The 71,739-nt window shown below is 41.9% G+C and overlaps 2 protein-coding genes and 2 long non-coding RNA genes across 4 annotated transcripts in view; 2 read left to right on the top strand and 2 right to left on the bottom strand.

Moving 5' to 3' along the window:
• Positions 1-16,363: 16,363 nt before the first annotated feature.
• On the bottom strand, positions 16,364-20,909 carry MED10 (mediator complex subunit 10). The gene is made up of 4 exons (XM_027451758.3): positions 20,713-20,909; positions 20,043-20,126; positions 18,809-18,911; positions 16,364-17,165 (listed from the first exon to the last, which is right to left on the bottom strand). Exons 1-4 carry the CDS (start codon positions 20,838-20,840, stop codon positions 17,070-17,072), a joined length of 411 nt encoding a protein of 136 aa, XP_027307559.1. The 5' UTR covers positions 20,841-20,909; the 3' UTR covers positions 16,364-17,069.
• An 8,287-nt stretch (positions 20,910-29,196) lies between these two features.
• On the top strand, positions 29,197-35,874 carry LOC119716008 (uncharacterized). The gene is made up of 3 exons (XR_005263621.2): positions 29,197-29,451; positions 31,660-31,840; positions 32,265-35,874. It is a non-coding gene; the product is annotated as an uncharacterized lncRNA (long non-coding RNA).
• Positions 35,875-36,767: 893 nt separating this feature from the next.
• Positions 36,768-53,240, top strand: UBE2QL1 (ubiquitin conjugating enzyme E2 QL1). Its single transcript, XM_038175044.2, has 2 exons — positions 36,768-38,123; positions 51,914-53,240. Exons 1-2 carry the CDS (start codon positions 37,269-37,271, stop codon positions 52,043-52,045), a joined length of 987 nt encoding a protein of 328 aa, XP_038030972.2. The 5' UTR covers positions 36,768-37,268; the 3' UTR covers positions 52,046-53,240.
• A 10,914-nt stretch (positions 53,241-64,154) lies between these two features.
• LOC101791071 (uncharacterized) overlaps positions 64,155-71,739 on the bottom strand; it is a 9,216-nt gene continuing 1,631 nt past the window's right edge. Inside the window, exons 2-5 of the long non-coding RNA XR_011807701.1 lie at positions 68,727-68,793; positions 67,926-68,048; positions 67,650-67,841; positions 64,155-64,764 (exon numbers count right to left, since the gene is read on the bottom strand). This is a non-coding gene — a long non-coding RNA (uncharacterized lncRNA). The remainder of the gene's footprint in view (positions 64,765-67,649; positions 67,842-67,925; positions 68,049-68,726; positions 68,794-71,739) is intronic.

Below are 71,739 nucleotides of genomic sequence, written 5' to 3' on the forward strand. Positions count from 1 at the left end.
ATAGATAGGGGAAGGAGGAGAAGGAGGAGAAATCATTACAATATCATCATGCAATCTTCTTCAAATTGTTAAACAAGACTTACTCTTATTTTACAGGCTAGAGAGTGATTCCCTGATTTTCTGGTATGCTATTCCTGTAATATATGAGTTCCTCACAGCCTTGAATATTTTCATCCATACCATCTTCCCAAGCAGTGTACAAGTAATCTCAGTCCTCTTTCAGACAGCAAAGGCACAGGTAAATTCTCCAAGGTAGTTGTGCAAGTCTAACACAACTACATGTATTTTGCCTCCAGTTTGGAGCCCAGGAGCATGCTCTGGGCTGTCTGGGCTTCTTACAGAAAACATTTGAAAAGTTAAGATACCTCTAAATGGGATTCCAGACAGCCAGACCAGATAAACGAGCTGTTGTGGACATTCGCTGCAAACTAATGTGAATTAATTTCTCGGCTGGTTAGGAATGGAGCCTGAAGTGGTTAGCTCAGATGTAAAAATATAAACTATCAACATCTTCATTTGGTCAAACAGACACAATTTTGGAAGCATGTCGCTGGTTTGAGTGGGGTTGTGGCCTACTTGGAAGACAGCTGGAACAGGGCACGCTGACACACACGTTCACTTGCTTGGATTGCATCATGGATGTGCAGGCCCCTATGACCAACCAAGTCATACTGCCCGTGATGTGTGCAGACCCCGTACGGACACGTGCAAACAACAGGTATCCCCTCACCCAGGAAAAGAGATATGTATGGAGTTTAATGAGAAACCAGGACAGACTGCAGTGGACACAGGGCAAGGCCAGGCATGTATACTGACCGGTGGCCTATTTACACACACACAGCCCCATTGATCCTCCACAAATCATTCTGAGGCTTCTCTTTCCTCAAAACCCTTGGTTTCTCCTCTACGCATCCCATAACAAGTCATATGCAATTTCCAAATGCTCATCTCCTGCATGCTGTGGCATGTCCCATGTCTCTATAGGCAGTGACCCCTCTCAGCCCATAAGGCGATGGTGACAGCCCCTCTTGTTCACTTGTGTGTGGAAGAAAGAAATAGAAAGAAAGAAAGAATCATTACGGAATTAGATATAATAGACTCACCTAACCTGACTTCTGGAACAATAAGGACAGCTCCTTCACCTGCAGGTCTAGAGTTGCAAAATAGGTTCAGTGCCCTGCTACCAGGCCATAGGCAGAATGCCATATCTGGGAAAGCATCAGAGTTGGCCAAGCATGAACCACATATTAGCAAGAGGAAGAAGTGGTATGGGCTAGTAGTGGTACATTTCCATTTGTAGAGGACAGAAGTTCCCATCTGCCCATTTGGCTTGCTATCTCAAAAGATCTATTGCTCATCAGAGGCTTAGATCCAAGATGTTGCAGAGAAACAGCCAAGGCTCTCAGGCTATTACCCCCTGATGCTTATCCACATGGACACCAATGATACTGCCAGGGGAGACCTTAAGTGTATCAAAAGTGACTATAAGGATCTGAGAGAGAGAATCAGGAAGTACAGACTAGTCAGACTGACTTTGACCTCTCCAAAAGTCAAAAATCAAAGCCCCCTGGAGCAGATTCTTGACTACATGCAGGAGAAGGATGTGATCAGGAAGAGTCTGCTTGGGTTTACTGAGGGTAAATCTGATTGCCTTCTGTGATAAAATGACTGAATTTGTGGACACGTGGAGAGCAATGGATGACTTTGACTTTGACTTTATCAATTGCCAGTCCCTTTCAAAACATAGGGAGCCCTCACTGCAGCCTTCGAGTACCTAAAGGGGGCTTATAAAAAAGATGGGGAGCAACTTTTCACACAGTCAGATAATGACGGGGGGGAATTGTTTCAAACTAAGAGAAGGGAAATTTACATTAGAAGTTAGGAGGAAATCCTTCACTCAGAAGGTGGTGAGGCACGGGCACAGGTTGCCAGAGAAGCTGTGGATGCCCCATCCCTGGAGGTGCTCAAGGCCAGGCTGGATGGGGCTTTGGGCAACCTGGTCTGGTGGGAGGTGTCCCTGCCCATGGCAGGGGGATGGAACTGGGTGATCTTTAAGGTCCCTTCCAACCCAAACCATTCTGTGATTCTATGTTTTGTCACTGATTTCTCTTCTTGTGGACATAACTAACAAAACAATAGAAAACTCTAAGCTGCTCAGATGTGTTCCAATGTGGAGAAGTACCGATTTCATATTCACACACAGAAGCCAGTATTTTTTTATTTCATTAGAAAGAGGAAATTAAAAGTAATTTCCTTCTGTATTCTGAATTACAGGGTTAGTAGTACTATATTTGTGTTAAATATTAGTATATCACCTTTGTCTCTCTTCTTGTTGTATTTTATAAGTGGAATAGGGTCTTTGAATAGCTAGATAACCATCTGAGAAAGTCAAAGTGCAGGGAGAAGTGGCATTGATAATTTATTAATGGGGCAAGATTTACAAGAGTTGTACTTTTAAATGTCTAATTATCCCTCCTGGTGCCTAGACTGAAATTTTAGATTCTCAGAAATCCTGTTGGCTTGATGCCTAAGCCCCCCCAAAAAAATGTGGCTAAAAGTGCTAAAATGTATATGTCAATACATTACAATCTGTAAACACCTATAAAAAATGGTCTCACCTAATATGTAGACAGGGGCTGAAGGAGGAGAACACAGTGAGTAGAGAAGGCACTGCCATAATTTCTCTTATATAAGAACCCATAGGATGACATTAGGGATGCTGCTGCAGTGATGATGGTTCTCTATCTGTATCTAAAGCTCTTTTTGAACATTACCAGCATAAAATCACATGGCAGCTTCTCAAGTGGCAGTTAATCTGGACTGCAAGCAACCCGCAAGTATCCTGCTGGTGGCAGCAGACAACTTTCTCTGCACCAAACACTTCAAAGGACATAAGATGGTTTTAGACTTTTTGCAGCATGTTTAGGAGAAATAGAACTGGAGTATCACCCCTCTCTTCCTACTTCATCAGTCCAACACTTTCCACATGCATATTTCCCCTCCTTTAGTTTGCCAGATCGTACCCTATAAGTTGGTGGAAGTCTTGATACTTCATTCATTCAGGGTTGGAAACACTCAGCATCACAACCTGCTATATTTTGAGTGGAATAATGATTGGTTATTAAGTGAGAGAATTAAAGGAATTATAGCTTAATTTTTAGAGCACTTGCCTAGAAGCTGTTGAATACTTAATATGACTGTGATACATTCACAAAATTGGAACCATATCAAATTAAGGCAATGAAAATCAACACAGGCACTATATAGGTAGGGAAGGTGATACTTATTTTAAACAAAACTGGTTCTCCACTCTTACAGTCCTTCTTTCCTAGGTTTCACTCATGTAAATTGTGTGTATTAATGTTTGGAGATTGATCACTTGTGTGTAACAGAGAAGATGGAAGATGCCAGTTACTGAGTGCTCCTTACATCTTCTGTATTTCTTTGCTGGTGACAATCAACTGCTTTGGAGCAGTTACATCATTCCCTTCAGGAGCCTGGGATGAAGACAGGTGCAACCAATGTCCGGTAACCATGCTGCCACCCGCCTGCTGTCAGAATGCAAGTCTTCTGCTGAAGAGTCAATTGTGTTGTTGCTTTGGTGCAAATACAACCTTCCTTATTTACTACCAGTTTTATTCCTGTCACATATGTCATTGTCTATCGATGTAAGTCATCCTTCCAGCCTGGTCTTTCTGCAGGAACACAGGGCATGGAGGAAACAAGGGCTCTATGGTTTTGTGAAGTCATTCTAGCTTGCTATACTTCTGCATGCTATACTTCTCCAAAAGAAGTATATTCTCATTAACCTTTCCAGAGGGGCTAATACAACCAAGAACAGCAGCCTGCACATCCACATATACTCCTCCCAGCTGTGAAACCGGACCAGAGATGCCAGGTGTAAATATGCTCCTTCTGGAAGAGTTCCCTATGGAAAGAAGAAGAAACCAATACCAAATAAAGTGTTATTACTTTTTACACTACCTCCCCCTTTTGCTTCCCTGCTTAAGCACTACTGCAGAGGAACAAAATAAAACACAGGAAAAAAAAAAAAAAGCATAAAGTAAATAAATTATGATAGCAGCACAAAGGCAAGATTCCTGTTTTCCAAGCTTCATTTCAAAAGCTCAGATATGGAGACACAGCCCCTGGTCTTTTGCTTTTTAAGTTTTGTTTTTTCATTTTTCTTTCTTTTTTTTTTTTTTCTCTCTTGAAAGGCAATACTGTTCACTGATCTGAGGTTCAGAATTCCAAAATTCAATCACTAAGATATTTTATTTTTAAAGCTTTATAATCGTACACAGTGCTGTCGAATAACATGTGCGGGAATAACATTAGTTCCTCTTGGTATCTGTGCTATGCTTATCTCCATGGTAGCTAAGCAATTTAGAAAAGAATAAGCAAACAACTTATTGCTTCATACTTCTCTCCCCCAGCCCTCTTTCTACTTTTCTGTTGCTTGTTGTTAGTGTAGACTGATGTCAGGATCAGAAAATGCCAAGGTTAAGAGTCATGTAATCTAACAGTGCAGAACACTTTGTCTCCAGCCCTTGGAAGTCCTGATCCTGCTAAAGCTAGTTATTCAGTCTGATCCTGTCAAACCTGGAATGAAGATGGACTGAGGAGTGAGTACTGTAACTACCAGGTATCACTAACCCAGCTCCTCCCAGCAGCAGGTTGTCAAGCCTTCCACTTCACACTTGCAGACCATAGCCCCAAGCCCTCATCCTGTTTCCCCCACCATGGAGCTAGTAATTCATATTTCTCCTGCAGGACTGGGCTTCCCTCCAAAACCTGGGCCTTCCGTATGTGGGATGCAGCCAACCAACACACTGAAGAGCTATACCGGGGAGATGGGCTCCATCAGAGATGGAAGGTGTGTGTCTCACTTGAACAACTGCCCTGAACACCAGGCTCACTTTCACCTTCACTTGCAGGTATGATACTATTACATGACCCAGAATAGATAGAACCATAGAATGGCTTGGGTTGGAAGGACCTTAAAGATCACCCGGTTCCAACCCCCTGCCATGGGCAGGGACACCTCCCACTAGACCAAGTTGCCCAGAGCCCCATCCAGCCTGGCCTTGAGCACCTCCAGGGAAGGGGCATCCACAGCTTCTTTGAGTGACCTGTGCCTGTGCCTCACCACCCTCTGAGTGAAGGATTTCCTTCTAACATCTAATGTAAATTTCCCCTCTTTTAGTTTAAAGCCATGCCTTCTTGTCCTGTCATTGTCTGCTCAAGCAAAAAGTTGCTCTCTCTTTTTCATAAGCCCCCTTTAGGTACTGAAAGGCTGCAATGAGGGCTCCCTGGAGCCTTCTCTTCTCCAGGCTGAACATCCCCAGCTCTCTCAGCCTGTCTTCACAGAAGAGGTGCTCCAGAGCCCTCTGATAAACTTCGTGGCCCTCCTGTGAACCCGCTCTAACAGCTCCACATCTTTTTGGTGCTGGACCCCAGACCTAGACACAGTACTCCAGGAGGGGCCTCACAAGGGCAGAGGACAAGGGGACAATCACCTCACTTGTCCTGCTGGCCACTCCTCTGTTGATTCAGCCCAGGATGCTGTGGCCTTCTGGGCTGCAAGCACACATTTCTGGTTCATGTCGAGCTTTTTGTCCACCAGAATCCCCGAGCTCTTCTCTGCAGGGCTGCTCTCAATGAGCTCTTCTCCCTGTCTGTGCTCATGTCAGGGATTGCCCCAACCCAGGTGCAGCACCTTGCACTTGGACTTGTTGAAACTCATTCAGTTCTCATGTGCCCAGTTTTCAAGGGGGACTGCTGGGGGAGGGCCTTCTCAGATAGGGACTGCTGAAGGAGCTGTGCAATCCCCCCTGCGACCCAGGAGATTCCTCTCCCCAGCCTGCCAAAGTCCGCCAGGTTTCTCCCATCCCCATCTAATGGATGTGGCAGCTGTTTTTCTCTTTGCAGGTGTGACCAGTAGTGAGACTGACCATGTACTTCAGAGACACAGATACACTACTATGTGCATGGTACTAACATGGCCAGACACATGGACCGACACACGGACCAAACACTGCCTTAGCTGGCACCTACATTAATGCAAGAGCACTCACATAAATGTAAATACAAGTAGCTAGGTCATGTTCCTTCTCTCAGTTTATCAGGTTTAGAGTTCACTAATGCAAACACACACACACCTTCACTCTGCAGACTCACAAGCACAGCACATTCACAAATCCTTTTGATATTACCAGAGGCTCTAAGCCATGCTTATACCCACACTTGCCCATGGGCCTTTACCCACGCATTGGCTCAAACCTTCAGTCTGTCCAGACACAGGTCTTCTACTTGCCAGGTGGTCCATCTTGAAGTGAATTACACACACACGGAAGACTGAAATTAGCTTGGGAAATGTCGGCATACCAGACTCTAGTAGACACTATGGGCCCTCATGAGCTGGGGCCCCTACTGCAGTTACTGACACTTAGGCTTAGGCCACTCCACAATCACACAGGATATAGAGTGAGATTACAAGAAAAAAATAGTTAAGAGTAGGGTTTTATAAGACAAGACAGACCGTAGTGGGTGCAGGGCTCAGTCAGACTTGTATCAACTAGTAGATTTCTTTTTCATAATTGTGCTCTTTTATCCCCATATCCCTCCACTTTCTCATGCTTGCAATTCTCTCCACCCATCTTGATCCCAATCTTTTTCCACCTTTGTCTTTTCCCAAATAAACAACCCACTCCAATTACTTTTTCCCTACTGGTCCCAGTTTTAGTAAACAGCATTTGGTACTTCTGATACTGTTACCTATGTCATCTAGGCCTTATATTGTATTATCAACAATGGTAACTTGGGTACTGTTTTCCATTTAGGATTACACTCTCAGAGAAGTCCCTGATATTCCCCTCCAAGTACCTGTAGAGCTTGGCCTTCTTTCATGTAGCTCCCCATAAGAATTTGTGAAATCCAGCCATTTCTCATGATGTTACTTTGCAAAGTTTGTCAGCAGCTCACTCTGCTATTTGCTATGTTCAGCATTTTCTCCTGTCATGTCTGGTATTTTCTCATGGTCTGTACTGTTGCCAAAGCCCACACACAGGGCCTAGTCATGTCCCTGCATACCTTAGTAGGGAATGTAATCCATAATGTGCCCCAGTGCAGGAATGTTTCCCTTGCGTGGCATCAGAAAAAACCTGGTTGGAAAGGATTTCTGGAGGTCATCCAGGTGAGTCTTGAGAATTGCCAAGGAGATAAATTCGTCATCTCTTTGAGCAATCTGTTTCAGTGCTTAGCTATGTCAGGGAGGAGAACTGCTTCCTTACGTGTAAGTGGAATTTCTCTTGTTGCAACTTCTTGCTGGAAAAGTTTACCATTCATATCAACAATATGTCTGACACAGGACAAAGACCAGGTAAATCTTCAATCAAAATTAACCAAATTAATTCATGAAAACAGAATTCAACTGCATTTCCCCCCAAACTGTTGCAAGAGACTATAGGGACATGGAGATATGTCAAATACATTACAGCTTTCAGTTCTATGGAATCACTTTCCTGGCAGCAAGGCTGTCTCTTGTGCAGAGAAATGGAAGGGGACAGACTTGAGTTTAAAGCATAAAAGGCAGAGAAACTGTTACAGAGATTTAAGCAAATGAAAAGATACTGCCAGAAATTCAGAAAAGGAATGATACAACCTGGCCAAGGATGTTGGCATTGTCTGAGTTGCTAAGCAACTACATGATAGTTATTCATTTCAAGATTAAGTAAATTTTGCAATTTAAGGAATGAATTACAGTCTACTCTGTATTATTTAGAGGAAACCAAAATATACTTTGTAGTGATATAGTACTTCTCCTTCCTTTTTGCTGTACAGCAGTCTGCCACTAACATTTTAACACAATACTTAAGCAATATGAATCCCTTAAATCAAATTTGGATACCCAGACAGAAGCAGCCTTCTTTACTCAGTTTTTTTCCCTTTTCTTGAGATGTCTTAATGTCACCAGTACTGAAACTATGTCTATGACTCCAGTCCTCCTTTCTTTTTTGTTTCTGTATCTCTGTATTTGTCGGTGTATGACAGGAAGATGTATTATAGTAATCAGTGTTCTACTGAAGGCACAGTATCATGTTTGATGCTTATGAGATTTATGAGCTAAAATAAGCCGTGGGTCAGCACAGATGTTAACTAGCTCCAAAAATGCTGTTGGAACCATCCCAGAATACTATTTTTTTTTTTAGAAAAATTGTTTACAATTCCCAGTTTGCAGCACATGACAAAGTGTGTTCAGACATTCTGAAGATTTATCTACAACCTCAAGATAAATTAAAGAATTTAGTGACATTAAGAAAGATGCCATGGAGAAAGACATGCAGGATAAGAAAGGAAGGTATTTAAGAGTAGATCAACAGCTGATTACACTTTTAGGTATAAGTATCTATGCCCTTTTGTGATTTTTGTCACAAAATAAAACTGAACCATATACTTTGTAGTAATCAATAGATCATTATATAGAGCTAGATAGTTGATACAATTCTGCTTTTGATTGTACTATCCATACAATGGGCCTAATGATAATTGTCAACCAGTGAAAGCTGGAGGGGTCATACAGATCTCAATAGGTAGACATACACTGGCCAAGCACCTGATTCATTTCTCTTTGTACGTCAGTCTCCTCATGTGGCACTTCCCAACTGCTCTTTGGGGAAGGAAGATGATTTAACATTTGCTGTCTACCTGGGGATTTGTTTATTTATTAATAAGGGGAAGTTTATTCTGGGTGTTATTTGAGGGTGAACAATAGCAACAGAACTTACTCAAAGAGCAGTTCTTCAGCACCCAGTTGCAACATGAATATTTATCCAGCTTCACGCACAAGCTCTGAGCATCTTGGCTATGCTTTTCTCCTTCTGCAATATAACCTCCATTGTTGGGAGACTGCTGCCATAGCAACAAAGGGCAGCAGAAGGCGAGAGGGCTGACAGTCATGTATATAAAGCAGGTTGGATTTTCAGGCTAATTAAAAGGTTTTGTGTTCGGGGTCACCTTGTAAATGAGATATGATGCTCAGAAAGCTGCGGCCAACGCTGCTCAGCAGAAAGTGGAACGAATGCACAAAGGCTCTTTTGGTGTTTACCCTTTCTTGAACACAACCTGTAATTTTCATGGTAAGCAATTGCTGTGGCTCTACAAAATTGGTTGCTGGGTCATCTTGCTAAATAGACAGAAGTTGTTTTTTGTGAGCCAGACTGTAAAAACATTCATTCCCGCTCTGGTGAGTGATTTTTATCAGTGGACTTCTACCCTCAGAATCTTTTCAACACACTTGGTAAAGGGCTTTACAATTAATTTTGACAAAGTCAGAATGAAATGGATATGAGCAGCTCCTCAAGCTAATGCTGCTCCCAGATATTTCATCATCTCGATCAGTTCAGAGCTCTTTCAGTTTAAGGCTGGCATATTTGTCAAATATTCATGTGTATAGGTATCCATGTGTGTATGTAGAGCATCTCTAGCCTACCTGAGGAACAGGTATGGAGGCACATGGAGCCTTGTTCTTATTTTTGTTCCACATCTGGCCTATGTTGATGTTCTAATTCACTTGATAAATCTGCAACTATAACCACACTTGCCACAGGGATATTGTGAAAAATAGTGTTTGTCTAAGCACTGGATTTTTTTTTTTCATTTTTGTTTTGTTTTGTTTTGTTTTTGTACGTCGAAGGTGGAGAGAAGAAAATGTAGGAGTTATTTTCTTTGTTACATGTCACAGTGTGAAATAGATGACTAAATCAAACAGAGCTCTAATGGCATTTGATATGTAAGAATTCTGTAATTTGAACATGTAAGTAGGAAACATTTATTTTAGGGGCAAAACTAAATGCCAGCAAGCTACAAGGGCCAACTGCTCCCTAAGGGGCAGGGAGCTCATAGATGGTGAGACCTCCCAGCAGGGCAGGGGGACCCATCCCACAAGGTGAGCAAGGCAGGCCCAGCGATCACGGCCAGCTTCAAACTGGTGTCCAAATCCTCAGGAAAGGTCATGGAGATGAGGCAGGTCCAGCACTATTTGTGTTCCATAGGTAATAATAAAGGTAACAGTAACAGCAAGATTTATATGGTTAGCTTTGTAACTCATCAGTTTGTAAAATTTGGAGTCCAAATATATGGGAGAGAAAAAAAAAGCATTTTTATTAATTGCTCTCTTTCTTTTGCTTTCACCATAATTTCAGTGAGATGAAGCATGTTAAAATAATAGTTTGTTCCTCCTCACTTGATCAAAAAAGAGTGGAAAATTAGATTTTTCTTGTAATCTTGATCTGCAACCATGACTATCAACCTCTAGATGTGACAGAGCTTACAAGTATGCTGAGCAGACTCAGGAAGTTCATTTATATAAGAGCTGAATTTCTGTCCAAGGAAAATGTACATCTATGAAGTTATGCATCTTCTGCAATATGCTGTGTGAGAGAAGAAATTCCCAGGATGAGTAAAAAACTGCCACATAATTGATGTCTACTGTACTCTGAAAAAAATTTCACAATTTTAGATATTTTTTTCACATTTCTTGAGAGAAGAGCTCTGAAAGAAGAAATTTGGTTGATTTTTTAACATGCATCTCTTAAATTAGATTTGTTGTATCACTGAATTTTTATTTTTATTTTTTTACAACCAGGTATATAATCAAAGATTCCTTTAAATGTTGTAACTTCATATGTGATGACCAGAAATGATATGAAATAGTCTTCAATCAAGACTTACTTAGTCTTAAGTGATATTAAATAGTCTTAGACCAAGTAACATCTCATATTTGATAAGAGATCTATTCAAAGCCATTTATGTCTGCTGAAACTTCTTGCCTGTTAGGCTTTAACCATATCAGAGAAACTCTTGAGAATGTATTGGTCAAATGTAATAAAATAATAGAGAATAGTCTAACATTTAAAAGGTAATAGTACTTTGAAAGTAATAATAATCCTGAAGAAGGAAATTCTTTTATATTTAAATGGTAATGTCTTACTTTAGCAGTGTGTTTCTAAGGTGCCTATGGGTAAAAACATTTATATCGTTTCCCCTATAAAAATGGCACCTACCAGTGATTTCAGTGACAGACTGTTACGAGCTTCTCTTTTTGTTTACTGATGAGGACTGGTAATTCCCATGATGGTGCAGAAGTGGCTTGGTATGTGTCATTACAGCTATAACATCACAGGAATTTTTAATCATTAGCATCATACGAAGTAAACATTTATGAATCTCAACAATTACCATTAAGAGTAAATGCTATTTTTGCAGCAGAAGTGATAATAAATATGGCCCAGATTCCCACAAAGTAACTTGTTAAATAATGATGTATGACAATAATTTTAAATTGCCTTTTCCCAGATTGTATATAAAGGTAGCTGCTTCTTCCTTTGAGGAATACTTGGAGAAGTTTGATTATAATGACCAAAGGACAAATACCAAGTAAATTAGAATCAAGTTATATCTATAGGAGTGGGAATATAACATTCTTTTTCTTAGCACATAACGGGACTTTTCTTTTAGGAGAGAAGAAGGAATTGTTTTGAAAATTTTTATACTCTACGGAAAGGTATTTCTTTTTTATTGTCTGCATTACATCATGTTGAGGCTAAATACATCTAGTTCTGAGCATGAAATATGCCACAATGCAGAAAACAAAGATTCCTGATTTGAATCAACAGAATTGTTACAGAAGTAGCTTGCAATGTGTGCCCTTCAATTATTTTAATTAAGAAAATGAAGAGTTTTAAGCATAAAGAAGTAGTCAAAGTACATGCAGAAAGCACAGTGTTCCCAGAGCAGGGCAGACACTTGTGTCACCTTGACTCTGTGTTATGCAGAGCTGGAAGGACACGTTTACCAGTTGCATCACGTAGCTCCTGTGACAGGTGTATTATTTATTACCTGCTAGAATTCACAGTTTTAGGTTAGGCATCCTATACATGAAGAACTAAACAAAGCAGGGTTTCAAAGATGGGAGAAGGTTGGGGTCCCAAATGCACCTGCAGACAGATGAGGGGGCTGCTAGAAGACACAGGACCTGATGACCAGGTGTAGTGGGTTTATGTGGCAAGGTTTTGGTAGCAGGGGGCCATAGGGGTGGTTTCTGTGAGAAGGATCTAGAAGCTGCCCCATGTTTGGTAAGCACCCCACTGCTGACCAGAGCCGAGCCAATAAGCGATGTTGTTTTGTGCCTCTGTGAGAGCATATTTAAGACAGGGAAAAAAAACGCTGCGCCACTCAGAGCTGGGAGTGTGAGAGGAGTGAGGAACAGCCTTGCAGGTGCCAAGGTCAGTGAAGAAGGAGGGGGAGAGGTGCTCCAGGCGACGGAGCAGAAGTCCCCTGCGACCTGTGGTGAGGACCATGGTGAAGCAGGATGTCCCCCTGTAGCCCATGGAGTACCACGGTGGAGCAGGTGGCCCTGCACCGACGGAGGCTGCCGCCTGTGGAAGACCCCTGCCCGAGCAGATCCCGGGCTGGACCTGTAGCCCGTGGAGAGGAGACCACGCAGGAGCAGGTGACCTGGCAGGAGCTGCTGCCTGTGGGGGAGCCAGGTTGGAGGAGTTTGCTCCTGAGGGATGGACCCCGTGGTATGGACCCGTATCTGGAGCAGTTCTGGAAGAGCTGCTGCCTGTGGGAAGCCCACGCCGGATCAGTTCATCAAGGACTGCATCCCGTGGGTGGGACCCCACAGCACAGGGGACGAGAGTGACCGAGAAGGAGCGGCAGAGAAGAAGCGCTGTAGACTGACCATAACCCCCATTCCCCCGTTCCCCTGCGCCGCTCGGGGGGAGGAAGTGGAAGAGGGTGGATGGGGGGGAGGTGCTTTTGGTTTCTTTCCTTTGCTTCTCACTTCTCTAGCTTGTTAGTAATAAGCAATAAATCTTACTATCTCCCTATGCCGAGTCTGGTTTGCCCGTTACAATAATTACTGCGTGATGTTCTTGTCTTTATCTCAGCCCTTGAGCCCTTTTCATCATATTTTCTCCCTGTTCCTCTTTGAGGAGGGGGAGTGAGAGAGCGGCTGTGGTGGAGCTCGGCTGCCCACTGGAGCGGAACCACCACACCAGGACCTGCTGATGGCCACAGTGCAGGCAGGTGTGGCTGACTGCATCTAGGCCTGCAGCTCCAGTGCTGGCAACTGAAGGTCTCTGCAAGGAGCACAGGGTCTCCTGAAGACTCACCCCACTCCAGACCAGCCCTGGCAATTTGTGGAAATGAATTTCAAAGCAAACCTGCTCCCCTCGCATGGGAACACATCTGTCCATGTAATCATGACCTGCCCAGGGTGTTGCCCTCATCCCCACAGGCCACCCAGCTCTTCCTAAGACATTTCCCAGTGCCCTGCAAATGCTTTCAGACAGCATCATCAATTACTAGGGACTCACTTCAATGCCAAACTTCAGAACAAGCTTGTGGGCTGTTCATTTCCCTGAGAGGTTTCTCCTTTTCACTGTGAACATCACTTCTAGTCTCTGAGTCGGGCACGGTGAGAGGAGGACACCTTGACCAATGCTGTCACCAATGGGGAATATCAGCTTAAAGAATGAATCCCAAGAAAGGTGTCACTCTCCAGCTTTCACACTTCCATGTCCCAGCCACACCATCATCCCACTAATAATTCTGGCCTTGAGTATTTCTGCTCTGCTGGAGAAAGAAACATATTTTGGACTATGCTCTTAGTCATATGGTCTGAATTTTTGGGTAGACCTGCTTGGTGCCAGGAGTTGGACTCGATGATCCTTGTGGGTCCCTTCCAACTCAGGATGTTCTGTGATTCTCTGATTCTATATCAAAAAGCAGCTGAGATGAAAAATCTCATAAGCCATGGAGAAGCAGGAAGGCTAAAAGCTGTCAAGATGCACCAGTCAAAAGGGACAAAAATTGCCAAAGAAGTCCAACCATTCATGATATAATGTGGAAAGAAAGTAATCTTTATATTATTTTGGCAAAATATTCTCCATTAATGTCCACTAAATAAGGTAATAATTAATTACAGGATGGAGTATAAAGGCAAGACAAGAGGGAAATGTACAACCTGAGGAAATTATTACCCTTTATACCATAACATTATTGTTAAAAACTGTAAATATTTAACAGCATAGAATAATCTTTGTTAATTGGGATAACAATAGGATGAAATTTAAAATAAAAATTCCTATTGCATTTTTGTAAAATGGTTGAGGACTCTAGATGCTGTGATTCAATTCTTGTTTTGGAAGTGTTGTTATTTGTTAGAAGCCTGTGCCACTTCTCTTCATGCTGCAGAAATCAACTTATTCAACTACTTTGATAGTGTTGCAGTAACAGCATTAACAGCGTGTACTGGGTCTGGTAAAACCACCACACAGTGAGAAGAGAGAACGCACAAGGCCTTCCTGTATTATGCAGCTGGCACAATCAAATCTGTAAATTGGTGTCAGTGTCAGGAGAAAATGTCTGAAATTGAATGCTGTTCACAAACAAATCAAATGAACAGATTTAGTCCAAGTCAGTACAGCTTTTCAGTCTATGATTTAATGATTCTGTGATTCTATGATTTTATAGAAGGACAGTGAGGTTGTAATGGAAGCACAGTGAATAGCTTTTTCCACAGGGTAGAGGAGACCGCCTAATCCCAAAACACACTGACATTCCTGTAGAGTGACATGCAGGCGGTAGTTGAGGATGAGGAAAGGATGCTTACTGGACAATTAACCAATTTCAAGAGCTCCCAACTTCAAGAGCTTGCCACACTGAGCCCACCAAAGCACAGAAAATTCACAGATCCTATGAGCAGCATTTCTCTTTCACCATCCCCTGCCAGAAAAAAAAAAAAAATCTCATCTTCCCCTGCCCTGCTGGTGTTCTTAGAAGTGGAAAGTAGCAGAGACATGAAGAAATGGTTCAGCTCCACAGCTGGAGAAGGCAGCTGTGACACATTGAAATAACACACACACAACTCGTTTCTTTGTGTTAAGAACAGGAAATTTTCAGGACACATTTAATATTCAGAATGCTAACTTCTGAATACTCTTTAGTGTGTTGATTGTCAAGTAAAAAATCCTGTTTCCTGTGAATCTATAACCCCTTTCCTCCTCAACTCTTCTTTTCCCATCAGCAGTATGTTTAAATCTATACTGTATAAAACTCTAGTATTCCATTAGTAGTTTCTATAGAATAAATAGCATAGATAGAATATAGGAATATAGATATGGAAAGAGCATGTTACAAAAAATACCTACACCATATTAACCTCATTAGCTCTGAGATGATCAACAGAGTGCCAGTCAGCATATAAACTGATAGAGACACGTCTAATTTTTCAAGCTTCACACATATAGAATGTAAATTTGTGATAGGACTCTCACATTAATAGATGAACACCGTGTGATACTATTACAAATCAATACAGTAGGCCTAAAATTCAAAGTAATCATGTGTGTAGAAACTAATTTTAAAATGAAGACTACATTTTAAAATATATTTTGTCCACTTGCTTTAGAGCTGGCAATCCACACCTCGAGAATTCCTCAGGCCCTTGCAATCCAGGCAAAGCAGGGGTGAGGGAGGGAAGTTGATGTGCTTTTTCTTTATTGCTGTTTTCTGCCAAGTTCACGCAGTAACATTGTGGAGTGAAAAGTGTGACTAGTGGTTGGAGGGAGTATAAGGAAAAGGATATCTGCAAGGCAGAGTAGTATCAGGGACTATTTAGATCTCTTTGGACTATCAATAACTAATTCCGAGGAACAGCCAGTTTTCTCAATTTTTTTCCTTTTGTTGTGCCAGTCTGGTCAGGAATAAGTATGCTTGACATTACAGATACTCCAAAGGCTTTACTTCATCAAAGTAGCTAATAATCGTAATAGACATTATGCTACTTCTTTTGTGATAACAAGTTTCTTGAATTACTTGATCTGTGAAACTATGTGAAATTGAATGTTAAGTATCTATGAAACATGAAACACATTTCAGTAGTAAAGGGGAAGAAAATGAAAACTGTCTTCCCCTTCAGCAAGGTCAAGTTTTTATATGCAAATTTGGTTTCTTTCACTGTAAAAGCAGTCTTCCGCACTATTCCCCTGGGTAGCAATCCCATCAAGCTGTTTTCTTTCAGGACTGTCTTGCATATAAACAGTAAGAGATCTCACAAATGAGTTTGAATCTAACCAGAAACACTTCGTGTGAAAATCACTGATCTCCAAAATCTCCTGCTTCAATTAAAGCTTTCCCCACAAAAAGCAAAATGCCAAGATGTAAAAATACCTGTAAATATAACTTGCAACGCCCAAGTTTTGATACCTACTTCATTTCCTTCACTGACACTGATAAATATGTTAATTTACACAGCTTTCCGTTCATTCTCTAAAGAGTAACACACAAGAGAAAGTTTAATTTTTTTCAAATTTTTATTCTCAACTTGCCTAAAGAAAATGAACAAAGGCCTACATTAAATACTACACAAAATATTAACATTGTTGAGGAGCTTATCCCTGAATATGCTCCATTTCTACATCAGTCATCTGCAGTGCAGCTTACAGAACAAAACACGTATCTGAAGGTTTTCTTGGCTGTGATTCACTATGACACATGCAAACTGCAGCCCGACAGGCTCCTGTTCAGCAGAATTTTCCAAGGTGAACACAGTCAACTGTTTGTACAGTGATAAAAAAAAGATTACAAATAAAAAAAAAATCAGTATAATAAATATATTTCTCAAAAACAAATGAACCCACAACCCTGGAGCATATTTTTCAGAAGACAAAAAAAACATGACTTTCTGTTCCGGAAATGCACTTTGTAGTAAATGCTATATAATCACCTGCAGGTTATCCAAACATTTCCAAAACCTTTCAGGAAAGAACCAAGTACCACAAGAAGTTTCAACAGCAATCTTTAAGTGAAAGTCTTCATAAAAATGCAGTAGCTTCAGACCAGAACCATGAGCGATCATCAAGCTGCTTTGTGCCCTTATCAAAGCCATCTGTAGTATAGTTTTTAATGAAGTCTCGGATACCCCACCTCTTCAGTCAATGTTTTTATAGAGTGGTAAGCGTCAATGTATAGAATTGACAATTTTAGAGTTAAAGGCCAACTTAAGGAGGAGGATCTTCTCCTCGAATAGCTTTGTACTTTGCCATGTCTTCTGGGAACACCTTTGTAAGTTCTTGAATTAACAAACTTTTAAATTTCTGGAAAGAAAAAGAACATTATGTAGAGAGAGACAGAGATAATAAATACACTCCCACCTGCACCATTTAGATTTCATCTAGCAGTGTTATCCAATAAATAGAAATGTTTGTACAATGTTTCAGTGACCTAAAACACGAGTATCAAAAAAGATACCACCTATCCAAAGTAATGTTTACAAGAGTCAAAGAAAACAGCATGAAATCTGCTAGAGAAGGATCAAACGAAAATGCTTTTAATTAGCCATAAATCAACTAGCAACTTCACTTAAGAATCATAAAGCCGTAGTATCTCTCCAGTATACTCTGGTGCATCAATAGCTGTCTAGAGTCTGGTCTCCCTGTCTCTAAGCAGTTTCTTCCATGCATTATAACTTAAGGAATAAAAAATTGCATAAAAATATGCTGGACTCAGAACCTTAACCTTCAAATATTTTTTTTCTCCTTACTTTTACCACCACATTTCTTTCAGATGCTTTCCATGAATTTCTTAGGACAATTTTGAAGCAAGAATCCCTCCCTGCTGCAACTACCTTCTCATCTCCTGGGATGGAAAAGAAAGTACTGGAGTAATCCTATGCATTTTATTTCCCTTTCTAGAAGAAGATGATGATGGAAGGATATGGTGAGTGAGTGGCATTACTGAAATTCAAGGAAAGCATGTAGTCTTTTTCCCCCCGTTACCCATCCAAGATCACCCAAAACTAACAGGAAGTCAGATCAGAATGAAGGCCATTCAACTTGTTTTAAATACAGTCTCCAGAAAGTAACCATGAACACTTCCAAGTTTAAGACATTCTGTTCCAGTCATACACTCTTCACTGTGAAGGTGACTTGTTTAGATGATGTTATTGATGCAAAGCTGATAAAGGACATGCCCACTTGATTTGCTATGTAATCCCCTCCACCTCTAAGATGGAACTCACACCTGCTTCAGAAATGCGCAACTGTTCCTACAACTTTTACAAGCAAGGTCCATTCTATCAAAAGGAAAAAATGCTGAAAATATACAGATATGTCTGCATTCTGCAGCATCCTCCACACTAATTTTAAAATCAAGCCTAAGAACATTATGAAACACAAACACCCATTTAAGTCTCACTGAACCTCCTTTTCTAATTTTGCCATTCAGCAGTAGTTAAAACCGTATACCAGAATGCTTAAGTTCTTTCTGGATAAAAGTGCAAGTTCAAAAAACCCTAAACACTGGCATACATTTAAAGTCATTCAATAAAGACTAACTTGTGCTCATATAGACTATTAAAAATGGCAAACATGCTAAGACCCATTCAAGACTGTAAAAATACCCCTTCTGTTTTGCTTATTTCTAAATTTACACACGTCACGCTGTTACAGATATATAACAGTGTGAGGTACCCATTAGTATTCAGAACACAAATAACAAAAGATCTGCAACACTATATACTTTTAGTCAAAATGAATTCATAGCAACATCTGCATCTCCAGCTGTGAACTGCAAGCTTCCTGTACTGGCCTCCCTGTTAAGACAGAAGGATTCAGAGCAGTCCCTAATGCAAATCACATTAGGGGATTTAATAACTGCACAAGTGAAATCCCTCCCCCCATGTATATCTGGGGAAAGGACTAAACCAAACCCATTAGAAAATTCATTATTTCTGGCTTACCTTCATTGTGTCGATTTTTCCTTTTACTTGCTCATTTTTAGCCAAAGCTCGCTCCAGACACTCTTTGGTGTAAAGCTGAGGGTTGCGACCTTGATCTATGTATCTGAAAATAGAACAGATACTGCCTAAGGGACTGCATTGGTACTAGAAAGTTCTCCAAGGAACAGAAGTATTCGCTCTGATTTTTTTTATTACTGTTTTCTGACATGTGAATTTTGAAGAACACAGTTTAGATTAGTCACTTTCAAAATATAACTTATAAAAAAAACTTATAGAAATAACTTATAAAAAAATAAAATATAAGGAAGAGAGCAAGTAGCTCTCCTGACATGCTGTTTTAAATCTTTGTTTCCAAAGAGCCTGGATCTTCAAACATCTGGAAAATTTGTTTCCAGAGAATCTGGATCTTCAAAATATCAAAAATATAATACCCAGCTCCTCGCATACAATAGCCACATATGAAAGTAGAAAGGTGAACCCTTCCATGGTAACTGCAAGGGTAATAACTATAAAATAGTTTAGTCAGCACATGGTAAGCAATTAACGCATAAGACACCAAGCAACTCGAGGAACAAGTATATGTACAATATTAAAAATTGTATCAGCACCTGAACAAGCAAACATAATATAGCAAAATAAAAATATGATTAAGTATTAGACAAAGGGAAACTCCATCCCTGAATGAAGAAAAAGGAATATTTAGGAGTACTATCATAGATAAATAATGAATGAAAGGCCTATGAGAAAGCCCCATACAGATAACAACACACCAGAACATAGCAAACCAATGATATTTTTGTTTTTACAAGATGCTGACAATTTACTAGTCTTCTGCATAAAAGCTGCTTTGTAAAGCTCTTGTTCTACAATCAGAATTTTACTTTTAACAGTTAAATCTCCGACAGGAGGAGGATTGCCACTAGTGAAATTAAAATACCTATGTACTGGCCTAATTTATTTTTGTTTGCAACTCTACTACCTCGATTCTAACCTAGTGTAGAAGTGCATTTCCAAAAGGAAGGATTACTTACTGTATTGCTAGATGGAACAGAAGCTATATTACTGCCTACAACTATAGTGTCATACAACATAAATTAAAAAATATATATGAAAGAGGTGAAATCGGGTGCATAGTTCATCATTTTCTGGTACTCCCTGGGATGTGGTTTTGTGGTTTTGAAGGAGGCAGCCCCCAGAGTCCCCCAGCACCCGCCCCAGGAAGGAGGACACTCACTCGAACACCTCTAAGGGCACACTGATGTCATGAAGCTGCTGCCGGCACTTATCGATATCCTGCAGGCCTGTCACCATGAAATTCCTATGAGGAGAAAATAGGGTGGGTCGTAAAGAAAAACAGGCACCAGGATGGGATGTGGGTCATGTTTGGGGTGGGTTTGGGGTCGCTCTGGGGCTGTTCTGGGTTGGCACTGGGGTGTTTTGGGTGAGCTTAGGGGTGTTTTGGGGTGTGTTTAAGGTGTTTTGGGTTGGCTTTGAGGTGTTTTGGTGTGTTTCAGGTGGGTTTGGGTTTTTTTGGGGGGGGCTGGGGTGTTTTGGAGATGTTTTGGGCGGGTTTGGGGTGTTTTGGGTCGGGTTTGGGCTGTTTGGGTCGGTTTCAGGTGTTTTTAGGGTGTTTGGGGTGGGCTTGGGCTGTTTTTGGGGTGTTTTGGGTGGGCTTGGGCTGTTTTGGGGGTGTTCTGGGGGTGTTTGGGGTGGGTTTGGGCTGTTTTGGGTGGGTTTGGGGTGTTCTGGGGCTATTTTGGGTCAGGTTTGGGCTATTTGGGTCGGCTTGGAAATGTTTTGGGGGTGTTTTAGGTCGGGTTTGGGCTGTTTTGGGTGGGCTTTGGGTCGGGTTTGGGCTGCTTTGGGGCCCGTTCAGGGGAATGGCGCCGCGGGGGAGGCCTCACAGCTTCTGGTTGAGGCCGGCCTGGCTGCTGGGCTGGAAGTCGCTGACGATGATGCCGAGCTGCCGGATGTTCTCCACGAACTTCTCCAGGTGCTCCTCCAGCGAGTCGAACTTCTCCGACATCGCCATGGCCGCCCCGGCCGCCGCCGCCGCCGCCCCGCCGCCGCTTCCGGCGCACCGCGCATGCGCGGGAGCAGGGCGGGAAGGAGGGAGGGGGGGCAGGGGGAGGGGAGGAGGCGGCGCCCAAGATGGCGGGGGCCTGTCAGGCTCCGCCGGGCTCCCACTCCGTTTAATTAAACACCTAATTAAGCAAAGCGCCGGCTGCCTGTACCGTACAGTCGGGCGGTGTTTCGCATCGTGTCCTGGGAGTCAGCATTGCGCTGGCTCCCTGCGGAACCCCCCGGCACAATGGCCATTTGTCATTTACTGTGGCGTTTTCATTGCGCTTCCCACTCACCGCTTCCACAGCTGGCGGAAAATGAGCGCTAGGCAAAAAAAAGATCCACAAAACCTAATTTATGCGAGTCGGTGTTTGCTTTGGGCACTCCCGATTTATCAAATACACGACTGCTAATAATGAGAAACACTTTTTTTTACCCCGAAGGCAAATCGATACTAAATTATATTTAGCATCTCTTATAAATGTCAGATAATTGGAGTTTGACAGCGTGGATCATTCAGTAGCCCTCGGCACTGCTTTCCTTGTTTTTTGATACCACGTAGCACCTCTAGGAATTTTTCAGTAGCCCCCAGTGGAGTGGGATGCACGCGGTGTGATTAATCGCATCTGTGACAAAATTGCCAGCACCTCTAAAAATGGCAAAAGTTACAAACTCACTTCTAACTCACCAGTTTCTGTAGCCTTCCTGCCACATCTAGATCTCAAAATGTCTTTCTGCCTGGCTTCTCTAAGACAGTCTTTCCTTCCTGTCCACTTCTATAAAACTGTTGTAATCCCCTCTCCTCATGGTTTTTCAATTATCTTTTTCTCAGTCCTCAACATATACCAGCATACGGCCAGTAGTTTTAGATCAACATTTAGCGCTAGAACCTCTCTGCTTCTGAGTGGTTTCCTGTTGTGTGTTGCCTTGACATAAAACCAAAGCTCCTGTGTCCAGCTCCCGCTTGTCCCCACCCTATACAAGAGGCTGAACTCCAGTCCTGACCCCCTCACCGTGCAGAGCCCACTCCTTTCTTGAAAGATTTACAGAAAGGCAGCTTCATGCTTTGTCCATTACTGCCCTTTACCGTATCCTAGAACTTGACTGCATCCTGTCAAATTCCTCCTTATATTGCTGTGGTACCCACACTGCGCGCTGCTGCCTGCTGGTGCAGGGGTCACCTCTGTGAAGTCCTTGCACAAAGGGACCTGACTTGCAGGTGAAGGTCACAGCTGCAGCTGGGATACGGGTAACTGCATAGATCTAAAACACAGATATTTTCCTGCCAGCCTTGCTGGCGGTATCTGATCAGCAGATATGCTCAGACAGTGACCGACCACACACAAAAGGAGCCCTCAGACTTCCCTTGTATCTGGTAATGAAAATGCACACCCGGAGTGCAGGATACCTAGATTTAAATCTCTCTCATATCCACAAGAGTCAGAACCTACAGAAAGCTGTGGCCTCAGAGGGTAGTATGCATTTGGCATTGGGGTCCTGTAGCTATTCTGTGCATGGAAATTAAGTATTCCATGAGCAGCAGAGAGAAAAGGTTTGGTGTAAGACACAAAAAGAAATGAAGGAACCATTGACTGATTATCTGATAAGGGCTTGTTGTCTTCCCCATCTGTCTTAGATCTCCTAATTATGTGTGCTTCTCTGTGTAAGAAATAGAAGAAACAACAGCCAGACAATTTTGCTTGATAATAAAAAACACAATGGGATTAACTGTAGAATGACAAAATCTCAGTCTATATTAAATAATCTAGTTAACATTTTCCTTGTGGGAAGATTATCTGACATATTTCAATTCCCCTGGCACATCACAATAACTGTATGTTTTATAAATAGCTTATTTCCAGTATGCCTGTTTTCATCTGAATCTGAGAAATAATGTCAATTGGAATTTAAAAGTCAGCCCTTCAGGTCTGCCAAACTACCTCTGATGTAAATGGAGTTTGCTATCAGCTTACAGCAGATAAGAATCTAATGCTTTGATTCACAGTGAGATATTTGAATGAATATCTGAAATAAGAACTAAACTAATATAGATATGATGTTCAATCAACAAATTCAATGTATGTTATAAATTCATAGGTAAAACTTGCAACCTTTTCTGTTCAAGAGTGAGAACCATCACAATCAGCAATATTTAATTTAAAAAAAAATAAGCAAGTGACTGTAAACAGTACTAAGTATTAAGGAATACATAGTACTCTGCAAATGTAAAATTGTAAGAACAAACCAAGGCTGCAAAAAGCAATTAGTCATTTCCAGGCCTTGTCAATTATTGTCACCATATGATAAAATAAATCAATTGCCTATTGATCAGCAATTGCTGACTGTTCTGTTTTAATAGAATGTTCTCTGGAGAGCAGAAGTCCCAGAATTATGACATGTAAAAATGAATACTTTTCACTGATTACATGAGAGATCTTTATTTTAGGAACTGAATATTTTTTTCTAATATTTGGAAGGGAAGATTAAAGAATATGTTGGCTTTACAAGATTAAATCTGAATATGAGGAAAAAGGAGGGAGGATTTTGAAGGAACAATCTAAATACATTCAGTTGTGTCAGATGTCACTCTGCAGACACAAGAACCTGGACTGAAACAGAAGAATTGCTTTATATCCATTTTTGCTTATGGGAAAAGATCTGTTAAGCACACTCAGTGGAAGCATGGAACAGACTACCCTGCTTTAAATCCAGGAACAAAAATGGGCTTTGAGATACTGTTAAAGCCTCCTCTCTTTCCTCTTTGTGGAAAAGACCTTGGCTGTTGGAACTGAGCAAACATGACTTCTTGCTTTCTTGGGATGAGTGAAATCTGATACACGTCCATTACCCAACATAACTTGGGTAAAGTATCTGACAGAAAAAAAAATAATGGAAGTCAAAAAACGAATGTAGGGATATCCAGTTCATATTAAGTCTATACTAAGTCAGTTATGTTAGATTACTGAATTTTGTTAGATAACGGTGTGTATAGTGCTTATAAGATTAAATATGGCTGTAAATACTATATATATATATAAATATATATATATAAAAATATATACTACTAGCTGTTAAGTTGTTCTCATTATCACCAAACTGGGGAGTGTTTTCCTATTTGCGGGGAAAAAGGCAATACAGAGAAGCTAGTGGTGTTCCAATGAAAGATACAGATAGATAGAAGATACGTAGAAGACAGATGGAAAGAGAGAGAGAGAGAGAGAGAGAGAGAGAGTCTGACAGATAACTTAATCAGTCAGTATAGACAGGACGATTTAGAAATAAATTTTCGTGGTCCACAATTTAAGTAACCATACTGAAAACCTACTTTTATTTCCACGGAGACAGCAGGAGACAGCATTACTGGCTTGTAGGCCAGACATTTGTACTGGGCAGTTAATTAAAGTTTGTAATAAAGGATATAATGAAAGGCCTTGTGGATCAACATGACCCATTTGGGAAGAGCAGCCCAGGTTATGTAAAAGAAAATTCTGCTTTGTAAACTTCTAATGATTTTTTCAAGGGGTCAGCATGCATGTGGATAAGAGTAGTCTATTTGATAAAATCTACTTGAATTTCCCATTGGCTTTTGGGAAATTCCTTAACAAAAATCTTTTAAGGAGCTACAGCAACCGCATTAGAGCAGAAATCCTTGAGTAAATGAAGAACTGATTGCCAAATAGGAAACACAAAGTAGGAGGAAATATTAAATTCTTACAGGGGAGAGTGGTTCCCAGATGAATTCTACAGGGAACGGTGCTGACATTTCTGCCATTCTCTGTGTTCATAGATGACCCAGAAAAAGAGATCAGTGTGATGAGAAAACAGCTTTATGAGAATGTCAGTGGGGACAGGAAAGATGAGTACAGGTTGTAGGAAACCATAGGACCTGAAAAGTCTTGGTGACTTGGCAATGAAATATCAGAAGAAATGCAGATAAATAACATAAAATGACATACATAGCAAACAACAACAACAAAAAACTAATTTCACATGAAGATTCATGACCTCTGGGCTGATGGCCTCTTGCTCCACACAGGAGCAACACTCAGGGATGGCAGTAGAAAGTCCCATGAAAACATTGCCTCGGTGCTCAGCAGTGATCAGAAACCATACAGAGAGTTAGGAATCATTAGGAATTTGAGGACAAAGTAGAAAATGTCATTATGCCAATGCATAAATTCATATTTCACCCCAACCTTGAATACTATGTGCAGTTCTGGTTCCCTGGAGTAGACCTGGGACAGAGCCAGAGAGGGGCTGCCAAGATGACTATAGTTAAGGAAAGGCTACTGTGCTAGGAAAACCTGAATAGGTAGGGACACTTCAGCTTGAGAAGCCCAGAACATTGTTCAGGAGTGGTCTCATACACGTTTGTCATGTCCTCACACTTTAGTATTTGTTTCTGGTTATTGTTGAGCACAGGAGATCTTATCTGAATCTGTGTGGTCCCACCTGTTCGACTTGTCCAAGAATGACATGTGCTGTGTAGGATGTAGACAGATTGCATAGTGGTTTCTTACCAAGCAGAGCATAAAAAGGTTGATTTGAGACTGTTTTATCAGGTCTGAAAAAAAAAAAAAATTCAATTCACCATTTTCATATTTGATTATACACTTCAGATAAATGACCTTTCCAGTGTAACAAGGCACAATGCAGTGTTTAAAATTAATTACTGAAAATGCTGGCGTTATCACCATGTCTTTTTTTTTTTTTTTTTTCCTGTTTTCTTCTGCGTTATTGTATCTAATCCATGGATCTCTTTCTCATTCTATGTCTGCAGACCCAGAAATGTAGGCTGAAATTTAACGTCATTAAATGGGGGACATCGCCTACATTAGAATTCCTCTGTTATAAGCCATCTACCCTTCTTTAATTACAAGTGATAAGCAAAAGAGAAGCAGGGAAGACAGATGTGAGCAGCACAGAGAATACCATTTACCTGTTCTTGCTATATATCAGGTTGATAGGTTTTATGTTTAGGACGGTTTTAGAGTAACTCCAAAGCATGCTGTATTTTCACATTTTACTGTATAAAAATAAGGTGGTACAATAAAATAAACGAGTTTCTCAGGGGAAAAAAAATACGTATATATATATATATATATATATATATATATATATATATATATATATTGTTCATCTGAATAAGAGGTGCAATGATAGTTTCCATACAGATGGGATATTTGGCAACTTGCTAATTAATGACTTGAAATAATACACTTAGCACAGACTAAGTGCATTTATGTGTCATGACTGGATCTCATTCTTACTGAAATCATCCAATTTTATTTATTTATTTATTTATTTTTATTCAAGAACCAGCAGATCAAGATTTTGTTCATACAGTAATTTTGCTCTTCCTAGAGCAGTAGATCTGGAGATGTTTTAGTGAGACCTGAACCAAAGATCACTGAGACCTTTGGAACTCTCTCTGTCGACAGCAGTGGACTTTGGGTGAGAGAATCTCTTCTCACAACACAGCACAGGACTTAAATATGCTTTTCAGTATAAGAACCTTATTTCCATAGGGTAATGACAATGATCTGCAATGTTGAAAACTTTTAATTCCTAATACTCTTGATATTACATAAAGAATTAATTGTTCATTTTGCTTTTAAAAATATGCTGAGAAAATCAATACAATTATCTGATTTTTTTCCCCCGGAATATTAATCTTATTGATTAGACTGGGCTTATATTGCCTCCGTATTGTCACCAGTCGTCATTTAAAGCAAAATTAAGATCCATTCTTCTGAAATGCAGAGTCATTTTCATTATTTATCAAGTACTTTCACACGATATTTTTCCAGAGATGTGAGAAATATATATACACTGTACTCTTGGGAAGAAAAAAAAAAATAGTTCTTTTCCTTATATAATAGCAATAAGCAAAAAAGTTCTTTTCCTTATGTAATAGCAATAAGCAGAGCTGGTGCTGCTTTTTCTTTTTTTTCTTTTTTTTTCCCCTCCAACTCACTAACTAGTGCACTGTATTTAAAACTGACACTTTCATTACCAGAGAGGCAAGAAAGAAGGCACAGGAATATCCCGGGCAGTAGGATATACCGAGATTCCAGACCACGTGTGTGCTTGCAAATGAGATGGACCTGGGACCACTCTCCAGCATTGAGTCCAACTGGTGTTGGAGTATCTGCATTCTGATATGTGCCTGAAAGCACTTCTGGAATAGTGCTGGTTGGCACGGGCCAACAAGCTAACTGGGGACCTTTGTAAGACTTAAACAGTGGATGCCATTCTGTGGTACTTTTAGTTTTTCTAAGGTAGAGCTATAATTCATGGTGTACGAGTAAAAGGAGAAAATGAAGTGATGCTCATATGGATTCAAAATGAATCAAATCAGAAAATCAGAAAAATTACTTAGCATTCACTATTACTTCCTGTGGTGGAAAGCGTTTAAACCATACGTCCACAACATTGCATGGAGCCGCTATTACATCCAGTATGTAACTACTGGTGCCATTGCCTTGACACTGGAAGCAGGCCTGGAGCTGGCATAGATTTCATGCAGAAGAGGCTGGAATGAGCAAGCACTACAGGATTCACCAGGATCAAAATGAAGGGTCTTTATGATCACCAGAACAGCTCAGAAGCTGCCTGCAGTTCAAACTGGGACTGTCTCTGAACTGCTCATCTTCAAAACCATCACAGTATATGAGTTAGGAGCAGACAGGCAGCAGTAGGCTTTGGGGGACTTCAAAACACAACGGGGCAAAAGGCTTGTACATGTAGCTCCTTCACCCCACCTTGTGTGGACACTCTAGACACAGTTATAGCCACCCAGGTTTCTGGTATACCTTGTCATGTTTTGCTCCCTACACCTACCTAAAAGGAAAGTGTGGGGAGCTGGAGGTCGGCCTCTTCTCACAGATAACCAATGATAGGACTAGAGGGAATGGCCTCAAGTTGTGCCAGGTGAGGTTTAGGCTGGAAATTAGGAGACATTTCTTCTCAGAAGAAGCAGTCAGGCATTGGAACAGGTTGCCCAGGGAGATGGTGGCGTCACTGTCCCTGGGGGTGTTCAAGGAAAGGTTGGACATGGTGTTTAGGGACATGGTTTAGTGGGTGACATTGGTGGTAGGGTGATGGTTGGACCAGATGATCTTGAAGGTGTTTTCCAACCTTAACGATTCTGTGATTCTACTAGCAAGGTCATGCAGCAGATACAAAGGTTCTTCCTAAAAGACACTGTGATACAGGTAGGCATTGAACTAAAGACTGTTTCCGCTGTTCTTTTTTGGAGAACTCAAGTAACTCTTCAACTTTAAAGTCATTCTTCACACTCTTGTGCATTTATATTCCACCCTCTTTGCAATCTGCCTGCATTTCTGGGAAAGTTATTTTCTTTACTGTTCACATTCAGTGTCCAATCTTTAAATAGGTTTTAATCACAAAAGTTGCCTGAGTAAGAGTCTAATTTATAGGTTTCTATTCTCTTCACATCTCTGCCTACCTGATGAAGAAATGCTTTATTATCCAGTTAGTTTTGTTCTGAGATATCTATTCTATGCTTTAATCAAATAATTGAATCATCTCTCAGTCCACTGTATGATAAATTAAACAAACCAAACTCTTTACACCATTTTCTTGAATCACTTTCAGCTTTCTCTGCAGTATTTCCAATTTTTTCAATATTGTCAGAAAAAGAAAGATGACCTGCACATTGAAATCTGATATTGGTCTTTGCAGAGCTGTGAGTCCCTGTGTTCTCCCATCCTGCATGCTGCTCACTCCTTTCTTGTTAGTACACTGTGGGACGGCAAAACTCCTCTTTGCCGCAAAGTTCTGCTGGAAGTTTGGGCTGATCCAGTTAAATGAACTTGCACGATTTGCTCTGAGGAAGGTGACTTTGCAATTTGTTTGTACTAAAATGCATTAATTTCACAAACCCAACTATTCAGTGTAGGCTGCCTCCACACTATCTGTCACTACACGGGCCTTTCTGTGCACTTCTTTTATTTACAATTTTATATTTTCCTCCAGATCAACCATAGTATTTGTATGACAGTTATAGAAGTTAATCAACTATAATAAGTTGTATGACAAAATGCCTGTTGTTGCTAAACCTAATAAAGCAAAGCCTTCATCTTTTGGCTTCTTAATGACAAACCAGTAGGCAGTCTACAGCGATGTACACAGCTTCTGATAATCCAAGATCTCTGCGTGCATCTTCATGCATACAGAGTGGGCAGGAAAAGAACCACTGATTTAGTGGTTCTTTTTAAAGAACCACTAAATTGGTGGATTTAGAACCACCAATTTAGTACGCTTGTTGTTCCAGCTGTGCCCGTGGATAACTGCTTACTGTGAATGCTGTGGTAAGATTGCCCTGTTAACAACACAGGCCTTGCCTTTTGTCAAATGCCAAAAGGGATTTGGCGCTGAAGCAACGTTTCTTTAGCTTCCTCTAGATGTTAGCTACTTTGTGGCCTACGTGCCTTCCTGGGACATCTCTCCAGCCAAGAACCAGTGAACTACCAGCTGGTGGCAGCAGCAGCTTCTCCAAGACCAAGGTGTGAAGACCTGATCACAGTTCTTGGGAACAATGTATGACAGTCTAGGTAAATACACACTCCTCACATTTGAGGAACTAAGCCATTGCCAGTAATCTTTCAATTAATCTAACTATCTCTTAAAGTATTTAGCTTTTCTACTCCACTTGGGAGTTATAATTGCCATTTGAGAAACATGCAGCTAAAGCATGCCTCTTGTCGTTGTGCTGACAATGCTAAGATCTTAGGGAAGAGGGAAAGAGTTTATTACCCATAAATGCTTTGCAATTGACCTTTCTTATGGCTGTGTGCTGTACAGAGGAAGATGAGAGAATGTGCTTGCATTTAAAAGAACACAAAGGATTGACAGGAGTCAAAGAAAGAAGTGTTCAGCAGGCATCAAATATGAGCCTGTGTTGTTCTGGGATTCAGATTGGAACTTCTGAACATCTTATGCAATGGTACTAATGCTTCCCCATCTTTTTCTAAAAGTAACTCCCTGTCTACCATCAGTCACATTTGCCTTTCTTTTTTTCAAGTTGCATCACTCTGTCAGCACATCCTTTTTATCCTGTCTACCACTACATTCTTCTCTCTATATCTTCTTTGTCTGCTCCTCAAGATTTCCATAAAAATTCCTTATCATTAGCCCCTCAGCACACGACTTGTTACTATTGAACTTGGTCCTGTTTCTGTCACTTCAGGTGAGCAAACGGTCTGGTATGCAGCTTTAAAACTTCAGGAGCCAAAAATGATTCATTGGCACTGTGAAATATTTGAAACTAAATTACTGAAACTCCAGCGTTTTGCCTTTAAAGTCAGATTCAATGGTTTTGGCTGTCTCCACATGTTAGCTTGATGTGGTTCAGACTGACACTTGTGTTACTTATCTGACTTCAGGTCTTTGTGCCTGTGTCTAGCTGGGGGTTAACCTGGCGCACTGAGCTGGTAACAAGCATGGTCTGTGAGTCCCTTTGGTGACTCACGCCTGGCATGGTGGAGTACCTGGAGCACTGCTTTCAGGTGCAGCCACTGTGTGCTTGCTAGCAAAACAGCTCTAGCAGCAGCCATCAACTTCACGTGGAGCAGACGGCAGCTTCCAGGTTCTCTGGTTACATGAAGCAGGCCAGGAAAGTTCACGATCTCAGATCTTTGGAAATTCTAGCCAGAAAGTCTAGAAAGTCTCTGTCTGCAATGACAAACAGGAGTTTTTGTATCCAGAGCAGAATGCCCATCATGTTTTTGCCATTCCTCCATGCACTGCATAAGATACAGCTTCCTCACTGAGCAGCTGAGGAAGGACTGTAAGGGTGACATTGTAGCATGAAAATGTGCCCAGAAGAAGTCAAGGCTAAAGGTGGAACAAGGTAGAGAATGCACTGTACTTTTATTCTGGGAGAAATTTATGAGTGCTTTCTGTACTTCACAGTAAAGCTTTTCTCAGGATTACTAACTGTGTCATTTTTTTTTTTTTAATTTTTTTGGTGTGTGTGTGAGTGGAAGAATTCAAACATACTTGTGTGTATATGTGATGGTCATCTTACGCAAAGCAAAGGATGCTCCATGATTCAGAATTCCTGGACGTGAATCTCTTTCAGTCAGTAAGCAGCAACACATGAAGGTGAACGCTATGAAAGTGAAAAGTCTGAAAATTTCCAGCGCTGCACAGACTTAAAGAGCAGACAGGCAATTATATTCTCCAGAAATATTGTTTACCTCCTCATCCTTAAAAGCTGTTGCTGTGATAGAGCAGCTATTCATTTACCCAATTTATTTAACCATGTATCATTTGCATTTATCTGGGCTTATCATGTCTGCAGAGTGGATGTTACCTCATGCATTTTGTTTCTCTAACTCGGTGAAAGGGATTGGAAATGTGGGATGGACTTGTGACACTGAGAGGAAGGTAACTTCGGAGCATGTGTCAGCAGCAATATAGGGACCACACATGCACCTCTACTGGCTTTTATGTTCCAGGAGTGAAAATAGCTCTGTGTCTTTCTTCTTTCTTGATGTTTGCTAGCATTGCCTTTCCTCTGAATATCCCCTTAAAAATAAGCGGTGTTGTGTGACTGACCAATAACCACCTACACAAGGATGATGTGCCCATGAAGCTCAGGGATTAATGGGGGCTGTGACTGGCCACAGCTGTTGCAAAGAAGCTGAGTTTATCCCAACACAAAAGGGGACTGGAGAGTGGCCTTTGTTTTAGATAAACAGCCATCGACAGTCAAATGGATGGACTGGTGGTATAAATGTTTCTCCCTTCATTAACAGAGTGTGAATGTCTCCAGTTGTGTCAGACCCGCATGAGGGGGAGTGAATGCATGTCTCAGCCCAACATGGAGTATAAAAACCAAACAACTAGCAGAAGAATTTTGAAGAGATCAACAGGCTCAAGCTGGCTTCAGACCTGCACATTTCTTCCTGGTGACTCTGGATGCCCAGCGTTGTGATGGTTTGTATATAGAGACCAGTAATGGCAATCACATTTGTGCTGTGATCTGAGGGTATAGTGCAATTGCTATATTGTGGTTGCACAGTGATTTCAGTATGCTGCTATATCACTTTTCTAAATGAAAATCCTCTGTAAGATTAATTATCTTCCAATCAGTAAATTTGATATTAAGCATTGCATCCTCCACGTGTGGAATATCTTAAAAAAATGGATCAGCAAATATCAGATATGTTACTTTGGAGGATGAAAGGAGGCAGAAAAATAATCAAAGGTGCCCCCACACATACTAGTAAGTATTGGGATAACCCAGTCATACAAAGAAGGAAGAGAAGAGTAAATAGTTTGCTTGTTAGGAAAAAAAAAAAAAAAAAAAAGTCTGTAGATTTTCAAATAATTTGTTAAATGAAACCTCTGTTGGTTCTAGGAAGGAGACTGTGTCCCATGCTGTAAAGGAAATCAATGGTGCCTACCAAGCTGATCTGGGTAAACAACTCTAAAAGACATCCAGTTCTAGAGGCTGGCCTAATCCTGAGGATGTGAGCAGGACACTAAAACCTTAAGGTTTTAATGCCACCTATAATAATCTACCTGCAGTGGACCTACAGTCCTACAGACCTACAGTGGAAGTCAAAAAGACCAGTAGAGGACAAATTATGCATCAAGAGGAATGAAAAATATTTTCCAGCTCCAGTGGAAGCCCTGAGGCATGGAATTATTATAAGTGTAATGCAAATCAACAGTGATCTAATTTCTTTTCTCACACAACTGGGGATACCGACATATCAGATGCCAAGGGACTCATAACATAAGCCTAATTTTCTATCCTCTCCTATTCTATTCTGTTGTACAACTATGTCCATAAGCTTCTCAGGCTCCATCCTACAAGACTGAAGGCTACTGCTTCCAGAGCTTGGAAGAGCATTCAAGCCCCTCATTCGTCAGATAGCTGAAAGCCTTTAGATTTCCAGTCCAAATGCATTCAGGATTACTCACTGTACAGCCATTTGATCATGTGATGAAGTCAATATCCCTCTCTGACATTTACTTCTCAAATATATTTATATAGTGTCACCACACCCCCATTCAGTCCTTGCTGGGCTATTCTAAACAAGACCAGATCTTCTAATTCTCCTACAAAGATGTGCATTTTGTTCACCCAGTCACCCTGGGAATGTTTCTTTGCTCTTGTTACAATTAAAGTAACATCTTCTAACTTGTTCATCTGAGCCTTAAAAATGTCCTGCATATATGTTGGTGCAAACAGTACACATCCAAACTTTTAACTGAGTCTCAGAAAACTCCTTTTCTGCAAACTCAATAAAAATGAGAAAATCACAGGCCAGACTTAGGCTGCTAAAACAAAATGAAACAAACAAACAACAAAAAAAACAAACAAACAAAAAAAAACACCACTGCCATACAGACCTTATTGGTAGCCCCAAGAAACACCGAAAAGCAATAGCAGTTCAGAGCTCTACATCTCCAGCTAAGGACAGATGCCTCCCTACCCATCTGCAAAAAGCATCTGAGATGCCCTTCACCAGCTGCAGTCTGCTCCATGTGAAGTCAAGGGCTGCTGCTAGACCTGAACTACGAGCACTATCTGGTTTCAGTAATCGATACACAATGGCTGTGCCTGAAAGCAGCTCTCTGTTTGAAGATACAGGAGACATACCTGTCATATGTCAGCCTATTTTTCATGCCAGGATGCCCTCTACCTCCTCGGTTCTCAAGTAGTTGCATCACTCTAGGATGTCTTTATGTACCACAAGTGGAGCAATTAGTTTTGCTCCAAAAAAAAGAACAAGAGGACAGTGTCTGGGAGATTGCAGAACAGTTCAGTTTGACTTCTGCACCTAGCAAACTGGTGAGAAAATGTAATTATGAATAGAGTTAATAGACAGGTTTCTTCTGTGCAAGGTACTATGGAAGAAGAATTGATGAGAATTCCTTAAAGAGTGATCATGGACAAAATTTGATGTTTTTCAATGAACATTTGGGTAAGGACAGTTTGACTGATGCAGGAGGAACCTCCACTGTCAAGCTGATTCATTTTGTTTTCCTTCAAGGCCCTAGACTTGCATCAGTCTACAGCCTGTCCTGGACTAACAACTAATTCCCTTGCTGAGGAAGCTCGGCTATGAAAAAGAAGAGTCCGCTACATCACTACAGCTGTTTTATCCTGCAGACAGTACGGACACGGGTTGTACCAGCACGATGAGAGCAGCTGCCTGTCGCAGCACAGACCCATTTGTCAGGGCACACCTATTACACCCTCCGCCCCATCAAACCAGCTTTCTCATCACTCCCATCATTAATCTTGTAGTGTTTTACGAAACAATGGCACCGCTTGGCTCCTGTCTGCCTTTGCAGGGACCTTGCTCTTTTTTGTGGCTTCCCCACTGGGTAGATACCTCAGCGGTTATATGAGGAAGGTAAATAACTTTCGTCATGTTAAATTTACGACTGTGGCTCCTCCTGCCAACTAGCACAGGGACACCATGCAGTGACCTTTCAGTCTGAAGCACTAATGGAGCCAACACAAAGGCTCCAGTTGCTAATTGGCATTCTGGGTCAGTCCAACATATGTGCCTGCCTGTCCTGGCTGGCACTGGACACTCAGCCAGGAACAACCACCAAATGCCGTGTCCTGCGTAACCGCCCACTCGGACTGCAGCTGCAGGTGGTGCTTCTCTGACCACCAGCTTTTGCACCCCAGCAGGAGAAGCCTCCAGACCTGTCCTATATTATTTCTCTCTGCCCTGCTCCAGCTGCAAACAGTGATATCCTTCTGTGCTTCTCCCCCTGCGAGTCCTGCTGGAGTCCTGTGCTCATCAAAGCACAGGTTACAGGTCACTCAGGAGCATCACCCATCAGGAAATGTCTGCACACAGTTTGTCTGTGCTCCAGAGATTCCCAGCTCCATGGATGGGCCACTGTTAGCTCAGTAGGAGTCTGGGACTCCAGAAGTTTAATACGGGAAGGCTTGGACACACTTTGGCATTGCCTAATCCAGAAGTTCCTCAGTCACGCAGGCAGGGTGTGTTGTAGAGAAAAAAGTATGGTAGGAGAGCAACATCAGGTGGACAGGACATTACCAGCCAAGTCAGCCTACCCACCTCCAGCTTCTCTGGGACCTGGCCTCCCAGGAAACAACCCGTATTTCACATGCACATCTACCCAGATGGGGAAATTTATCCAACATCATCTGCAACAGACCCCAGGTACCTCCACAGGCAAGGACCAAAGCAATAAGCAATCCTAAGGGTTACCATACTAACAGGCTTTGGGACTGAGCAGGTCAACAGCAAAAAAAAAAAAAAAAAAAAAAGAGACAGCAGCTGGTTTCCAGTGCTGGAAACCACACATGGTTCCTGGGGCATCGTTTCCAGCTTGCAGCTCTTCATCTTCTTTCCATTCAAAGCAGACTAATTAATGAGAGGTGCACCGGGTAGCACATGCAGGCCAGCTCCACCATGTCTCCTAACCCTCCTCTACAGGGTTTTCTGGGAGCAATAGGCGGGTCTCCACCTCCAGCTTCCCCATCCCCTGCCCTCCCAAAGGAGCTGCAGAGCAGTGCCACCACCCTGCAAGCCCCATGGTGTCACAGTGCAGCCAACCCTGCCAGGGCCATGGAGTCATGCTGTGCATCCTCCCCATCCTTCTTGATGGCACGTGGCCCGTAATTTAGATTACATTTGCTGTGATCTCTTCAAATACCTATTTTATACAGCAAGCCTTCCTGCTACATTATTAGGTAAACTTTAAAATGAATAAATACTTATTCCTACACTCTGTGCAGATCGCACAAACTGAGAAAATAAATGAAATCGTGAACAACCTCATAGAAAAAAAAAGGTTTTTAATAAGATTTTGAGCCCTTAATAATGCCATATTTGAAAAACAAATATAATTCTAGGATCTTGATTTTTAAAACTGCAGGATTTATTTTTATTATTATTTTTTTAAGCTACGGTATATCAGGCAAATCTATCATTTGGGTCCATCTGTAGAGCCTGGCGGGGAGACTGGGTGGTTTTTATCTTATTTGCTGTAACAGTTGCTGGTGAGCAGTCACCTGGTGAATGTGGACCCGCTGGTAAAAGCAAGGGGTCTGAGTAACAGCAAGAAGGAAGGGAAAACAAGCTGAAAAATGAACAGACCCCGGCAATTTTTGGAAGCAAGTTTTTTGGAAGCTAGTTTTTGATGAAAATGTAGTGTGTCCTGCAGTATCTTTCAAGAAGCCCAAGTGGTTTCTCCTGGACTTCTTTACAGAAGTGCAGCAGCCCTTTTCCAGTGCAGGCAACTCTTCAAAACCATTGAGGATGGACGGGGTTTGAGGGCACTCCTAGAAGGGGATGTGTTTGCTTGGAAAAAATACCGTAGGATAAGGTGCCGCTCCATGCACACACTGCCCATTGCTTTACATACTCTGCATGATTGATACAGTTGCACTTTGGGCCTTGCCTACTCCCTGATCCGAAGCATTCAGTGCATTTTTAATGTATTTTCCAGTCTCTGAGGGCTGTGGGGACACACTTGGGGAATCGTCTTTTCTCCCCCATGCTGCAGGCAGCCCTGGGTGGATGGACGGAGGTAGCAGAGGGATGGGGGCTGTGCACCACCAGCACACGACACACACGCACAGCAACGCACGTGTGCGTGGGCACTACCCCCACGGCCACACACTGGGCGGTACAGGGGACACGCGTGGGCACGCTCCCGCAGCCCTTGCACACCCACGCTGGCCGTGCCCGGGCACACGCAGCCCCCACGCGTGTACAGGGGGCTGCGGCACCGCCAAGCGGGGGGTGCCCGGGGGGGGGGCACGGAACAAAGGGGCGGGGGGCGCGGAGCCCCCGCCCTCCCCGGCCCGGGGGGAGGCGCCGGGGGTGGGGGCGCGGCGGGGACCGGCCCCCGGGGGGGGGGGGGGAAAGGGGGGAGCCGGGGGTGGGGGCGAGCCGGGAGGTGCCGGGGGAGCCATCTGCGGCAGCGGGAGAGCCCGCCCTGCGCCGGGGGGCTGTGCGTGGCGCTTCTCTGCTTCATACATCTCTGTATTTATTTAGTCTTTTTTTTTTTTTTGATTTTTTGATTTTTTTTCCGCCCGTTTTGCCGTGGTGATGCCCCCGGCGTAGCGAGGGGAGGGCGGCGTTGGAGCGGCGGCCGCACGCCCCCCCCCCCCCCAACCCCCCCTTGAAGCGGCAGCGCCGGCGCCTCGCTGCCCGCCGCCCCTGCAGCACCGGGGGCTCGCCGTGCTCCCCCCCCTTCCCTCCTCCTCCTCTTCATCCTCCTCCTCCCCGCGGCCACCGGCAGCCCGGCGGGGGCTCCTCGAGGATAAAGAGCCTCCTCCCTCGGCGAAGGGGGAAAAAAAAAAGAGAGAAAAATTAAAATATTAAGAGGGAGGAGGGAGAAGGGAGCCGCGCACAACATGGCCACTCTGCTGCGGAAAATCGGTCTGATCCGGCTGCACAGCCGCGACACGGAGGACCCCAAGCACCACCACCACCACCACCACCACCACCGCGGCAGCAGCGGGCAGCAGGGCTCCTCGCTGCGGGGCCGGGGCGGCCAGAAGAACAGCAGCAACAAGCCCCAGCCGCAGGGCCCCCCCCCCCCCGCCGGCGGCAGCAGCAGCAGCAGCAGCGAGAGCAGCCCCGGGGGCCGCAAGGACAAGAAGGCGGGCGGCAGGGAGAAGCCCCGCGAGGCGCCCAAGGAGCCCCCGGCCGGCAAGGAGGCGGCCCAGCAGCAGCAGCAGCAGCAGCAGCAGCATGGGGGCGGCCGGCACGGCTCCGGCTCGGGCTCCGGCTCGGGCTCCGGCTCCTCCGGCTCGGGGGCCGGCTCCGGGCCGGTGGCGCCGCCGTCGGTGCCCGGCCCTTTGGCACCCGCGGGCCGGCAGCAGCACTGCACGCAGGTGCGGAGCCGGCGGCTGATGAAGGAGCTGCAGGACATCGCCCGGCTGAGCGACCGCTTCATCTCGGTGGAGCTGGTGGACGAGAGCCTCTTCGACTGGAACGTGAAGCTGCACCAGGTGGACAAGGACTCGGTGCTGTGGCAGGACATGAAGGAGACCAACACGGAGTACATCCTGCTCAACCTCACCTTCCCCGACAACTTCCCCTTCTCGCCGCCCTTCATGAGGGTGCTGAGCCCGCGCCTGGAGAACGGCTACGTCCTGGACGGCGGAGCCATCTGCATGGAGCTGCTCACCCCCCGCGGCTGGTCCAGCGCCTACACGGTGGAGGCCGTCATGAGGCAGTTCGCGGCCAGCCTGGTCAAGGGGCAGGTAGGGGGGACGGGGGTCCCACCACGGGTGTGGGGCGCGGGTGGCTGTGCAGCCCTAAGGGTGGTGACCCCAAAGGGTGGTGGGACAACCTTGGCTGGGACCAGGCAAGAGGTTCCCCTCGAGGCACTGGTGTCGCTGGTGGGCAGGAAGGGGAGCATCTTTCGCTCCCGGGGCACTTCTCAGCATAGCAGAGGTGCGGGGCAGCACGGAGGGGCGAGGAGCAGAGGCAGGCATCATGCCCTCCTGTGTGTCTCCTGCCCCTCTGCTTGGCCCGCTGGCATGTGGCACCGAGACAAGGCACAGGGTCCCAAAGCAAGAGGAGCTCAGGACTGGAGTCCTCCACCTCCTGCCCTTCTCCAGCTGGTTGGCCGTGCTTGTTGGCCTTCGTGCTTCATGGCCTCTCCACGCTTGCTGGCCTCCTCGGTGAAGTCCAGCCGCTGGTGCAAGGCGTGATGCCAGAGCTGCTGCCCCCAGCTCTTTGTCCACTGCTGTCCTCTGCAGTGGCCCCAGAGGTCACACCTGGTGCTGCTGTGGTGGAGTTGTGCCGGCCTAAAATGCCCCTGCCCAGAAGGACCACCGAATTCGGGGTGTCTCTGCAGCGACAGCAGCTGGACAGATCTGGCCAGCTCTCCTCTCCCCTCTGGAGGAGGTTCCTGGTTCCCCCAGCAGAGGATCTCGCCTCCTTCCCAGCTGAATCAACATGTTTTATTTGTATTTTCTTTCTCTCCTGCAGAATATCCTTAGAAGTATTTCATAAAGACATTTTTAATAAGTAGGTAAATATTGCTGGCGAAACTCATAACCCGTCCTTCTTCGTGGTCCTTGTAGTGGGCAGTGTACACATGGCTGTGGCGGGGTGGGTTTTTTGCTGCTCACTTCATGAATGCCCTTGAGCCCAGTGGGCATGCACAGCTCCTCGTCTGCCACTGACTGATGCTGAGTAACTTCTTAAATTCCTATCTCAGGGAGGATGGGGGAAGGAGTAAATAATAACATGTTATTCATTTGTTTGAAAAGGTTACTCCTGTTTGCTTCTGTGGAACTGCTTGCATGAGCAGGAGTAAAGACTCAGTTTACCTTAACACAGAAAATTTGGTTATGTAATGGACTCATTTGTAAGTGTGTTTTCCTTCTCCCTTGTTTCATTCGGGCCTACCACTTTTTTTTTTTTTTTTTTTAATCAGGTAGTATTTTTCTCTGCGTTTCATTTGAAGAGGAATAGGTCAAGTTCCCTAGGTCACCTTGGGATATAAAAATCACCTACCAGAAAAAAAAAATATCTTAATTTACATTAAGGCAGAGGTATACTGAAGTTCTGTAGCTACTCTTAACACGTCATGCAATGTGGTAACCCATCTTATTATAGTGATTATATTTGTCATTATTTTAAACAAGGATTTAGAAGGACAATACTAAATTCTGTCTGTTTCTTTTAACAGTTCAGCACATTTCTGCAGTATTCAGTGTTGAAGGCTTAGGTTAAGGTTTACTGAGATCATAAAATGACTCAGTAAAGAAAACCACTAAATTATTAGATAAGTAAGTAATATTTAGCTTTTTAACCTGTATTTTTTGCCTAATCCACTTAAGAGTTTTTCCACAAAGTAATAGTAGTTTCTGATAACACAGGATGTTTATGGGTGCACCATTAGTAGGCACACGTAATATACAAGAGTTTCAATAACATTCCTCCTGAAGTTTAAGATGTTAATTATAAAAAAAAAGAGAATGCTTGTGGGATAAAATAAAAGTCTAAAACAAATTGCTGCTAGTAACTTAGTAGCTAAGTAGCTATAATGTGCGCTTCAAAGCCTGCGTGCTTGTATTCTAAACTGAAATGTTAATAGGTAATATTAACAATAAATTTAATTTCTCGTTACAGATGTGTAATCTGTGATGGGCTGCCACTCTGTAATCGTAGCCAGGCTCTGTGTAATGGGAGCCACATTTCTGTAATCACACTCTGGTTATGTAATCTTGATTCAATTGCATAATACGGCTCAAAATACAGCATGCACTCCCGGATCCCCATTTCATTTTGTGTTTTAAAGGTAATATGCTTTGGACAGTAATATTTTTTTTAAATGAAAATACAGCTGCAAAAGTGTCAGAAGTAGGGGTACTGCATTTCCCTTGAGCTGCAGAGCTGGTTTTGGATAACTTCTGTCATGCTGTGGGTAGCCTCACTGGCTGCAGTGACTTTTCCTGAACAAATGGCAGTGGCTTACATCAGGGTAATTGTTTAATTTCTGAATTAAAATTAATGGTAACTGATGGAGGGTGCAGCCCAGCTCACGCTGCAGTCCAGAAGAACTGTCCTCAGAGGCGGCTCTGCAGCGTGGGTCCCACCAGGAGCATGGAGGAATGGGGACCTTCAAGAGAAATGTCACCCAGTCATAGGGCGGTGATTTAGCATGAAATCATCGTAAATACTTGAGCCTGTGACACATCCAAGAGTGCGTGTCTGTAATACAAACGCAGATGTGAGTAGGCAGGACTGAACTTTCCAGCAGCTTACATTTATCCTTCTGACAGTTTGAATGATAAAACTAAGGTGGTTGATTTCATTCACTGTTTCTTACCAGTGCTGTTTTCCATTGCCAACTACTGAGTTGCTGATCTGTGCTGGGTTTTAGTTCCTTGGAGAAAACTGCAGCACTTCTTGGGATATTATTTTGTTGACCTGTGAATATATATAGCCTTTTTTTCTATTTTTTTGACAAAGTGATCAAAAAGCTAATGAGGCTAACACTGAAAGTACACTTTGGGGCAATCAAGACTCTTGGCAAATTCAGGTTTTTCAATGGATTTCACGGACCTTTTAGCAGAGCAACAGAAAAATGGAGATAATTCATTTCGATACTTCTCAAGTGAAACATCTGATTCAGGATTGTAGGAAGACTTAAGTACGCAACAAAGAAGTTAATAGATGGCACTTCCCCGCTACTTTCCAGCATTGTACTTGAAGCATTAGGTCCCGATTCCTAGAACCAGGCAGGAATTTTGACTCGGGCATGTCTCCCAGGATTTTCAAGTAGGATAGGTGTTTCTCCAAATTCCCCAAGCAGGAACCAATACACCTCAGGTGGCCTTGGTTGAGAATTGTCTTACATCATGGGATACAGAGGTACTCCCATTGGCTCAGTAAATGTTCTGTGTTTCTATCCATGCCCTTATTTCCTATCAGAAACTTTGTATTGCATTTTTAGATGGCTTTTGTCTGGAAAAAAATAGTTTAGATGAAAGAGAGACAATTTCTGTTTGAATGAAACAATTCAGCAGCCCCAAACTACACTTTTCCTTCTTTTTTTTTTTTTTTTTTCAGTTTTCAAGGGAGAAAAAAAATGTTAATTAACAAACAAGTTGGGGTTTGTTTGGTTGGTTGCTTCAGCTATTCAGCTGAAAAAGTCAATTATTCACACAGCCCTAGTCAGTATCTTGAGGGGAATTCTCAGTACATCAAAGGCCTAAGACTGTTTATCTGTCTGGAATCCAGAATCATATTTTACAAACTCAGTGTTGCCCTTATCTCAACTTCAGCCTTGGTTTCGAGGGGGTGACATGCTGCTCACTGGCTTCCACCATCATGGCCAGAAACTCGGCCCGTTTCCACCCGTGGCGAGGTGGCCATCGGCCACTGCTGAGCTGGGATTTCACCCAAGGAAATGCTCACCTGGGGCGATGCTGAGGAAATAATTTGAATGTCAGCTGCTTGTTGTTCTGGAGGCAGCTGTTCAGCACCACCGTGTCTACCTGCTCACATGGGCTATGGGATCTGCCTGCTCTGCGCAATGCCCCCGAGCAGCGTGCTTTAAAGCTGCTTATTACCAGTTTGGTATTTAAGAGGGGGGCTTAAAAAAGCATTGGTTTCCTGATAACAATACCATTGCCATGATCACGCTGACAACATCAGTGGCTGGGTGAAGGCAGTGGGAGCAGCGCCCGTCATATGAGAGTGGTGAAGAAGTGGGAGGTGGGTTGTGATGCACGTGGGTGAGGCCCGCATCAGGCTCTGAGGGAATAGCCCCACGTTCGGGGGCACAGCAAATGATATGGTCCCAAATGAAAAACAGACTTTGTTCTGAAGTGGAAGAGGATTTTCAGTCCCTTAATACGCTAAACCAAACACTCGCACTTTATATTTGGAAGAAAAAGATACCGCAGCATGGGTGGTGTTAGCAGGCAGTTGGAAAAACAAGATAAATCCATGTTGTTTCTCTCTAGAGAGGGACAATTGGACATTGGTTTAGTAGAAGCTTAAAAGAGCATACATCTAAGTGTGCTGTTGAAATAGTATGTCATGAATTGCTCACTTTTTTTTTGAGAACAACTAACACAGAAGATATATATGATGCCTTGAGGACTTTGGGCCTAGGCTAGCAACTGATCAGTAGCTGCCTTGTCCTCCTTTTTATGAGTCCCTCATTCTCTCCGTGGAGGCTGAGGACAGGACTACCAGCCAGCCGTAGCTGTCAGGTGACTGACGACTCTGCGGATTATCTTATGGAAAAAGTTCTTTGTGTTGAGGAAAATATGTCCTCATCCTTCCTGTGAATAGAAAAAACATACATGTATTTGTCAGGAAGTACTAAAATAGGAATGGGGAACCCCTAGTCATGAGTACCCTTGCTGGTGTGGGATTCTATATATATAATGATTTAAATCAAAGTCAAAACATATTTTGTGATTAAGACTTAATGGCTATAGCAAAATTTCGTGAAATCAAATAAATGTTATTTATTTGTGCATAGTGCTTTCATCACTTGCATTGTAACGTTGGAAATACCTCAGTGTAAGCCTCTGTTTGCTTCAAGAGAGATGTGCTTTGTACAAACACTAGGCTGATCTGCATTTCCATTTTAAAAATACTAGTATCACATCTGGCTTCTAGCAGATTGAAACAGGAGAAATGGGCTTATTTTATGAAAAAGAAATACAGATCATAGCTGTTAAGCATAGACTAAATTAGTCCCTCTTCATCCTTTCAAACAAAAGTATGAGTGAGCAGATAGCAGATGGGACCTTGCGTGGTGTCCAGGAGGTCAGCAGGCTGCAGGTCTTTCGTATATATATAGCAGAAATTAACTGCAAATCCATGAGCTTTCCTACTCCAGATACACAGTTTGAGGACTGTAGCCATGAATAAATCAGCTAATCTCAAATGCTGCAGAAAGGTATAGAGAACTCAATGGCCTCTAAATTGTTTAGGTCCATAAGGCCCTCATGTTAGGGCCTTAAAAAATAAATCTGGCTTGCTTTTAGCTTTCGATTTATTGCCTGAGGAAACGATGCCAGTTATTATCAAGGGAAGAAATGTTGCTTTAGGTCCATGACTAAAAACACATTGACTCGTACAAAGATTACGGAGGAGACAAAGAACGTTTTGTGGGGCTTGTTCCCCATGAAAAGGTATAAATGTTGGGCTCAAGAGCTAACAAAGAATATTGTTTAGTACAGAGAAAAATCAAATATATTGGCCTTCTAAGATTTCTCTTTAATTGCAATTGAGAAATCTAGATTTTCAAGCTGAAGTCTAAGCGGGAACATACATATTTGCCATGTTGAGGTGCTGGGAATGATGAATGGGCTGGAAAAAACATTGTTCATGTGTTCTCTGATATATTGCAGTTCTGACTATAGACTCTATTATTATGCAAATATATTCTACTGAGAGGAATGAAGACACAGGGATTCCGACTCGTTGAAGTAGGAGGTTGCTTTAATTCTTTTAAAAAGCAGAAGGAACATAATCTCCATTTTACCCCTTGAATGCGTAGAAAGGAAAAATTTTAGAGCTTTTAAAATACATGCAGCTATCATCCTTAATGTTAACATAGTCAACAAATAAGTAAAATTGCTGAATTGAAACAAACTACTTATCTTAAAACGTGCTTTTATGGCAAGTGGGACTAATTCTTCCTTGCAATATTTGGCTGATCTCCTAAATCAGAACTTAAAAGAATTGCCTCTTTGGATCATAACAAAATTGAATTTGCTCAAAAGAGTAAAATTCTTCCTTGAGCCGTAGAAGGCCTCATTTTCTTCAGTGAAAGTGTTCAAATAGAGTGAACTGTAACGTTTGTGCATTTTGTCAAATCTTTGTGTAAGAATCATGTTTTTTCAAATGCAGAAAGGCCTAGTCCCCGAGGGGTGACATGGTGTTCTCATAGAGGATTAACCAAAGCAACCTACTTTCTGTTGTGAGGAAGATTTACTCTTCATTATACAGGCTAGGCTTGAAAATATGCAGATTTCCCAGCATCTACAGAGTGCCCAGCGATTTCCATGCATGACCGGAGACTTCCAGATCAAAGATCTGTAACTCCGCAACAGTTCTGGTCCTCATACAGTGGGAGTCGTATTGTCAGGCGAGATCCAAGGCATGTCCCCTGGGTGGGCATCTGTTGCCACAAAGTGGGACGTTGGTTAAATGGCTTAATAGTAGCAGCATTTCTTTTTTCCTGTCTCAGCTGCTTTGGGCTGATGAGAGACTGCATATCTCTTTCCTTGACATATTCAGTCCTTCACATTCAGTTTCCAGTTTACAAATTATCTTCTGCAATTGTCAAGAAAGGTAACGCTGACATTAGGCACCGGGGGGGATGTGAGGATGGAAGGATTGCCAGGTGCAATTACTCTGCAGTTAAACAGGGAGAACTTCAGAGGCTGTAGTGATTATGCTGTCTGAATGGCTCAAAATACATGTTAAATTTAACACGCGCGGGCTCCAGTCGTCTGACTTGTAAATTGAATGCCAGGTTTCTGTTGAGTACCGTCGTACTATTGAGAAGTGTGAGGCTCGGGGCTACCCTGACACCTGGTTCAGCCATATGCTGCAGACTTGTTTCTAGAGGGTGCTGAATGCTCCTCACGGCAGTCTTTAACTCTGGCTGAAAATGGTGGTAATTGAATACATGTAGGTTTGGGGAGTTACAGGACAAGCTGCGTGGGACAGTGCATAAAAGCGTAAGTTAGGGAGAAAGGTGCATGTTCTGAGGAACATAAATTTGTGTTGTTTATTGGTGTGCACAAAGCAGGTAAGCAGGCACCATACTTAAGATACCCCAGTGGTTCCTGTCCTGAAATAGGATCAAGGTGCCAGTCTACTTTGTACCATTCCAGTTAAAAACCAAGCTGAGGAGCGGTGCATCAGGCATGCTTGTATTCAGCTGTGTCTGACGGATGCGTGCCACATGCCTTCCTCCTGCACATGCAGAGTCAGCCCTTGGAAAATGCTTTTTTTATCTACTATATGATTTTGTGAGTGTTGTTAAAATTGAGGATCCTCATTGATTTCACTCTCTTCTGCACGGGCTCTTCAGAAGCCTCAGGGCTTCTGCAGTGACTCCTTGGTAGAGTTACAAATCAGTAACAATCCCAAATCTGTATGCAAAGACGAGTGAAAATAAACCTGAGGAAGGAAGAGTAAGCCTGCATTGTGAAATAGCCTGGAGCTCAGATGTTTCTCATAGTTAGGTTTTATGAGCTGTAGAACGACTAGATGTTTCTCCTGTTTTTAGGTTTGTGTTATAAATGGTAACAAGATGACAGTTGCAGTAAGAAATTTAGAGCTCATTTCTTGAATGTGTGCCCATAAAAAAAAAAAAAAGAGAAAGCATCACAAAGAAGAGGAAATTGATGTTAATTAATTTTGTCAAATTTTCTATACATTTCTATAAATGTCAAAGTCTCTGTTATTTTGACAAAATTAATTATTTCTATAAAACATACTCAGGATTGAAGTGTTTTATAGTTATGTGGGGAAAAAAAAAAAGCTAGTAATTTCAATTTCTAATTATAGCACTTAAGCGGAGGAGTGGTGATCCAAACCTAGCATCCAGATTTTGCCGCTGACTTTGGGTGCAGCCATGGGCAAGTCATATATCTTCTCTGTAGTCTTCTTTTCCACTTGTGAAGTACAGATAATCTTTTTTTTTCAAAGGTGATATGAGGATACATGCTTAAAGCAAGTGCTTTAAGAAAGGGAGCTCTATGACTAAGATGTCCATGTGCATCAGTACGAAACATATCACAGTCAAGAGATGGACACGTTTGCATAAATAGCAGAAGAAAAAGCACACCAGCTTGTGGCACTGAGCTTGCCAAGCTTTGTCTTATATCAGTTAAATTTTCCCACAGGTAGACAGATTTTTAGTTTTTAAATTTTAAATGTATTTTAATTTTATTTTAATTTTATTTTTTGGTGTGGTGAAACTTTGGGAAATGTGGAGATAGACATTGCTGTCTGGGTTGTGTTTCCCTTGTCTGTAGCACCTGTCATAAAGGATGCTTTGCTTTGCTTTGCCTTGCTCTGTTTCAAGTTGCTTTGCTTTGCAGCCGTGGCAGCGTTCAACTTGGGTAACTTACGTTTCATGTTGTGGGCTAATCCAAAGAGAGGCTGTCACGGTTCCAGCTTTGTCGCTTGGACCAGACACTCAGTCAGTAACTGTGCTTGTACCTGATAGCACAGAGAGCTCAGCAGAAAACTGACATAGAAAATGACCCTCCTCCATCTAGTCTAGCAGGTACCGTGTGATGGCAGGGCTTTCTCTTAATGGAAGCCCACCATTAGCCTGATTCTGCTCACGTTGTGACTTTGTGGCTGGAGGCATGTTCCACAAATGTGGTTGGATGTCAAGGTTTTCTTGTTCTTTTGCTAAAAGAGTTTGTCCCATCCCTAAGAGGCACAAACAAAGTTTTTTAACCCTCAGCTGTACTGAAACCATGCTGCTGACTGAGCTGGCTTCAGGGAAAGACAGGGAGGAGCGGCACAGTGCTCTGTAGCAGTCCAACAGGGATTAGGGCTGTAGGTGTTCTCACATTGATTAAAAACTACTTGCACCAGACAAGTGAGTGTTAATAATTACTCAGCTGGAACACACATTTCTTTTTCCTTGTCAAAGAACAGTCACATTCCCAAAAGGAGCAGTTTACAGAATGCTTTAAAGCTGGAACTTGCTGAGTTTCCACTTCTTTGTATGGATTATTCATAAAAAGGAGATTAAAAAAGACAAGGAGATACTGCTTCAGAAATTACACCTTTGAGGGAAAACGGTACATTTTTAATTCACTTATACTGCGACATTAACAATATTTATCTGCATCATTTTCAGTACTGCTTTTTTTTAGCTATAGGTAATACTTATTCACCGTGCAGTATAAATGGTATGCAGTTTCTGAGACACAATTAACTGTGCCTCATCAGTATATACAGAAAAAAAAAATAAACCTCATATACACATATATATAAACCCATATAAGTGTGTATATTACACTCTTAACAATGATGTTATGGCACACTGTATTCATGGCTCTGAGAATGTGACAGTAGCTCACTTTAGCATTTTTTTGCTTTCGAATGCTTCTCTAAAGCCAGTGGAAATGTTTTTCTCTGAGAACTTGCCTAAATATTCTAGAATAGGACTGATTCAGACCTGAGCGTTGTATTCGTCTGTTACTTATCTGGAAAGACTTGACTGTGTTTGCACAATATGTGGCTTTGCACAGTTGAGGCCCAAGGCCATTAGTCAAAGGCACATCAGTGGAACACGTTACCTGCCAGAGCCTCACGCTGTGCTTCAGCTCTCTGAAAAACTTGTGTTTTTGCATTGTCTGTGAACAACAGTGAGACAACAGACCTGGGATGTGGGCACATCGTTCCTGTCCTTGGAGGGATCACCACAGATGCACTGTGAGGCACAGTAACTTCCTACAGCCTCTTGAGTACTTGTCTAAACCTCTGCTCATTTTCTGTCTCTCAACATTTACCTAGAAGTAGGTCACTACAGCCTGCTTCTTTCTGGGCATGGAAGAGCTGTGGCATGGCACAGCCCTTCAGGAGGTGAAGGGAGAAAATGAAATTTTGGCCAGGCAGCCTTGTGCTGACTTGAACACACAGACCACGTTTAGCCCCATGTGCAGAAGGCAGGTATGGTTTCACCAGTCATGAGTTATTTGCCGTATCCAGGATTAATGAAGGGCTGAGCAGGGCTGAGGTGTTTGTGATAAGACTGGTGCTAACAATATGAAGGCCTGTCTGCTTCTGAGTCTATTAAGGCGTGAACTGTTTGTGATGAATAAACTTCTTGTTAACCAGGCCAGAAAAAAAAAAAAGTCTGGATGTGCCTGAAGTGTTTGCTGTGGCACCTCAGGGACGTGTAGCACAGGGGTTTAGGCCGTTTTCAGAACAACCTCATTTATATAAGGGCTGAGGGCTGTAAATGAAGAATCTCTGAAAATCTGGGGCCCAGTAACACCAGGACCTGCATCAGGGCAGGATGGAGTGAAACCTCCATCCTTGAAGGATTCAGGAGCTGGCTGTGCAGTGCCACAGCTGCACTGACCTGTGTTGGCCATCCAGCTCCAAGTAACTGGAAAGGGACCTGGAGACCTCCAGAGGTCCCTTCCAGCCACCAGCTCTGTCATAGTATGATCCTGTGAGGGGCCGGTCACCAGCCTGTAGTTCTGGCCTTTCAGATAGCACCGAAAGTGATATGAGGTGGAAGAACACCTGGCTCTGTGTGCTGTGCCAAACGTGGAGGCTACCACAGCATCACTGAGAAGTGGAAAAACTCCAAGATTTGCCCGTGGTGGTCTCTAAATCTGGTTGCTGAGCCATATGTGAAGCCTACCTCAGGTCTTTTGCTGAATATGGATGGAGGGAGCAGTCCCTCAGTATGGCCAGGGTCCTGAGAAGGTGGCCTGCAGCACCTGGCAGTTACCAGCTTATAGACTGGAACCTTACCAGCTGTTTAGTCACAAAATTCATGAGTTTGGGCAAAGTGTAGACGGGTGACATTCAAAACTAGGCACTGTAGGAGCAGAAGTTATAAAGAGGCTCAGTGCAGCACATGTCCTCCCGCATTTCAGCATGGCTGTGTAAACCAGTTGGATGCTGTGTCATTACTTCCACCTTTCATATGTTTCAAGCTTGTTAAAATTATATCTTGGTAAGCACATGAAGTTACAGCAGATGGCAAAATCTGAAATGTTCTCTTCAATTCTTTATTTTAATTAGGTTTTCAGTTATCCCTTTATGAAAAGCTCCCTATGCATGTCTGAAAGTATTGCAAGCATTTAAATAAGCTCCTGGTGTGACTACTCAGAGCTAAAGTCAAAATTAATATCTTTATGAAAGGATTTCTTGGGTTTTCTCTGTTGTTTTAAATCTTTTGTGGAATGCGCTCGTCTTGTTCAGATACCAGTTTGATGTCTTTTCTTGATTTGGTGCTGGACACATCAAAACATTGGTGTGCAAATGTTCTGCGTGTCTTGCCACGACAGTAGTGACATGAATGGTTTGGAAATTAGTCAATATGCATTTGTGTGCAATTAACCTATGGCCAGTATTGTATTTGCATACTGTATTTACCATATTTTTCATATTTACAATACACAGCAGCTCTTGGCCTCCTGACCAGAGTTAAAATGACTATATGTATAAGTAGCAGTCTGAAAACAAACTCTAGTCATGGCTGGTAACAGCACCCATTAAAATGGTTGTTTGACACTATTTTATATCTGCACAGAATGCCATTTTAGGTTAAACTCGGGAATAGTTTTGTGAGAATGGCAAAAAGCTATAATTTGTTAGCACAGTTGATGTCACTATACTGTTGACTTGAAATCATCTGAATTGTATTGACTGAAATTTCATCCTTCCTTCTTTTTATCTTGATTAATTTGAGGCACCAGAAATGGAGACTTTCAATCCACAAGGTTAAAGTTTATCCAAATTATAAACACCTGGCAGGGTATTGGTTAATAAGAGACAGTGCTAGCAATGCCACTTACAGTTTTTGTATAAATATATAGAAATAAGTAGATTGCATCTAGTAGAATTAGGTGGTCTTTGATGGCACAGTTTATATACAATCTGCATATGGTACCTGTTACATTGCTAATAAGTATGAGAACAAATTCTTGGAGCAATGCTCATTTCATCTGTTGTAACTCCAGTAACGTTTCAGGTGGTATGATATTCACTGTGTTATTCTAACACCAAAGAATTCTTTCTTTCCTTATTTCAAAGCAGCAAGTAGTTGACACTGAATATGAGTGGTAGCTCTTCTGAATGCAAGGATCCTATATCTAGGTACAAAGAAGTATTAATATTTTGATAAAACTGAGGAAGACATAGATCATCCTGTGCTAGGTGTCATGCAGACAATTCAGAAAGGTATAAAAGCCAAAAAATCTTGTATGGAAGACAAGAGATGGCAAATGGACCTAGTCCATAAACTAAGTAGTAGAGCAGGTTTATATTTATATTTACATTCAAAAGTATTCCATTGGTGAAATTTGAGGATGTAATTTCCTGTGCTGATTTCATCTTCTGTTGCGCTTTGCTTTATCTTTTCCTATATTTCTCTAAGTATGCTTCCAACAGAAGCATGGACTAGGAAGAAAATAGAAAACATGCTTTGTAATAACAGGAATACTATTGCAGGATATAGAATTTAATTATTCAATGGGGATGCAGTTTGTGTGCAGCACCCAACAGGAACAGCAATTTTCCAGGAACAAGCGACATTAGAAGTAGCACTCATTGGAGATTTTGAATATGTTACCAAGTTTTATTTAATTATTCATTTCGTCAAAAATTAAAAGGATCACTTTCTAAGAAAACTTCTTTTCAGGGTTAAATGAGTACCCTTCAGACCATCCTTATTTGTGAAATACTAATCACCAGATTAGTATGGGGATAGCGAAGTTGTCTTACTGTTCAGTCTAGTACAAGAATATTTAAAGAGAAATTATGCTGAAAATATGCTCACAGTTTATAAGTGGGGAATAGGAAAAAAAGGGAGAAAAAGCGTCACAAGATAAAACAGCTATTTTTGAGAAAACCAAGGGCGGCTCGAATAAATGGAGCGTGGAATTAAAGGCCACTCTTAATCTTAAATTCTCTGAAAGAGAAGTCAAACCACACAGAAAAGGGACTTTTAAAAATAGGAATAAAAAACAGCTTTTTTATGTCCCATGTCTAGTTTTGTTACAATAATAGTGGTGCTGAACACAAAAGCATATCTGTGCAATATTGTGACAGCTTTCTACAATGAGATGATTTGTCCACACTGCAGGGGAATCTTACTCATTTTACTGTGTAAAAATAACTTTGTTACTCTGAGGACAGAGTTTGTTGTTTTTCCTTTTTTATTTTTTTCTCCGCATAGCAAATTATTTTCTCAGGATTAAATGTTGCATGTAATTAAGAATGACAATTTTCATTTTGAATTCCAAATTGGCATAAAAATATAGGAAGCAAAAAATATGACCTGATGCATCCTTTTGAGTGCAAAAAATCAGAAGGTGCTAACTTGTTTCTTAATAATTGTAACATGGTACTGTGGTGTCTGCTCATGAAATACCATTTACTACAACAAAGTGCAGTCTGTCAAAAAGTTACAAAAGTTATTGCACTCGTAATTTTATTAAACGTCTGTTTTATGGCAAACCTAATAGGCAGAAATGCTGTAAGGAGTATTAGTGCTGCAGAATGGAATAAGCCTGCTGCATGCGGGGCAGCCTGCCAGCACAGGGGTTCACAGCGGAGAAGCAGCCCATGTCTGTCTGTCCAGATATCTGTCTGTGTTTTTTTTTCCCCCTTACTCCATTACCATTTTTAATCATCTCTGATAGCATCTTTGTCCGCCTCAGTTTGGGAACGGTGCTTTCTGGTATCTGCAAGGGAATACCCGGTGGCTGGAGGTGTTGAAAACTTAGGCTGCGGTTTCCAGCTGCATATATTCACATGCTTAATGAAGGTTTTCTTCTTTTGTTTGGTGCAGGGCCGTATCTGCAGAAAAGCTGGCAAATCAAAAAAGTCGTTCAGTCGAAAGGAAGCTGAAGCAACATTTAAGAGTTTGGTGAAGACCCATGAAAAGTATGGGTGGGTCACTCCGCCCGTCTCTGATGGCTGATGTTAGCAACCTGCACTTGACAAAAATGCTGAACAAAAGTACTGTGACATCTCCTCAGTGCTGTACACCGCCCATCCTTTTCTACTTCAGCTTCAGTTACATACCATGAATGTCAAGGAGACATCTAAGTTATTTATGAACAGATGTGTTTACAGAGGGAGAGGAAAAAAAAGATGCTGTTTAGGATTATATTTCAAGACTGGAGAATGGTCGTCATTGAAGTCACTTGAGCGGATGTTGAGATTGCATCATTTGCCCCCATACAGCCCACATTGTCTTCAGCTTCTTTCCATGACAGCAGCACCAAACAGCAGTACTGGAAAGTCTATCCATTACTGCTCAGTTCATTTAAATGTAAATGAAACAGTTAATATTTAATAGGGAAGCAGTGCATTGCAGGTACATGTTTGCTGTGCTGTTTATCTTTGTCTCCTAGCAGGTCAACATAACTTGAAGATTTGTCTTTATGTGGAACTGTGGTCTGCTGTGACTAAATTTAGACCTCATTTGTGCTCTATATATGACCTTTAATTCATAAATGAAACCGGAATTAAAATGATGAAAGGTCCTAGTGTTGACAAATTATTAAGTGGAATCACCCAACCGGTTACAATGTGCTATCTATGCTGATATTGTGATGTGCTGTTCAGAAATAAACCAGTGCAGTTAGCTGAAGGTTAGGTGGTTTTTTTAAACACATCCATGCCAGGGCTTGAAGTGGTTGGTGGTAGCAGAAGCATTATTACCCTGCCAGTACCTTCTGCAGTCGCATGTGGCCCCTCAGTTCTTCAAAACGGCAAAACAAACAAGTGGAAACGGACAAAGCAACCTTAAAAAATTATCTGCTTAATTTTGAAATGATATGCCAGTAACAGAGTAAAAAAATTTTCAAAGCAAATGAAACATGGTTTGTAAGATGATTTGCATGACTGGATTTTTCTTTTCTCTTTTTACTCAATAGACATTGTATGTACTTAGAGCCCAGTATCTGAGAAAACCCACTGATGTATATAAATGTCCTATTATTTAATCATTAAGATTTAAGTTTTCTGGTAAACAAATGGAAAAACTTTCTAAGAGACTCCATAAAAGCTGAAGGTAATGTTTAAATGGTATAAGGAAAGCATTAAAAAAATGTGGATTCCAAATGGAAAATGGTATTGGACACATGCTGAATAAAATCACCAGTATCGTTTTCGTTGCCTCAAGGATTCCATCATTTTGGCCAACTTTTGTATTCAAAGACATAGGTTTCCTACTGTGAAATCCTATACATGTATCTGTTGTAGCAGTATGTTAATTGCAAGCAGGACAGTGCCATTTGTAAGAATCTAATTTGGTGGGGGAAAAAGCGTGTGCCTGAAAACACTTTCCATTATCTCTCTAAGTCAAGACTACGTCAAAGTGGCTGACCAGTTTCTAGATGTTTGGAGACCATGCAGACAGGTCAGGGGTTTAGAGTTTGATTTACAACAACACACAACAGAGAAGACCAAAGAGTAATGAAGAACGAAGGAACCAGAGCACAAATGAAGAAGTAGCGGAGCAGATTTTCACACAGCAGTGGTGGAAACACTGCTCGGTTTATCTGCTTTGCCCATCTAGCTGTTTGTCAGCTAGATGAAGAGCAAAATGTTCAGCTTGCAGCGAAACAGCTATTCGGGTCAGAGCCACTCAGTCTCGTGAACATAGCTGGTTTCTCACGCTTTTCCCTCATCTCCTTCATCCGTCTCTTCTTTCGCCTGAGACCATTTCTGATACCTTCCTGGTGTGCCTTATCTCGGTTATGACTGGAAATGCTTTTTACCATAAATGCACAGATCTTGCTGTGATTTATCCTACCCTGTTGTATGCTCTGAGACAATGCTGCAATTCAGTGTGCATATACTTTCCCTCTCAGGCTGTCACTTTAGTGCATCCAGCAGCAGAATGTATCCTTTGAGAGAGGGACAGCATTTCAAATCATGTAGTTACTCCTTTTTATGAACACTTTTTGCTATCTGTTAGGAGAGAGAAAACTGGTATGTTTAGTTTGGCATCGAATAATTTGCGATCCCTAGTGGGAGTTCCTGAAAACATGTAGAGGGACATATAGCGCTGGAAAGCATGGGGTTTGTTATTTCCCTTCTGAAAAGCTCTGCCCTCATCAGCACAGTAAAATGCTGTTAAAAGCAATGTGAAGGTGTGGTAAATCCTGGGGTGAGGGGAGAGGGAATATTTCTTTCTCTGCTGTTTTTCAACCTGTCTCTTTTTTTTTCTGTCAGTGGGTTATTTTAAATCTTCCTGAGAACCATATCTTTAATATTTAATTAAAGGGTTAGCTAAAAGGAAGGTAGTGGGTGGATTGCTACCACTTTCCTCAAACCTACTTATTATGTATCTTCTTAAGTGTGCTTTAAATAGTTATAGCAAACATCATTGCTAAAAATCACAGTTGCTTTCTGGCTGTAGGAGGTTCTCTGTATCACTCAGAGTCTTGGAGCCGTAGGAGAGGCAAATCAAAAAAATCTGGAGTGCTTTGAAGCTGGAGCAGAAGGGGAGCAGAGCACATGTGATAAGCTACAGCAACAAATAGTCCAAGGAAAAAAAAGAAGCAAAAGTACACTGCATGAACTAGGTCGGGATGAAGTTCCTGCCACACCAAAAATAAAAATGCTCTTATTGAAGAGACAGCTTATAGCGGGAGCAGCCTGTGCTGGGGGGAAGTGCAGGAAAAAAGGGGACAGCGGGAAGCCTTAGAAGCATTATGCTTCTGACCAGGGAGGAAGGGAGATTGGTGAGAACGTAGTTAATGAAGAGATTTAGAAAGAGGGTTGATCTATTTTAAGAGAAATTAGTACATTGTTATTGTCTAGCTTTATCAGTAGCTTATGCCTCAGTGCTATTGCTGAAGAATAAGTTTTACTTCTCCACCAGTCAGGCCTAAAAAAAGTCAGTGAGAACATCAGGAGGGGAAAGGTACATGAGAGAAAGGAAGGGAGCAAGACCTAAGAGGCCAAAATAGTTTGGCCAGTCTTTCTCAAAGGTCCAAAACATCAGAGCAGGGGTATGAGGGGGAGAAGGGAAAGGGGGGAATTTCTTCTGCTTGCAGTAAATGTCAATGTTCCATCTTTATTCAGTCCAAAAACTTCACAGGGCTTCTTGTAGACTCAGCAGTCAACACGGGTCCTCCAGTTCTCATTAGAGCCATGTACTGAGGAATATTATTTTCCATCTGCTGCCCCCAGAACAGATGATTAATTTGAAAGTAGGATCTGTGGAGGTGTTAAGTTGTATTAGGAAGTTGCTTCCTGGCTTTTAGAATATGCCCTTTTGGAGAAGCTTCTATAAGTCTGGAAAAACTACTCAACGTTGACACTGAATAAAGAAAGCTTATGGGAAGGGAAGGAAGCTGTCTCTGAATATCTAAACACTGCAGGTTCTCCACAGAGAACAGAGCTGATGATTTATGAGGGAACACGTTGCTGTGACATTACAAATTGGTCCTAAAAACTCTTAAAAGCAAAAAAATCAGCACTCAAAGACCTCTTGAACTTGCCTTATTTTCTCTCCCAAAGGCAAAGCATCTCCTTCATTCCAACCTGCACTTCAGTCCCAAGACCAAAGAAAGCTAATAAGCGTGGCCTGTTTATTTTGAGCTGTAACACCATGTCATATAAAAAAGGGTTTGATTCATTCTCCTTCTCCAAAGCAGTAAGTAAGATCCTAAAACAGAGCTTCTTGTATAAAAGGCAGGGTTGGGACAAAGCCTTTCTAGCATAACATATCCACGTGATATGACTGTGTAATACATATGGTTTTAGAAAACTCATTTAGAAAGACATTTGAAGTCACAGTTGCCAAGCAGTGATCGCTCTCACAGCCAGTACTGCGATGCATGTGGACTTTGCATTCCACCAGAACTTGTAATACAGAAGAAATGAGTCTTGATGTGCTGCCTATGCAGAGAAAATACTGTAGAACTAACTGGCATTTGGGATTTAAATCTCTGTTTTTTCTCTGTCACATTTTACTCATCTTTCAAGATCATTGACCATGGCCACAGTGTCTTGGTTTGACGCTCGCATTAAAGCCAGCGTGGTTATCTACATGACTCCAATGAGACAGTTGGTTATGAGCACACTTTTCTTGTCCAGCAGGGTTTTGGAGGTTAGCTGCCTTCCAGCTGAATGCCAGGGTATGGAGCTTTGCTGGAGCACTGAGGATTTACTTTTTAGTGATACATGGGCAGACACGATGCACGCTTAAGGGGCTGAAAGCTTACCTGTCTTACATGGGGAAACACTTGCATAGTCAGGGTGAAAGGTTTGTCTCCTTCATGCAGTGAGTGAATGCTGGTGAAGAAGATTATCCTGAAGTGCATAATGAATTATACCAACAGAATTAAGTAGACCGACCTGCCACTACAGTGTAATTTTCCAGTTATCTATCCCCCCATCCCTGACAAGCACAAACCTTTATTAAATGGTTTCTACTGCCCACACCACAGTTCAGAAGATGACAGCCAGTAGAGGCCCTGAAGAAAAGCTCCTGGAAATGTACCTTCTCCAGCCTTTTCAGCTAGGGGAACAAGCCTCTGAGCTTGTCTAGTCAATGTGCATCCTGCCTTGTATCCATATACCAATCTTGCAAACACTTTGCAGTCATACATATAGTAGTTGGACTGAGTCAAAGTGCTCAGTGCATCTCTGACCTGGGTTCAGATTTGCAGAGCAGATGGGTTACTAAATATGCACCAAAGGGTTTTATGCAAGTTAGTGACACATTTAAAGTTTTGCTTGGCTCTCTATGAAGAGTAAAGCGGCTGTCAAACTAGGTCTGAGGACAAATAGGTTGAAAGTGAGTCAGCTGCTATTATCAGCACAACTGCACCGGAGAGGTGCTTTCATTTGGCACATGAAAGGCTAGAGGTGAGGTACTGCCACAAGAGCAGCCAGGAGGACATTGCAAGAAGGTATAAAGACTTTTTCCCTCACCGTGTTATTGAGTCTTTAATTGCAGCCACTTAAACTTATGTTACTCTACTTTGTAAGTTTTACCCTCCTCTTTAAATCACTTCCAAGTTTCACTAATATGCTAAGGGAACCTTAAAACAAGTCATGTAAATTGACATTTAAAACCTGCCTTTCATTCTAGAAGCATGCAAATGCCATGCTGACACCTGTCAAATTTCACCGACAGCTTCCTCACACTAGCAAGTCTTGGACAAATCAGTGATGACGGTAGTTAACACAAAAATAGAAACTGTAATTTGGATGTTTGAATTGGTCTTTTCCCTGATTGCTTTGTCTTTCAGTTTGATTGACTTCAGAACAGAATGTCAAGATAACAGCAGTGAAACTGCCATAGTGTTATTTGTTTATTTATAACAGTTCCTTTTGTTCATACTGCTAAATAAGGTGGCGATAAATATTCATTGCAGTTGTGTTTCACCAAATGGGAATTCAGAGATAACTCCTCACACTCTGAAAACTTTGCATTTTATACATAGTGTTTGCCACCACACTTAGCATGCATTATCTTGTGTTGTCAAATATTCTTGTGTTTTCTTTCTCGCTGACCTCGTGTGTTTTAAATTACCTTGGTTTACTAACAGAAATATTTGAAGTGTGTCTCAGGTTCTCTCCACAAAATCAATGAAATGTAACTGAACCAAATCTAATTGTCTGTGTGATTTAGAGGAGTTCTTCGCTTGCCATTTGCATTAAAAAGATTTGTAGACTTTTGCCAAAGGTTCCCCTTCTGAAGTTTCTCAACACTACCAAGACTTTGAATTCAGCACAAAAATCCATACTTTCAGGAATTAGCATGCATCTTGGGAATGAAAGCAGAGCAGCCTCAAAAAAAAAATTAAACAATTTATTCATTTATATCAGCGTCGTTTAGTTCTGAGAATGTGTAATAACAGTACAAACTCAGGTAATTCCTCATATTGGGCACAATTTTTGTTATTTAATTTTTATAATTCTGTAATATGCTAACAGAATTTATGAGAATCCCATGAGATTGGGAGGAATGATCGATACTGCAGAAGGCAAGGCTGAGTTCAGAGGGACCTGAACAAGCTGAAGGAGTAGGCCAACAGGAACTTTGTGAAATTTGACAACAGGAGCTAAGTCTTGTACTTTGAATGGAGCCATCCAATTGATTGGTGCAGGTTGAAGACTCTGGCAAGATCACAGTTCTGTAGAAAAAGATGTGGACGGCAGATTTACAAGGGATCACAAGGGATAACACAAAGGATAGTGTGCCCTTGTGTTAATGAAGGTTAGTCACACACTGGGCTGTAATGGCAAGAGCATAACCAAATGGTAAAGGAAAGGGATTCCCTTCCTCTAAACATCACTTGTGAGGTGAAATCTGGAGTATTGTGTCCAGTTTTGCCCTCTACTCCCAAAACAAGACAATATTTGACAAATTGGAAGGAATCCTATAGAGGGGCACCAGGTCTGAAGCATATCATGTGTGGGAAGAGGCTGAGAGCAAGTTCTGCTCAGCCTGGAAAGAGAAGGCCAAGGGGAGTCTGACTGCAGCCCTCCACTGCCTAGAAGGGGATTGCAGAGAAGATGGAGCCGTCTTCTCTGAGATGAAGAACAGAAGAGCAAGCAGCGGCAGACAGAAGTTGCATTAAGCAAGGTTATAGCTGGATTGAGGGAAGAGCCTCCTCACCACATGAGCAGTTAAACACCAGAGTAAGTTGCCCAGAAGTAATGGGATCTCCACTGTGGAAGATTTCTGGGAGTCAACTCAATAATACCGAGTAACCTGACGCAGCTTTAAATATAGCCCTGCTTAAAGCAGGAGCTTAGATAAGGGATCTCCAAAGGTTCCTTACAAACTAAATGTTTCTGTGATTCTGTAATACTACTAATATTATTAAGTTTGCTATTCAGAGGTACTGAATAGCAAATAAATTGTAATAGCAATATTAAATAAATTGTATAATTATATAAATTAAATAATATTAAATTAAATAAAATTAAATTAAATAGTATTCAATAAATAGCAACATTAAATAGCAAATAAACAAATTTCATGGCCAAAAATATGCCTGTCCCAATATGTGAAGCTCCACCTGATCCATAAAGCTGCTAACTATGCAACTTCAGTCACTTCCAGGAGGCTGCCTTCATTATTTACAACTCACTGAGTTAAATGATTATAATAATGAGAAGTAGCATTTTCCATCCTGTTATGTTTGAGAAATAATTTGTGTCAACCATAATCAAAACCACAGCTGAGTATAAATGAAAGGAACCTGAAAACTTGCATACAAGCAAATTCAGAAATTAATTACACTGGCACGAATGAAAGGAAAACACCTGGTGATTCGTGAATTACCACATTAGCACATGCTTTCTCCTCAAGCTGCAGAAGTACTTCATGCTACGTGGCCCTTTTGATGGGTAGAAGTTTGGAAGGACGGTAAACGGGCAGAAGGTGGCATATGCATAAAACGAGATGGGCCAGCTACTTCTGCTCCCCATGCTCTCTCAGTTATCCAGAAGAAAATCAAAGCAGCAGAACTCTTCTACCTTCTTCACAGGGGATACAAACCTCCAGCAAGGGCCAGCTGTTCATGGCTCAGTACCAACTAATTTTTAGTGCAAACCACCCCCTCCCAAGTAACCCATGCTCTAACATAATTGTGTAGGTGCAATTGTATAAGCTCATGCAAACACCTCTTGAAGGTGTCCCTGGATTAAGCCTAATTAACAGAGCCACATTGAATTTTCTCCATACATACAACAGCTACCAGTCCACTGTTACAAATATTTTCCACATAAATATGTATTTTGAGAGAACTCTCAGTTCTTTTTTTCCCCGGAGCACTTTAAGCCTAACAGGTTTTTCATGCTGTCTCTTTGCCTACAATGCAAGATTGAAAAATATCTCCCTCAGCAGAGATAATACAAACGAAAGCATGTAAAGCAAACCTGGAGCTTACAGATGGCATCTCCTGTGGGAAAATTCTCTAAATTCTGAAAAGCAATTTACTATACTTGAGGTTGCCTCACATTGCAAGGATTTCATGATTGCTAAGGTGAGCCATTCTTGAATTACTAGGGCCAAAACCCTTGTTATCAATCTTGTCCTGGCTTTACCTGCATTCTGTTAATTTTTTGCAGATTGATGCCTAAAGCAAAAAATAAAAAAAAGGTTTTGCTGGCATTTTTGATAGGGACCTCAACCTGGCATGTGTTATAATACAACATATCTGCTTGTTCTTTACGTCCTAATTCTGCTGCACAACAGATCCCAATCTGCTCAATACACATGGCTCCCCTGTCCAAAGAAGGCCAGTGTGAGGACCTGCATTTGTCTTTCCTTTCCTGCTCCCTGGTGTTCTTTGCATCACTGTTCCTAGACAGGAAAGTCTTCTGTGAAGGCACTTATTTTAACACCAATTCTGAGATAAAGTTGTGTTGTCAAGTACTCCTCCCTCACAAGCACAGTCAGAGCACTTGGAAAAAAACAAAGGGATTGAACAAAGAACTAATGTATTCAAAGTGACTGGCCCCAGAGCACAGCTGTTGACATTGCAACAGTGAGTAGTGTTGTGATTCATCTCGTTTATTCTCTACAGGGTGCAAAACGGAGTAACACTGGAGTGCAGTTGGTTTTGACGCTAATCCTTATCACAGGAGCAGTTCTGCTGCTGTCGGTGAGCACAACTGGTGCCCAGCCTTTATAGGGTCTCTTGAAATGAGGTGTGTTGAGTGGCCAGCCACCTCTCCAGCACCAAAAAGACAAAATCTGACTCTTGGTCTGACCTTTTGGCCAGCTTCTCTACAGGTACTCAGTTTTGATTCCCAATGTATCACAGAACCACCGAATGGTTTGTGTTGGAAGGGACCTTAAAAACCACCCAGTTCCAACCCCCTGCCATGGGTAGGGACACCTCCCACTAGGCCAGGTAGTCCAGAGCCTTGTCCAGCCTGGCCTTATATGTCTTATATATAAACAAGGGGAAAGCTGGACCCAACTTTCCACTGTAACACTCATAAGGCTTCCAAACCTGAAGCATAACTACATAAAAAACCTCTGCAGCACTTGAGCTACGGATGACAGCTTTGTCTCAAAGCCATTTCTGCTCTTCTTTCTGTGCTGGCAATACGAATTTCAAAGATTCCTGCCCATTGGAAGTGATCTGAAGAGAGAACATATTTCTTGACGTGAATTTCACTGACGGGTGACGTGATCATGTTCCTGTCTAGTCAATAATTCATTCACTAGCTCTCAGAAAGAGACAGTTGGACACTTTCCATAATCATAGAACCATAAAACAGTGTGGGTTGGCAGGGACCTTAAAGATCACCCAGTTCCAGCCCCCTGCCATGAGCAGGGACACCTCCCACCAGACCAGGTTGCCCAAAGCCCCATCCAGCCTGGCCTGGAACGCCTCCAGGGATGAGGCACCCACAGCTTCTCTGGGCAGCCTGTGCCAGTACCTCACCACCCTCTGAGTAAAGAATTTCCTCCTAACATCTAATATAAATCTCCCCTCTTAGTTTAAAGCCATTCCCCCTTGTCCTCTCACTATCTGCCCATGTAAAAAGTTGCACAATACCCACGAGAAATCCTGATGTAATTAGTGGAATGTGGTATGTATGGTGAGGGTCCACCACGGTGAAGGTGGCAAAGGAGCTGAAAACTATGTCCAGAGCAGTACACATGGTAATCATAAATTATTGTAGGTAATTGTGTTCCTGGTAGAACTTATGATTTCTTTGGAATGAAAAGAAAACAAAAGTTATTGCAGCCTCCTGAAGGAGAAGCTTCAGTTTATGCTGTTGATTTCTTTTAAAAGCTACTGACAGGGAAGAACATAAAATTCCTGGCAGTAAAGCAAGCCAGACAGGGAAGGATGAGAAGTCAGAGGGGACCTAGAAATTTAGAAGGCTACCAGGAAATTCTTCTTCTCCTAAATCTCTTTCTCCTAAATCACTTCACATTTCTGAAGCAGCCATTCAGTTAATATACTTTTACACCTTCCCAGTTTTTTCCCCAAGAGATTTTGGGGTACATTTGGATAACACCCAAGGGACCATGTCACTGACACCATCATGGGCCAGAGTGGACTCCTTTTAAATGCAAAATGTCAAGTTTGGGTAGGACAGAAAGTGCTCACAAATAAATGTATATTCCCCTCCTTCCTCAGCTAGCAGGCATCTGTAAACTTGTATGACTCATTTCTGCTTCGCGTAGATGTACCTGATTTCATATGTTTTGAGGTAAGTTTGTGTAACATATCAGCTGGAAAGAAAGTGGGAAGCTGCTAATATAACAAGTAATTGAAGTGTGTGCTTATCTAATGAGCACAAATAAACATTGCTGTTGCCTTTGCATGGTTTAAAGTGACAGCTATCTCTTCGTGAGAGCTGACGCATGAAGCAAAGAGTAGACAGCCCTGACTTATAACATGGTTGTGCCCTCTCTGTCATTGAAATTACTTTCAGGAAATAAATTACCTCTTCAGGACAATTTTTCAAGTCATCTGAGATTTTGTCATGTGGCAAGTAACAATAGCGCTCATGTAATAGAGTAATTGAAACAGCATTTTATTTACCAACACTTGCATCCCTTCATCCTCTAATAATGGTGCTGAGCTGTAAGTACACTCATTAACTTGTGAAGTTAAACAGCTAGCATGTTTAGTCAGCTTCAACTGAACAGCACAAGGCACCAAAATAGTTTTTCATTTTTAATGATTGGCCAGATTTTTCTCTATGCAATAAAAAACTAGTAGCAAGGTAGCATCTCCCTGCTTCCAGTTGAAGAAAGGCTCCTGAAGAGTGTCCTTAACTTCTTAGAGGCTAGGTTTATGCTAAAGGAGAACAGCCATTTTTAAGCAGCCTGCTGCCACATTGCTTCCAGCTCCCTGGTTCCCTGACAGACTCAGACAAACCAAGAAATCCATTGCTCAATGGATGACAACACTGGCAAAGCTGAGTCAACACCAGTAACATAAGAGGTTGACTCGAGCAGCTAGTCAAAATGTAATCCCTTGTAGGCATTATTTCAATTAAATTAAATTCTTTCAATCTGGAAGAAAAATACCGAAGTATCTCAGTATCTCTTTCTTACAAGTGAGGAATGCAGCCACTTGTGAGAAAATACAAGGTCTTACCTTCTTGACCTCAGCAATTGGAAACTGTTTTTTTATTTCACTGCTCTCTGACCAGAGAACCTCTTTGCCTAAGGGCTACATGTTGAAAAGATTGATTTATTCTTCCCAAATCAATCCTCTGCTGCTGCCTAATGGATTAACCTACCCGATTCCTTGTGGTGAGGTGGTGCAGTGAGTGGAAGTGGAGGGAGGAGGAGAGGACAGGGCAAGGGGAGAAAAAAGGAAAGCAAAGTTAACACTGGGCAGCCAGCAAAGGTGTGTTCTAGACTGATCTAGCCAAAGGGAGTAAAATCAGGAGAGTAGGTGGCAAGGAAATGCATTTAGCTGAGACAGACAAGCACTTTCACGTCCCTCCTTCTGTACTCTCATTGTTTTCCACTTTCTATCAGTAAGGCAAAAATCCAACAAAGTGACTCATCTCAGCTTGTAGGAGAAACCCCACCCTCCCTTCATACCTCTGTCTCGTCCTTCCTAAGCAACATAATGCTTTGAATAGGAACAGAGAAATTACTCCAGAGAAGGCTTCACTTTGTCTTCCATTTTCGAGGTCAAAAGTAATTAAAAAATAAACAAATCCATTTTATCAGCACCAAGAAAAAGCATGTTTTTTACTTAAATAAAAATAACCTTTTACTTAGTGTTGAGGGATCCAGATACTTCAGAAAGTGGAAAACAGCAGGAGTTAACCACGCATTGCCACAGGACCCATGTATTGTTGGTAGGATACAGCGGCTTCCCTGAATTGCTCCGAGCACAGCTGGTGCTCCGTGAGGGCTGGCAGAAAGCTCTTGCAGTGCCTCGGAGCTGTGCACACCCTCAGAAGGCAGGGACGACTGGAAAGGGTGAGATAACACTCACATTTTGCAGTGAGCTCTGATTTTGTTATGCTTACTGCACCTGATCCCAATGGAAATTTTATCCTGCTTAAAGCTGATCCCAAAGGAATCTTAGCGTTCATGCCATGCTACGTGTGAGGCATCTTTAGCTAGTCGGTAGCTTTATTGCGAGGATATTCAGACTCTGAACATGCTGTACAGACTGGAAGATACAATGCTTTTCCGAAAAAATGCCTGACAGCATTCACATACCGTATCTTATAATCTTTCAATATTACTCGCAAATTCCACCCTGCGTTCATGATGTGCAATAAAAACAACTGCTTTATTTTATGCTAGGCAAGATGTGAAACAGGCATCTGTTTCGTATTTTGATATAACAGAAATGTTGAGATCAGTACAAATGAATTGTGCGGCTGGATGAGGCAGTCATCTGAGTCTGTATCCTAATGGCTTAGAGGGGGGCGTAAGACTCATCCTGGGGGTCAGAAAGATTCAGGCTGGAGCGAGTTTATCTCCTTCAACCCCTTAGTCCAAGAAAGGCCAGCTTTGAGATTAGATCAGGTTGCTAAGAGCATTGTCCAGGTGAGTCACAAATATCTCACAAGGTGGACATCCCCCCACCTCTCTGGATAGCCTCTTCCAGCTTGGTCACCCTGCAGGAGATCAGCCTTTTCCCCCTGTCCGATCAGTGCAGACCGTGGCTGCTGGCTCTCGTCGTCCATCACCGAGCACTTGAAGAGGAGCCTGCACTTGGGAAAAGTGAGTAAAAATTGTTGAAAAATAGAAAATAATTGTTACAGTTTGCCAAGTTGTGTCTCGATGTCTTGGTATTTAATTCGACTTGAATTATCCACCAAAAAGAGGTCTACCATGACCTGTGTATGGCAGTACAGCAGTGACCACACTCCATTACCAAGACACTGTTATCCACTTAACATTCTGAGGTGTTTGAAGAGTTTTCTAGTTTCCCTCCAGTGCTCTTTTCTTTGTATTGAATATGAAGGGCCATTCGAGGCAGTATCATCCATTTCCTTGCCTTTCGTTACATCCTTCTTCATTAGACTTCCTTGTAATATTCTCAAGTTTTAACTAAAACAAATACCTCTGCAGATTTTGCTAATTCACTGTTCACAAACTTTTTTTCCCCAAATTTCCAAGTATTTAATGTTATACAGGTCAACTGTTGAAGCTTAATGTTTTTAAATATTATGACATTTCTCATATTTTACTATCCTGAAAATTGATTTCTCAGTCCTTGTCTATTTCCTGTCTCATGGTCAGATATGTAGCTATAACAAGATTCTGCATTTTTATAGCTGCTAAGAAAGGATTTCCTCAAAGGTTTTTGAGTGATTAACTATGTTATATTCTCTTTTATCCTTTTTTTTTTTTTTTTCCCATGTCAGATGACCAATTAAAACTCTGTCAGTTACATGCACAAACCTTGCTGGCTCCTGAATCTCTGGATCACTCAGAAAGATTTTTTTTAAAAAAAATCTGAAAAAAAAAAAAAAAAACAGAACAAAACAGATGCTTAGCATCTTGATTACCCTTAACCCCTGGCACATAACTACATTTCAGTAAGAAATAAAGATGTCTATTTTTATAGGTAATATGTATTACTTTATACATTGTGTAATACATGCAGAATGCAACATATATAAATGTGTATAGATAAATGGTTTAAGTTATACAATATATGTAATATAAATACAGTAAATGAGTGTAGTATATTATATAACCTATGAATACTTAACATATGTATATGTAATATGTTATGAGCTATATCACAATATGAATATAAAATAGATACAAATTATTAAAAAAATACTAATATATCAAAGTAAAATTCTAAAATATTAAAGCACAAATGAATCAGTCATTTAACATATATTTAATCAATAGCATGAAATGCTTGTATACTCACATAAAATATATTACATAGAGAGTATGCATTTATGCTATTTTTTGGATACATTTATGACATGTTATATACTACATCATGGTTTAATTTGCAGCTTACAGGCTTTTGAACACTCACCAATGGGACCTTTATGGAAGAGGCTACTCTTTTGTGTGTCGTTTTAGTTTTTGTACCTGCTGTTTTGTTCATCACATTGCTCTGCTGCTTCCTGTCCTTGTAAGACACCCTCATTACTCACAAGCCCAGAACAGGCTTGTCTTCAACATTGTCTGCAGACAAAGTTGCCATTAAGAAATCATGTAGCTTGCTAGCAATACCCTTAATTGCTCCTTTAAGCGCTCAAGGGATCAGCTCTTCTGTGGACACATTTCCCTCAGGAGCTGGAATATAACCAGTAAGTGCATCAGTGCTTAAATGTATTGTGCACTCCTTGAAAGCCATTGTTTTAGCGTTATGCAGGCACATGGTGCCTCAGGTGCCTCTTTTCCTTTCAGCATTGCGTATTTGATCTTCAAAACCCTCTAACACTCCGCTCATCCAAAGCCAGCTGCCATTTCTGCATTTGCTTATTATTCCTTCATGTTGCGGGATTTCTGTTCCCCTCCGAAAGCTTCCCCAGCTTTCCAGGTTCCTCCCACCCTGCGTGTACGGTCACAGCTATTTCATGCTCACAGCTACTTCATTTCCTCTCTAGGAAGCAGCAAGCAGTTTTTGAATGGACGCATCCACATGAGAATGAGCGGCTGGCATTTAAGAGGATATTCATGGTCAGACCTCTAGGCTAAGAAGGCCCTGCAGGGGTACCTGCTGAAGGCAGCAGTTTTCATTTGATGTACGCAATGGTTCTGAGAAAGCATTTTGTGTGCTCCAGTCAGTCCCAAACCCTGCTTCTCCAAGCTCCTGGGCCCATCCTACGTCCTTAAGTGGTGCTGGGAGCCAGTGTGTTTGAAGTTTGTTGAACAAGGTCACCTCCTCTGAAGAACGTTTATGTAACAAGAACTTGCAGCGCTGTCGTCACGGGCTGCGTATGCTTTGGTTTCTTTTGACAGGTTGTTTCTGGGCCATCTCTTACATGTTCTGTATGTAAGGGCAATTTGTCGCTGCTGGCATTCGTCTTCCACACATAAGGAATTGAGCAGCTCTAGAGCTAGAGCCAATCTTTCTATCTTTGACTTTCAAGCTCTGGAGGCAAATATAATGGCTTTCCAGTAATCATGATGCATTTATTAAAATCCTGTCTGCAGCCCTTGCATAGAAACAATAGTCGACAGCTTTGCTTGGTGCTACCAGTCATAAATGTAAGTGTCCTTACCAGCTCTTTGAGACTTTTGACTTATTTTTATGATCAGCATCTGCTATTCATTTTTGCACAGTAAGGCCCTTCCACTGGGTATTTTAGCAGTTAGCCTAACAGAAAGGTATCATTCACATACGTCTCTGCACATTCTCTCTGTAAATCAATGGTAATTTGTTGGCAATCACTCATTTCAAACTGAGATCTCCCTGTTCTCTCATGTACCTTTTTTTTTTTTTTTCTTTTTCCTTATCTTAAACAAGCATAGTGTAGTTCAGGAAAATGCAGTATTTCAGTGCAGCTGTGTAAATGGCAAGCTGACTTTTGTTTAGCTGAACATCTTCCCTACAGGAGTGGGCAAGCAGTTGCCCAGAGAGGTGGTGGAGTCTCCATCCAGAGGCATTCCCAATACCTACCTGCGCCTACAGCAACCTGCTTGAGCCTCAAAGCTGGACCTCCTTGGTGCAGGGGCTGCACTACATGACCTCCAGCAGCGCCTGCCAAGCCAACTTGTTCTTTATTTCCATGTTTCTGTGTCCTCTGTTTGGTGGACAGAGTCGATTTGAAATATAGCTTTGTTTACCTCAGAATATAGCCTGGAAATCAGCCTAGAGAGACAGAAAATTATGTCAGTTTTTCATAGACAGTTGACAAAAAGAATATTGGCAGATACCCTGGTTCATGATATTTACCTTCTCAGACCAAATCTGACTTGCCACGCTTTTCTATGAACTTCGGGAAAGGATTATACTGAGTTCTGCTCTCCTTTCAGTATGGTACACAGAGGTCAGTGGAGTTACTCTGTTATCACCATGCTGTACCAAGACACACCATAATACAAAATCTTAATGTTCTATCCTGTGCTCAAATTTCTCAGAAAGCCCCCCAAATTATTTCCCACCATTAATCTTACATTATCCCTATTATTTCTTCTCAGAAAGAACAGCACAGTCTCTGTAATTGCATGATCGGAGATTTCAGATTATTTTAATGGTGCAAAGCTTTTATGTAACATCAATTCTTAATAAAGCATGTCACTTCCATGACCTGTTGCAATTTGTCACGGGAAGCATTAAAGAGCTAGTTAATAACTGAGGGTTTTGAGTGGGTTATTTTCTGAGTTTTCCTGAACATCGGATGTGGATTCAAATTCATAAGAAACAGATAAATTCTGTGTCAATGGTGATAACACTTTTTGTTATTTAACATGCTCTTCTAGACTTTTCTGTATTTTTTTTTTTTTTTTTTTAGTACAAGGCATAGCAGTACTGCTTGAATGCTTGAAAAGGTTTTGCTCAAAACAAAACAACAAAACATTTTTTAGAAAGAAAACCCAGATTAGCTAATTTGCTTCTGATATTATCCAGCTGCTGAAGTCCCACCCACAGGAAAGTAAAGTTCAGTTGCCTTAATATTGTGTCTGACTGCCTGCAAGATGCTCCAGGGCATCAGAAACATCTCCGCAGTGCCGGGTGACATCACGTGGGACCTACCGGAGACTCAGCAGCACACGTGTTATTTTTCTCCACAATTTGTTTTTGAGATGGTCTCACAAGCCACCTAGAACAAAGAAAGCATGCTTGCTATTAACACCTTCCAACAGTACTCTGTTCATAGAGGAGAATTTCCCAGCTGCCTTGAATCATACTGTAGTCCAGCCAGGATTAGTGCCTCATGGCCTGGCATTCCCTTAGTGCCTAGACTTCCTTTCCAAAATGAAATAACTGAGAAACTGCATCTTCTGATTTTACCACACATCAGTCCTCAATGTCTTAAATCCCCTCTGGTCAAAGCTCAGGCCCAGCACTGGTGTGGTGTGTGACTGGGTGGATGACCATCTCTTGGCCAAAGTCAAAGAGAGATGGGCTTTCCTGTACGGTCTAGTAACCAGATAAATCTGCCCCGATTTCAGGTTTTTGCAGGAAATGAAAATGTCCTACAATTGCTCAGATCTACTCTTACTATCTGAGACTCATAGTCATTATATGCAGCTCATATTCTGCCTCTAGAGACAACATAACATTTACGGCTGAGCATATGACTTAATAAAACCAGGAACAATTCAGATCTGTAGATACCTCATATTGTTTATGTACTGCAGCCCCTTCAGCTAGGAATGCAGCACTGTGAAATGCAGGACACAATTCCTCAGCCCTGTGCCTTTTGTAGTGCTACTGTAATAACAGTATGGCAAGGCGATACAGAAAGACAGGGAACAGGCTCACTCTTGCGAAGAGGCACAGCAATCTAACACTAACAATTACACCTACCTTCAACTCAGTCATCTTTTATACTGTGATTTATAAAATAAACAATACAACTATTCCTTCTGCAGTTTTGCGGATTCCACTGAATTAACTTGGATGGCAGTAAATGAAAAGGATTAGCAATACCAAACTATTGTACATAGTCAGTAGGGGACCCGATGACTCTGTTGTTAAACCGCTGCCCTCAGGATTGTCTCAAGTTCACATTTCCCTAATCTCAAAATGCAAAATTTATAATTCTGAATTGCCAGAGGGTATTTAAAGGTAGTACTGAGCATAAGAGACCCATATATTTGTGGTTCTGTGCATTACTAAAGACATCCACCCCAGGAGCAATTGTAGAACCAGAAAGAGACCAAGGTTTGAATCACCTCTTGCAGGTTAGCTGGTGCAATCCCCTGCTCAAAGTAGAGCTAGCTGCCAGGCTACAGCAGCTTGCCCAAGACTTCATCCATACAAATTTTGAATATCCCTACGATGAAGATCCACCACCTCCCTGGGCAGCCTGCCTCTGTGCTCAAATCCTCCTGTGGGGAAGATTAATTTCCCTCTGTCCAGCTGGAGTCTCCCTTGCTGCATCTTGTGTCCTTTGCAGTGGGTCCTGCCACTTTGCACTGAGAAGTGGCTTTTTCTTTCCTGTAACAGTTATTTACTGGAAGACAACAACTAGATCTTACCTACCATTTCTTCTTCAGGTTGAACAAACACATTTCTCCTAGCCTCTCCTCACAGGGCATGGGCTCCAGCTTCCTAACCATTTTGGTAGTTCTCTCCACCAGTGGACTTTTAAGCAGGAAAAGGAATCATAAAGACTGTGGAAACTTTTTCTGTTTACTGACGTGAATGTAAAAGAATGCATGCACATAAAGAAGAAATATGTGCAAAATGAGATTCAAATTAGCAAGAGAATTACAGGATAACAGGAAATAATTTCATGCACAGTTTGTTCTTACCTTGTTGAATGCCTAAAGAAAACACTGATAAATATATTCAAGGGAAAGGTTTCAGCAGATGATTTCAAGCTGGACTATGGCTTCTTTTGAATCAGTCCTCTCTAAAGAGTATCAGTAATTAATGTATCTAAAATGGTGAACTAGCCCTGTAGAAAGATTGCTCATGCACATAACATTGATGAAAAGGTGTCAAGGGCCAGGGAAAGAGCAGGATAAAGAATAATATAAGAAGTTAGACCTAATGACATAAATTCAAAGTCTTCAGATTAGACAAGCCTGATAAGTATCACCTAAGGATACCTAGAGAAGTAGCTCCCACTGCCTCAGAGCTCTTAACGGTCTGAGAAACCGAGCTCACAGGAGATTAGAAAAGAGCAGATGTTTTTGAGACTGAAAGAGAAGAGCCAGGAAATAATGGAACAATCAGCTTAACTTCAAGGCTGTCATTCTGGCACCTTCCACAATCTCTAAATTACTTTTACTATAACAACAAAAAAAATAAATCCAAATAACCTACGCTGATTCTGAAGCAATTTCACACACACACCAAGAAAATTTATTACTAAGTTGTAAAAAGAACATGTTTTTAATGTGTTTATAATGGCCTCTTCAACTCACAGCTGAGTGCACTTATACCTCTACACTTAAAAAAAAACAACACAAAAACAACAACAAACCAAAGCAACCTCAGACTGAAAGCTAGGAAATTGTAGGATGTAGAAATACATAATAAAATAAGTTTACTATAAACTCAATAAGGTCTGTGCCTACGCAAACGACAGATGTAAAATCAGGAAACAGATCAACTGTGACTGCGAAACTTGAGGTGATGTGAAGATGTCTGTGGCACAAGAGAAGTAGCAACATTCAACCCATTTGGAAAGTGAGGGGTGTCTTTCATGTATTTGTAAATTGTCATTAAAGAAGGTGTCAGCTCATTGTTCCTGTGGATTCGTGCTTAATACCCTATAAGCACTAAGAAGAGATGATACAGAAAATGGAGGGAGCTTTCCTCAGAAAAGATACATATCTGACTACAGGCCTGTAACACCCAGCTCCACCCATTATCTGTGGGAGAAGGTAAAAGCTCTGAAGAAGTATGATTCCCTCTTTCTCTGCAGTTTGGAGAGCATTTTCACCAACATGGCAGGTAACATTGCAAACAGCAAGACCTGATCATGTGGTAAAGGCCTTGCACCAAGTAGTGGACGTCCTCTGCTACCCTGGCTATCTAGAGGCCTCTCAGCAGCGGACCAAGCCTAAGGAAACACATTATCTTCCACCCA

Source organism: Anas platyrhynchos, chromosome 2 (genome assembly GCF_047663525.1).
Source record: "Anas platyrhynchos isolate ZD024472 breed Pekin duck chromosome 2, IASCAAS_PekinDuck_T2T, whole genome shotgun sequence".
NCBI lineage: Eukaryota > Metazoa > Chordata > Aves > Anseriformes > Anatidae > Anas > Anas platyrhynchos.

Excerpts from the sequence above, each read along its gene's own strand:
- MED10 (XM_027451758.3), bottom strand. The coding sequence starts at position 20,840 with ATGGCGATGTCGGAGAAGTTCGACTCGCTGGAGGAGCACCTGGAGAAG. Across the intron at positions 20,127-20,712 it reads GCCGGCCTCAACCAGAAGCT|GAATTTCATGGTGACAGGCC; the intron begins GTGAGGCCTCCC and ends TTCTCCTCATAG. Across the intron at positions 17,166-18,808 it reads GAAAAATCGACACAATGAAG|AAATTTAAAAGTTTGTTAAT; the intron begins GTAAGCCAGAAA and ends TTTTCTTTCCAG.
- UBE2QL1 (XM_038175044.2), top strand. The coding sequence starts at position 37,269 with ATGGCCACTCTGCTGCGGAAAATCGGTCTGATCCGGCTGCACAGCCGC. Across the intron at positions 38,124-51,913 it reads CCAGCCTGGTCAAGGGGCAG|GGCCGTATCTGCAGAAAAGC; the intron begins GTAGGGGGGACG and ends TGTTTGGTGCAG.